We start from the raw sequence: 55,494 nt of genomic DNA, 5'->3' as shown, positions 1-55,494 counted from the left end.
TTTTGTGTTAATTTGTAAATGAGTGACAACTCAGTCTGTCAAAATCTTTTCCTTCCACTGGAATGAATTTCATTTTCTTTTTGGCTAATCCAAAGCAACATTTTTATCTCTCATATTTATCAACCACCTTTCAGTGTACTTTTCCTCAGCATTTCAGGGCAAGATCCAGTCAACACCTAATGCATGTTCAGAAAAAAATCTTCCTTTAAGGACATATTTTTCTAAAGTTATTCTCTTTTGTTTTTTATCTTAGGGGTTTGCCAGAAAACCTGCTCTGATCTGACATGGTGGTTTGTATGCTCTATTGTAGGGAACATAGGTATCCTGATTTCTCAAGGGCTCACACTGTGCCCTCAGATGATATGTAGTAGAAACTGTCTAATTTGAGCTGCTCAACACTAAAATGCAAGGGTGGAAGAGACTGTGTGAATCATCAAGACCAGTCCCTGGTGGTAGCAGGCAACATCTGCTGTAGATGTTTAGTCCAAAAGACTTGGAAGAACTTTTACTTCAAATGGCTCAAAAATCATCCCAAAACCTCATGAGCCTGGATGCCTGCAGTAAAAGATGAAGCCCTACAATTTCAATGTGTTATTTGACGGGAACAGGAGAGAATAAGGGTGTTATCCTCAAGGTAACACTCTGTGCTGGATAGAACAAGTAGAGCCCATGAATGGCAGCAAGGGGACATTTGGTTCAGACTTAGGTAAAACACTTTGTGCCAATAAGGGCAACTCAGCCCTGCTGCAGATTGCTGGGGAAGGTATGGATCCCATTCAGGAATGTCTTTAAGAATTTCTGTTGAAAATGATGGGTAGTGTTGCTTCATCTTGGGGCAGAGGTGTTAGGTTGGATGGACTTCTGAGGGCCAATTCGTATTATTTTCTGTGTTTTTTTTTCCCACACAGTACAAAATATTTATTAGCTATTTCCTGCTTCCCTGTCATGATTTATCTACAAAAACTACCTTGGGGACAATTTTCAACAATTTACTTCAAAACAGCATTCCCTGACTAGAATATGAGGTAGGTTGCCTGGTCTGAATAAGAACCTTAGCTTTGCTAGGCTCTGTGTGACAGACAGATAGCAGAAATACCAGCTGGCCTAGCGCTTTGAAGACTTGCTAATTTTAGCTCATAGATATCAAGTCCCATCAAACCCACATCTAAGATCTCATCTACAGGCACAAGAAGCCCTCAGAAATTTCAGGGGACTTCTGGCACCACCCAGGATTATGACTCTCTAAGTGTTTGGCTGAGTCGCAGCCTGACACCTCATCTTTCTAACCTCTCCAAACTAGCCCAGGTGCCATCTCACCCTTTTCTGGGTGCACACTCAGGCTCATACCCGTTCCACTCATCATACAGATTTTCCAAAAGTTTATGACTACTAGCAATTCTCAGAAAGATGGAAGCGCTCTATGATAGCTGATCTTGTGCTCTCTGCTAATGGGTGCTAGCTCGATGCATGGAGACCAGCGAGTGCTTACAGCACAGAAGCTCCTTCAGAAGCAGCTCAGACATCCCTGCAGTAGTGGAGGTGGTGCTGGCAAGGCACTGGCCTCAGCTGGAATCCTCAGAGCCTTGCGGGATCTTTGCAATGTTTTCCTATTCTGACACTGTTAAAATAAATTATTCTGCTAGTTGGTGTGTTTAGCTGGGAACAGGAAAAGGAGCTAGTAAATAAGATTGGATGTGTTATGGCTAGCTGTCTTTTGTTCCATTTGGTTACTTGAACAGATGGATGACCGCTTATTTTAGGCTATTAGCGTGTTTGTAGTACAGAAGGATTCATGGACTTCCATTTGCGCTTTCTGAAGTTTTTTTACTTACTAGGCTGTACTGAAGACTAATTAATATTGCAGGACTCTGCCTGATGGGTGAATGAAGCTAAAACAGCTGAATATCAAGACTCCAGGTAAATGCACTGCAGTGCTATGCAGTACTAAATGTTTCCTTATACAAAAAGATAACATGGAAACTCACAATAAAGGAATGTGGATACGTAACATGATAAACAGAACAGTAAATCTCAGTATAAGCACAGACATAAAGGGATAAAATTTTATAACTTTATTGTACATTTATTAACAAAGCTGAATTTTTTTCAGAGGAACAATTTTCTGTTGGAGGAAAGAAATCTTCTGTGAAACTATAACAACATACACCAGCCTCTACACATTGTACAGAAAAATAAAGTTTTATTGAAATACTGAAGACCAAGTAATTTTATTCCCCAAATTATTACAAATGCAGAAAACAACCAATTATAGGCAAGTCCTAGCTCATTGCAGAACTCGTCCAGAGACATGAACTGGACTATTTTATTCACAGAAGGTTCTTACTGAACATCACACTCAATGACTAGCGAAATACAATTTTTGATGGTGAGCACTTAAGGTATAGAGAAAGAAAAAAAAATACAATGAAAGTAAAGAAAAACATATGTGGTCACTTTGTACATAAATCTCTTCTGCATAGCTCCCTGTCAAGAGCTTTCAGCAAGGAGGCAACTTGAAAGAGTGAGTGATCCTAGCACAAACGCACTCTTTGTGAAATTAGACCAAAGTATAGTTCTCCCCAGACAGTGGAAAGTCTTGTCTTAATGCATCAGAGTAGTTATAAATAGGCAAGAGCAATTTCATGTAGGATCCTGGGAATGCTCTTTAGGTTTCCTGTTATAAACAGTAGGCAATTAAAGACAAGCAAACTTTAACCCTCCCTGTGAAGTGAAGCATTGAACCGAACTGTTTAGAAGAAGCACGTCAAAGTGCTCTGGTCGATTTATCTAAACCACTACATAACCTAAAACGGCAGTGAAAAGACAGCTTCAGCAGACCTCCTTGTGTTAGGAAGGAAGGTCTTTTTTTTTTTTTTTTTTTTTTTTTTGTCAAGAAGGGAGGAAAACCAAAGTCTTCTAAAACTCAGTGCTCCGATTACTGACTGTGGAGAAGGGTGTTAGTGAAAGGGGAGTGGAAATTCCTTTTGTTCTTCTCATTGTGTTTTGAAAAGCCTAATAGCCCTCCACTGAATTTTGAGAAGGAAAACCTACACACTTTTCTCCAGTAGAACTGTCAATTGGAAATCAGAGCCTTCCTACTACCCAAAAACTAGTGTTTAAGTCTCTGTGAAGAGGCATGGGGGCTTAAGTCTCCTCTCAGAGTTTTCTTCAGAGCCCTGAGCATCTTGTGGGTCCTCTGCAATCCTGTTGCCCACTCAGGCCACAGGGAACAGCAGGCTAAGTGGCAACCTCAGTCACAAATGTTCCTGGCATAAAAGGGGTACAAGGGTCACTGGCACTGTAAAATCAGACCCTATTCCCCTCCTCTGAAATCAAGCATCATTGTAATAGATCTCCTTCCACCAACTGTTTTCCCACTTCTTGACAGGATGATTTTCCAAACTTTCCAAAGTAGCCCAGTGCAGACTGGATTCAAGCCCCCCCACCCTCACCCCCATCCACAGGAAGGAGGAACTGGGAGTGTTAAATTGTATATATCCAGAAGAATTTTTTGGTTTTTCTTACCTGCTCGCTTTCATTTTTAAGATCTAAGAAAGCAGAAGGATGCCCAGCTGGGCTGTCCCAGCCCTAAAAGCACAGGGATACATGGATGACGTGCCTGTCCCATGCTACCCTCCCTGGCACGGATGCACTGCTGCCTTCTGGCACAGCGGAGGCAAAATCCAGTGTCCTCCTTTCTGCTGCTGGGGGTGGATGCAACCCGTGCATGCTGCTTTCTGGGAAAAATGTCTCTGTTGCTCTCTGACATGGTCTGTCAAAATCGTATTCGCTGGTGCTGCTGTACATTTTGATTTTCTCAACTCAGGAAACACAGGAAATTTGGGGGGCAGGAGAGGGGGATCTGTTTTCACAGAAATGCCTGCAAATAGCATGATTCATTTATTTATTTTTCTCTGAATGCCTCAGCCCGATGACTAAGGCAGAATTGCAGACTGATGACCCAGAAACAACGGAGATAAATTTCATATGTAGAGGAAGACAAAAAAAAAGTTGAAGGACAATAAAGCCTATGTGGACTGTTATTTGCCCAAGCTCAGTGGCTTACCTCACAGCCTAAACTGCAGTCAACACTGAGATTGTAGCGCACACAATTGCTCTGAGGCTTTTTTCTAACTCTTCCCCTTCTCCTGTCAGGGTAACTGAGAACAGCTGCACCTGTGACTTCTTAAATCAGCAGCACGTAGGGCCCAGGTGATCTGCTTGTTCTCCTGGTTCTTGTTCAAGCTGTTGAGAAACATGCTCTTGATTTTACTGGATTTTTTTTTGTTCCCTCAAGTAAGCATTTCTACCTGGGGGAGGGGGGGAAGGAAAAAGAAATGTAGTGCAGAGTAAGGTTGCTCTAGTAATGTGGGCCTGTTGGCTCTCTGCGTGGAGAATGGGTCTGAAAAGTAGGATGTTGCAGTGATTTCTGAAGAACTCAAAAAGTGCCATGTAAGTACGGGGGGTGGGGGGGAATGCCTCTTGGTTTTGCTTTGCTCCTGGTTATAAGAGAGCTATATGGTTTGTTTCTGTGAGCAGGTAAAGCATCAAGCGACAAGGCTGTGAAACAATCTACTGGAGACCAGTTAGTGGAAATGTGGCTAATATTGATGGCTAATATTAATTTGGGTGCTAAGCTAATGTGATTTTTTTTTTTTTAATAGTGCTTCCCCCATCCATTAAGCAAGTGTTAGGTTTAAACTGCTGTGATGGTCTCAGTTGGTGATACCCTTGTGCCAGTGAAGTGCTGAGCCCTGGATGGCTGTAGTTTTATAAAAAGGTCTGAACTGTGTCGCAGCACAAGATGCGTGAGGCCCTTTGGGAGCCTGTGGAAGGTGATATGTTGTATTTTGGCATCTCTGGAAATGTGCATTGGGATGTGGCAGAGCATGGGATTCCTGGTGTGTGTGTGCGTTGGTCCTTTAATGACTGTAGCCATGAATTCCCCCAAATGGCCCCACGTGATATAAAGCTGTATCTTGATTGTATGCTCTTTGATTTCTATGTGTGTTTCCTCATTCTTGTGCTGTGATACAGGTTGTAAATGTAGAGACAAATACATCTGCCTTATTATATACTTTGCAATAAGAGAATCTTGCTTCTCCCCTTACCTTTCTAAACAAATCCAGTCTCTGTAATGTCTGTTGGCTTCCACGCCATCATTCTTACCCATTTTTAGTTTCAGCTCTGCCAAAAGCTGTACATCAGGCCTTTATTCTGTGCAAGGTTTGTAATCCTTCAAAGGGTCTCTTTGAAAACATGATTCAGCTCTGGAAAATGGCTGAAAGGAGAATATCATGGTTCCCTCATGCTTTCTCTCTCCTAACTAGTTCTGGTTTATAACTTTCATGATGTAGCACAACATATCCATGCTTCCCTCGCAAACACCACAGGGAAGGAATACTTAATTTGCAATGCTCTTTTTAAATGCTGGGTTTTACTAGAGCTGGGAGGTAGCTTACGTGAATGGCCTTTTCTTGTAGGTTGACTAGAACATGGCTTTTTTTTCCTCGGTGGTTGGGAGAAAGGCAAAAGAATGGAGCCAAGTGCCTGAGAGAGTGTTTCAGAGAACAACAGCATGTGAGTGGGAACCTTGCTCAAGAATCAAATTTGAAGTTGTTATCCAGGTGTGTGGCAAAACAAAGCTTGGGAGAGAGCAGAGAGCCTGCATGGACGTGTATGTCTGGGGTTTGGCTGGAAAGATGATCAAAGGAATTAGATTGTGGGAGGCGAAGATAATCACACAAGGTCAATCGCTGATGGCTGTGGAGGGCTGGAGCAATTGGGTGAGAGCTTTTTATTTGGAAGGTGCAAATGAGCATTTCTTAATTCAGCCGGATCTGTAGTATTTCTGTGGAGCCTGCCAGGAAGGAGTGTTCTGGTAAATGATGCTGTAGGGATAGGTTTCACTGCAGTAATAAACTCTAGAAATGCAGTGAAGCAAAATTCATGTTTGCACATATCATAATAGAAGGTATATTTGCATCACTTCCAATATATGGAAACCTCTCTAATAATGTAACTGGTATGTGTCCAAAGGCAATATGCAGAGAACAGCTTTGCATAAGAATGAGCTGCTGTGCAATAGAGGGGAAGTCCTGATCCTAGGATTTATTCTGTGGGAGTATTTTATAGTCAGTAGTGAACTGAGTGAAGACTGAAATGCAAGCCTTCTTATTCCCAAGAAAGTGGATTGTATTTGTCAGCTGCCAAGTCCATCTCCCTTATGAATTTCCCATGCAAAGTTGAAAAGGTCAATGACGTGACTGGAGACTGATCCCTTCCAGAATGCTATGCTTGGCAACTGGATGAGGTGAGAGATGTGTGTTTCAGCCTCCATAAGGATTTGAACCTTATTTTCTTCATCATTTTGAAGTGCTCTGAGTGCTGCGGGAAGGGAGCTGAGCTCCCACAATGTGTAGTGGGAAGAGGAGGCAGCTATTGCCTCAAAGTCTTGCAAGCAAGACAAACCATTTCTGGGAATGCCATGAAAGTAGAGGCATAAGCCAAGTAACTTGGTAGTCTCTGGACTAGAGACGTTCAGGAAATCATGGATGCTGGTGTGCTCTAAATGCCATGCCTAGAGAAAGTCGAGTAGAGATCTTAAATCCCTTTGGTATTTCAAAATATGCCATCTTTTACTCCACTGCTTTAGTGTTTCTTTCACTCGCTACTGAGACAGCCATATATCACTGGGGTCCCAGGAGGTATTGCCTTATTATATGTAGGTATGGATTTATGAACTGTGTCTTAAAAACACTTTTCCAAATTTCCTCAAGTACAGATCAATGTAGACAAAAAATGTAAAGGGAATTTCCTGCTTATACTAGAAAAGGAGATGCAAGATGGCAGTCCTACTACTATGGCTAAACAGAGAAGATCTGTGTAACGGATGCTGCCAAACAACTACGTGGACTAGGCACGTAGGGGCACAAATTTGGAACATCTGGGCTTGTAGGGAGCACCTTGCTGGCAAACCTCCCTTACTGCATGCTTTTACGCCTTGTAGCTGGAAGCTGAGGCAAGGCAGCAGAAGGAATGAAATGACTTTCTTGAGAGAACATTAAAAGACAAAGTACATAAGCTTTCTCCAATGTCTCCCAACCTGGGAAAATGACATTTGACAGGCTAATTGGGCAGAAGAAGAAAATTTTGGATGAGTTTTCTGGCAGCAAAGGCCCAGGGCCTCTGTTCAATGCTGCTACGCTGGCATAAACCTTGAGTCAGCAGTTGTTCCTCATTCTCATATATGCTTAAAACTGGTAGGATCCTATCCAGTGTCCTAAGCAATCTGCATTTGCACAGCCCTTTTCACTTTATGCATGAGGCTACTTGGAGATATGTTGATGTGATCTCTCATTTTGCTTGTCTAAATTGTCCCAGAGCAGGATTTTGGCTTTGGTATGTGAGCTTGGACAGATCTGATGCCTCCAACTAGGTAGCTACGGTGTCTATATAGAAAACTGAGCAGCTTCATTGAGTAGTGCTCCTGTGTGTGTGTGTGTGTGTGTGTGTGTGTATGTTTACATGCTCATGTATGTGGGTTTTTTTTCCACTCCCTCCCCCTGGCAAGTCCTTCTCTCCCTCCTCTTTTTCCATTTGGTTCTGCTTTGTGTTTTATTTGCAATGTGTTGCCCTGTTGTGAGTATTGCTCATGCATATTGAGTTAAGGTTCCCCAAGGAGTCTGTTTGGCATTGAGAGTGCAAAAACAAAGTTCATTTTAACTTTTCAAAGTCCTTTTAATATAAACTAGAGTTTTTGCTCCAGGGTAGTAGGATGTTTGGAAGAGCTGAAACATGGCACTACTGAGAATCGGTTCATGTAAAAACTGCACTTAGTACCCAATTGTGTGCTGATACTCTGCCCTCAAAGGCAAATCTGTTTGTAGTTTAGATCACAAGTGAAATGAGCATGTTGAATCTCATTCTAACACATCACTCTTAATGACTTTCTTCTTTGCCTTAATACTCTTCTCTAGGAGCTTTATGACATACATCTTGTTGAGAACTGGACAAAATATGTGTGGAAACAGGAGCTTCCTCTCTTCTTCAGAAAATAAGGGAGTTGTCTTGCAAATGCCAAATCAGTTTGTTTGAAAGCATTTCTGTTTGGGAGATAGTGACAAGCGGACTTTGGTGCCGCTCACAACGAGGAAGGTGGTGGCTTATCTTAAATCTAGAAGTTGGTCTTACTGAACAAGATATGAGGGATTTAAATCTGTTTTCTCTATATTTTGTTGTGGAGACTGCAGATCTGAGACAGGTTTAGCATTTCCCAGGCTTTTGCTTTTTCTTTTCTAGGAGTCTCTAAAACACTGGCTTTGTCTCCATACCTCTATTTAAGTGTTTCACACACTAAACTGAAAAAATAACTCAGTTTGATTCTGCTTACAGGGTGATATTAATTAGAGAAAGTAGCAGCCTTGATGCTGTTGAATACCTCTGCAAGCCCTGAGAATGCTGTAATGTGTTTAAAAAAAAAAAAAATCCTGTTGGTCTGGAGGGGAGCAGCTGTTGGGGTCTGCTGGATTTAAAAAAATGAATGAATGAAGCCTCATCAGGTGAGGAACGTGCTTTGTGTAGCCAAAGGATTTGGCTTCTGTGACCTCTGACCTTCTCCTGCTGTTTGAAAACTTACTTTCGGTCCTTGGTTATCATGACACTTTGCCCAGGGGAAGAGTACATCTTGTCTTCATTGCAGAGCAGCCAGCCCAACGGTGCCCAGATCTTAATGGCAGGCAAGTGATGGGAAATGTGTCAGGTGGTTTGTTCACTTTCCCATGTCAAACCTCTGCAAGCTCAAAACTGTATCCTAATTCTGAGTGACCACACAGTGTGTGCTTGCTGCTCTTAGTTATTTCCTCACGTTTCTAACTGACCCTTGTGAAGTAGCTCAATTACTTTTATGGCACAAAAATGTGTGACGTATGTTAAGAATGTCCTTTGGACTTAAGGCTGTAAAACACATGCAGAGCCTGTCCTGTTTCACCTCTTACTGTCTTCTCTGTTCACCTTGCGGGCACCCACATGACATCAGGAAGGTGGGGATGTGCATCTGTTTTGCAGTGGGGTCCCGCTCCAGATACTTGGTCCTACGGGGGATGAATCTGTGACTCTTCATGGGGAAACAAATTCAGCTAACAGTGTCCTGTAGAGGGGTAATATCAGTGTGTTACATGATAACTGCTAAACAGTGCTTCCTTTTTTCCTTCGCCTATTGAACATGAACATGCATATGCCTAAGAAAGAGCCCAGCTGCCTACACAAAGCCTTGTGTTCTGCTCCTGGCTGGCATAACAACAGGGAATACTTCCTCCTCAAATAGCAAGATAAGCCCAATCTCTCAACCAGACTTGTGGCAACTGTTTCACTGCTGTTGTGGATATGAGAATACCACTTGGTTTTCTTCTGGCCAGACCAGAGCAGCTCTTGAGCTGCAAAAAGAATCTGAAATGCTGCCTTAGTTGTCCTTCTACGTGCCGTGAGGTAGCTTCAACATAGATGAAGCAAACTTCTTTGGTCTGGATTTCATATCATTTTACAGCTATGGGAAGAGTCACAAACTGCTTGGGTTACTTACAATAAGAGCAAGTTTTCTAGTACAAATGTTGGTCTCCTCTTGTGTGCAATCGCTTCTAGAGCACTTCTAGGGTGCTTGAGCCCCCTTTATCCAAGCCTGACCTGTCCAGCTGGAGCAGGGCTGGGTGCAGTGCTCCCAAGGCATGTGTTCCACAGCAGGTAGGGCATTCAGTGGGACTCAAGTTTGCTAGATGTGAGTGGACTGTATAGGGAGCTGGGCTTTTTTATTTTTTAATTTTATTTTTTTCTCTCAGTGCAGCTACTGGTGGAATACGTTTCTCAAAGCCCATCTGCAGGGATGTTTGTTTTCCCTTATCTAAACCTTTTATTTGTAGAGCAAGATGGAGAACAATGGGGAGCAATGGTCTGAAACTGAGCAAAGTGGGGAAAAATCTAGGCTAGACATCAGTAGCAGTTTCACAATGGATGAAAATGAGCATGGGAGCATTTGCCCCAGGAAAAAGCTGAATCCTTTTCATTGGATTCAAATGAGGCAAGACAGAGGAGAAGAATTCTATTAAAACATTGCTGGCAGGATTCGGGCCAGAGGAACTCTCACAATCTGTCCTGCACGTTAACTCTGCAGATTGAAGACTTGATTATAGGGTATTTCCTGTTAGGGAGGCTTTGGCATACCTTCTTCACTCACATCTAGGATAAATAAACAAGGTCAAATGTAAAGGTATTGATTTATTAGAGCCTTACATACTGCCTAACCTTTGAGGAAGATGTTTGAAAGCTGGGAAGAGTTTGTGAGTGTTTAAGCTGAGCATTAGTTGATATTTATGGTACACAAAACAAGAGCTTTGCCAAAAGCTGACCTGCGGGCTTGGCTGTGGCTGGAGACCTGCATCTGGTCAAGTTACAGTGCAAAAATTTGTACAGTGTCACTGTTAAGCAATGGAGCCCCTATAGCTCTATTTAAAGCTTGTACTTATGAAGCAATAGAAAAAGCATGTTGGGTATGGCAGTAGCTGTGCTCTTCTCTGACACTTCATTTCAGACTTGGATATTTTAAGTTCTTGGCCAGGCCCTTTGCTGCTCCAAAGCAGCAGGGCTGTGATAGTGGTTCCGCCCTCCTGTGGCAGCCAAGGTCCACCTGACCTTAGGAAAGGTGCTTTGGTCTCTACCTGGCAGACTTCTAATGTCTCCTCCTCCTCAGCATCCCCTTTTTTTTCTTTCATGGTCTAACTGGATGACTGAATAAAACAGGAATTGCCCTCGGGTAACCTCCAGCAACAGAACACTGCTTCCTTGACACAGCTTGAGGATTTATAAATGCTGTGTAAAGGCCGTCTTCCCTGAAGAGCCTGGCTTCCTTCGATGAGCTAGGTGGGCTTCTAAGGCTGGATTGTCACTAGATCCATTTGAGAGTTTTGTGTGCTCTTCCTATGAAAGGTCTCCCGTGTATCCCTTTGCCTCTGCTCTGAGGAATACTCCCTGTTGCAATAGAAGTGTATCAATGACTTGTCTACCTCAGCGTTTTCCTAATCTAGTCACTCAAGGGATGATGATGATAAACAAAAGCAGATGCTATAGATTGAAGGTTACTTCATGTACTAAAATTGTGAACTGCCATTGGAGAAATGGGTCATAAATAATCTTTCTGCGTATGGCTTAGTTTCTTCCTCAACATCTCTCTAGTATTTTACTCTCCAACAATGCAAGAAACTGTGGTGTTTGGGCACTGCAGGAAAGGAAAATAGCCTTCTGCAGAAAGAGGTGTTGTCTAAAAAGCAACTTATTTAGCAAAAAAGAGCTCTGAAAAAGAAATCTCTGTGGAAGGAGTCAGACCCTTCCTTACTTGTGTCCACACTTCAGTCTCCTCTTTTCAGAGAGCTGTGACAGTTTCAAGTGAGTGTCCAGAGTTAAGCCTGGCTCCTTCTGCCTCATTTCTCACCCTTTCTGTGAAATGCTGTTTCTCTGCAGTTTCAAAGCATGATAGACAGTGGTATTAAAAGCAACTTTCTCCTCCTTTAAAAATTAGTTTCCTAATTCAGTGACATCTTGGTCAGGAATTTATACAGAACTGAGAAAAGAACAGACTTTTTTGGGGGGGTGAATCATCATGTGTGGAAAAAGAAAGGAGGTTAAGTGGCTTTTAACTTGATGAAATGAGACTCTCACAAAGTATTTACCCTTGTGCTAGCTCCAGGATGACTATACTGAGTTGTATAGTAAGTGTGGAAAATCAACACTATGCAATACCATCCTCATACGCATTTGAGCATAGGTGCAACAGAGCTGCAGACCAGCCTATGTTTCACTGAGGCTCCTGTGCTGAATGACAGGAAATATTGTAACCATGCTCATGCTTTAGGGTCTGAACTAGTTGCATGTGGAACCAGACCGAGTGCATCTAAGGAATGCAGCTGATGCAGAGAGACAGAAAACTCTGGTCAGAGTGAAACAGGCTTCACTGCTTGAAGTAATGACTTCTATTTTCAATCCAGTCAGTTCCCTGCTCCTAACATTCTTTCACCTGAGCTTGTCAAGCAAAGTGTTACTGTCACATCTACTGAAGCATAAATTCTTGCTTCAAATTCAATGAATGTCTTGCATAGAATTGTCTTCATAAAAGCGAAGACGATTTGTCCTGAACTAGTGAACCTCTTCTCACGAGAAATCTTCAGTTTTATCAAATATCAGTTTTGAACGTTCAATGCTCTTGAGAGAATTTAAGCCTTCTGAGCCAAAAACCTACACTCAATAGCTTAAATGGAGCTACTCTGCAGCATCAGCAGTAACAGACTGACAAGACAACCAGAGGTAAATTTCACGTTTTTAATGCTGATTTTTACAGTCTCCCATAAAGTTGAAGCACCAAACATTGGGTAAGTTTCAACAAAGTCTTATGAGACCGAGTTAGGAACCTGCCTGGATGCTCTTTGTTTTCAGTATTCGTCACTGAAGGGATACTCCGGATGATCACGCCACCTGGGGAGAGGTCAGATTGAACAAGTGAGCTTCTTGGGTGAAGCAAGATGTTGTGTCACTGATGTAATTATTCTCTGCCCAGCAAACCTCTTCCCTGCAATACCTAAGTAGTGTTTCTAGAAGGCTTTAAGGAAGAGACAGTGAAGGACACTTTTTCTCTTCCAGGCCTATGGATGTCATTCCTTAAAGGCAGATGTGGGATGTGAGGATGACAGCAGAAGGATTTTGGAGGTCAGTTATTCTCATTGTATTTGTGGATTTAACCTATGTCAGTGGAAGTTTTGTAGGGAAGGTGAAAGGTTTTGCTATATGTGCCCGCATGGTAGAAGCGGGAAGACTTCTTTGCTCAAACATCTAGAAAGCCCTCTCAGCTGGAATCTAAATAAGGGGTCTATTTGGAGGAAAGGCAGAGATAGCAGATCTGACAAGAAATCTTATACTACTTTGGCTTATGCACTTAGAGCTTGCATGAGCAAGTCTTGGTCTGGCATGGATGCTTTTCCATGTGGCTGCTGTATCCAGGCTGGACATGACTGTCCTAGTTAATCAAAGTCAACTAACTCACCTAGGTGCAGATGCTCTGTCTGGTTGATAGCATTGGTGATAGAGTACTTGCAAGGATGTTTTGAGGTGACCCAGTTCAGAGGAGAGATGGAAATCTGTGGTTACATACTAGCAAAGGTAGAGACATTTGGGCTCCATAGAAAATGCATGCTCAGGAAAGATGCATGATGCAGAAACACTACAAAAGGTAACAGGCAAATTTCCAGGGCCAGCTGCGGGTGAAAATGAGACTGACTTTGACCATGACTTGACAGACTGGGGAGAGAGAGAGAGTTGTCTCTTGAGATGATGATGCTAAACCACAAGCACTGGCTTGACAAACATTTTTCCATTAGCAAAAACAAGAGTTTCTGAAGAACCTTCTCAGGTGCACTGTGGCAGCTGGCTGCCTTGCCTTACAGCAAAGCACAACAAATGTTGGCATTTGTTCCAGTTGTGACTTGTTTCAATTTGGGAAGGATATATTTCATAATATTGAAGTTAGCTGGCTGGAAGGCATCAAACATTTTAAATTGGTTGTGTCAAAACATTTCATTCCGATATTCAGCCAAGCTGAACTGTTTACACACTAACAGATTGACTTGCTTCAAAAAAAAAAAAAAAAAAAAAAAGAAAAAAAAAAAAAAGAAAGAAAAAAAGCCACAGCTCTTCATTTTTTCTTTTTTCCCCTCCCAGTATTACTTGATAATGTTGGGATTGCCAATGTCCTAATCTCTATTTTCCATCTATAGAGCAAGCTTGCTAATCAGATCTCCCTTAAATAGTCTCAGGTCTTGGGTCCTTTTATGCAGCAAAACGATTCACTCAAAGATGATGATGTGGCTTTGAATAATTGGTCCAAGCAAGGAAGAACATCCATAGTAGAGATGGAGAATAAAAAATAAGTCAAGCAGACAGATTAATGCAAAATTCACCCCACACAATACTTCTTTTTTCTGTTTTCCTAAGGGGAGAAGAAACCTTTTCAGACTGAGATCTCCTGGATTATTTATATCTCTGCAAAAACTCCATTTTCTGCTCAGGTGTTTAACTTTCTAACCCATTCCAGTTAATGCAGTATCCTATGGGATATACTCATGCTATTGGTAATCCTATGGGATACTACTGGAACAAGAGATTTCCACACAGTACCCATGGCAGTTGATAGCTGGAAGAGCCACAGAAAAGCTGGATTTTCCATTTCTACCTGCACTGCATCACAGCAGTGAAAGGCTTTCAACAAAGTTAACTAGTCAGAAGCTTTTCTGTATGATGATTTGACCTTTTCGGATAACTGTTGCTGGATGAAATAAGAAATCTCTCTAGGCTGGCAAGTCATCTGTTACAGTGTCCATTCCAGACACTTAGTGTAAGAACACACTGGTTGGCAGATACAGATTTAGCTGCTACTTACATGGTGGTTTCACTTTTCCAAGAAGTTGTTATTCACTGTTGAAGCCAGACTATAGTTATCTCTTTTTCCCCAAATCTAGTACTTCTGTGAAAAATACATCTATCGGTATCTATTCTATATATCCTGCTTTTCTTGTTCTCAGAGGGTTTCCATTATGAAGTTTGATCTAATAAAGCAAAACATTTGGTTTTTATTAGTTTTGGGTGAGTGGCCTAGGAAGTTCTCCTCCTGCGGGCATTTCCATCCCTTATCTTTGCCTCTGTAAAGGATTCTTGTATTTGTACCAAGGTTACTTTTCATGTATATCCACACTAACAGAGTTTAAATGATGTTATGACTCAAAACTTGGCAGTAAAAACCCCAAACAATTTCCAATACCAAAATACACATAAGAATCTGCTAGGTAATTAGTGAAAGGCCTTCTAGAAATAAGCGTTGCTAATTGATGAAAGGCTGTTTTAAGTTTTAAGAAACTAAAGCTTCTAAGCACCTGACTGAGCTTAAATGTGAAAGATGGACTGCATTATGATGCTTTAACCTGGTTCATATTTCCTATCATATTTAAGCAGTACACTAAGTGGTTTATTTGTCTTTGCAACATTATTGCCCATCCTTTGATCAACAGTCAATGTTCTAGAGTGCTATTGATGCTGCTGTCCTACTTTTTGTTATTATTAGTGCTTGAGCACACTGGAATTGGGCAAGACACAGATAATCCAAGGTTACAAGAGAAATGCATGGAAATGAATCCCTTTAGCATTTGGCTACACATTGATGCCCTAGAAAAGGAAAAGCATAGAGTTTGGTCATAAACTGTAGATGCTCTTGAGTTGAAGGAAAAACAAATGGCCTCCTCCTGTGGAATAAGAGACCTTGAGTTTGAGCTTTCTTCAGAAGTGCAGCTTGTAAGTGAAGCAAAAATACTTTGGGTGGTAAGGTTAAATCACAAGCAGCAGGAGACCAAGCCTTGTTGGTTCTCTGAGATAATTTGGAAGTGATTTAGTAGTTAAAGAAGCTGCATGTTTTTCTGCCCTCTGTGTAGGAAGGTACGACTTAACATGGCAGCAGAAGAGGCAGATTGCCGAAGCAGACTTCAGGCAGAAGGTAGAAACTAAATTTCTGACCTCTTGTGGTCAATAAGATGTATCATGTTTTACAAGAAAGTAAGGTAGGCAAATTTTGTTGTCCTGACCAAACCCTAGCAAGTGAGAAGGAACAGCGCTCTCCCTGAGTTATCCCTGTGGTTTCAGATACTGTTGTGGGTTCAGGTAGCGTTACTTAGTTCTTAGCCTTCCACCTGGAAATTTAGGACAAAATGCCTATGGAAACACTAGGGTTACAATCCATAAGCAGTAGCATTTGTGCAACAACGTGGCTTGCTTAGCCCTAGGAAAGGAAAGACAAGAAAGTACACCTATTTGAAGTTCAGCTCTGATAGCAGCAATAGTGGCTACGCAGGGCCACCTAGATGGACGCTTATTACAACATCAAACAGAAAGTGCTTAAGAAGATGGAGCAGAGATTGAGACACCCAGATTCAGTCATCTTTTAGGAGATGGGCTTTTGAAACCTAAGCTGTAAGAAAGTACTGCACATTTGTTTTTGTAAGTGGCCCACGAACATGTTGAAGGTTGTGTTAAAGAGCTCTCACATTTTCTTTGACTTTCAAGCTGGATCTTAAAATATTTTTTTTTTAATAAAGACATTAAAAGCAAGTGATTTTTGAGAGCCTCTGAGAAAACAGGAGTGTTCAGTGAGTACATAGGATTCCTCCTGGACTTACATCAACAGCTCCACATAACGGACATTTTTGTTCAGTGCTTCAATTTCTTTCATCTCTTTCTCAGTGAGGGAGAAGTCAAAGATCTAATGGAAGGAGATGTTAGGAATAAGTTAGCATTGCTTGTCACAAACAACATCAATATTAATATGTTCCAGATTTCAGAAATCCATAAAAATGCAAAAAAAAAAAAAAAAAAAAAAGTTTGCTTTCATTTGTATGCAAGTCTTGAGGATATGAGTAAGTCCAGTCACACTGGCTATGCTCTCTTCCAAGAAGAGACCTACTGGGTTGCTGGCTTCAAAAGCAATATGCTGGTAGGGGAAGTGGGGAGCAACCTAGTACAGAGTGCTGCAAGAGACACAGGAGCACATGTCTTGGGAATGGTGTCAAGCTAAATGTTTTCTGATGGTGGGGTTATGAACCTTCTGGACACACCAGTGTGCATCATCTTCCCTTCAGTAACAAAGCTGAACCGTGCCTGAACATGGGGCAGAACAATTCTATCATTCCCAAATGTCTACAGCCAGCAACCTTAGACCGTGGACCTACCAAATTACTTCATCTTGCTTGTGTTGCTCAGCAGAGCAACTAGTGCTCCAGTATACACCATCAGCTGGAATTTTAGCCACTTATGGGGTTTTGGAGATGTCAGAATTTCCTCTCTACTTTGTACTGCCATTGTTGCATCATAGTAGCATTCAGTAATGGGGACCAAAAGGATCAAATTTGACAAAACTTGACAATGATAAAGCCTTTTGTCTACAGAAAGAAAGTGGGAAGTGACCTTCCACAGGGGCCAAACCAACGTAAACATCCATGCACCAGCAGAGTAAGGATTTACCTGAAAATTCTCTCTGATGCGTTGTGGATTGAAGCTTTTTGGAATGACCACCACCCCTCGCTGGATGTTGAAACGCAAAGCAATTTGTGCAGCTGTCTTGTTGTATTTTTTACCAATGGCATTCAGCACGGGATCCTTCAGTAAGGGAGGGGAGGATACATTTACCCTTGAACAGAACAAAAGAAAGAAATTATCGTCCCATTTTTCTGCCAAAAGGCATAGTCATCTACTATTCATAGATTCTTTGCTAAGTAGTGTGAAGGTTTAAGGAGAAGCTTTAGGACATTTAAACAGTTGAACTTGACAGTCCTCCATCTTATCTGATATCTTAATATTGACTTAGATTGCACCTCTTCATCCAAACATCAGCATTCTCGGTTACAAACACTTGCTTTTTGGTAATGGAAAACTTACAGACGGCTGGCATTTTTTGACAAGAGAATGCAGCAGCAATGTTGCAAGTCTGCGTTCTCCAGAATAATGCAGAGGACCAGCAGTGGAGGTCTATTATTCTTCGTATGTAAAGCAGCCCTAGTATTAGAAAGAAACATGCTGACTTACCATGTTTCATCTCTTGAGGTTCCTAGTGGACTGTACCCAACAATAACAATGTCATGTTTTCTGCAAAATTCTAAGAGTTTGGGTTGGGTGAAATAGGGATGGCATTCAACCTACAAGAGAAGGCAGAAAGAACAATTAATTGACAGAACAGAAACTGATGACATCCCAGTGTATGGGAGAGTTATAGATCAGAGACGACCTTTCCTTTGCAGGAAAGCCCATCAGTAAATTCAGGAATAGGTAAAACTCATTCCGATTACTATTCTAATCATCCACCACTGAGTGATGATGATAGATTTTAGATTTCTTTCTTTTTTTTTCTTCTTTTTTTTTTTGGGGGGGGGAGTGGACAGCAGTTTGACATCTATGGTTGTAATTTGGTTGCAGGAAGTTTGTATTGGCCCTTAGTGGAAAGGTGGCAATAAGTGGGAAGATTAAGGTGGGGGAAGCCACCTTCCTGACTAGAGATGGAAACTGAGAAGCCTCCCCATCTTGTGCAGGTCTTTCTCTGCTTCTTGCATTCAAGATGGCTAATCCAACATTGTTTTTAGGGGAAGTGCTGTCATGAGCTGACCCAGACAGAAAGCTGAGGGGGAATATCTGAAATGTGAGACATCTCCACGACAATTACAACCTTGTTTAAGAGCCTTACCCTCCCATACTGCAAACACTGTGCATCATTCCTTTAAAAACAGGGATTTTCTGCTTGTGTTCTCAACTTCTGGGAGAGGGATATCTACAAGGTGACAGAGCAACCACTGTTTTCAGCTACCTGGTACAACTTCCTAAACTAGACTTAATGTTTTCCCCAGTTTCCCTTGACTCCAGGAAACTGCAGGAATGTTTGGTACAGTCTTATGGGCACTCCAGAAAGAGCAATTACATTTTGTACCCACTGAGTATGTTAACACTAGTGAACAGTGATGGAATTTCCTCCTCTCTCAGGCTGCCCCTTCTACGTAGGCAAAAGGCAACAATGAAGTCTATGGTCAGCCTCCGTGTGCTGCCTGGCACAGGTCCCAGTCCTCCAGGCCATATGCTGTGGGTGGGAAGATTCTCCTTTTCTTAGGTTGTCTTTGGTGTCTCCTCTGCTACTGCTAATGTGGATATTCATTTGTGCCAGAGGAGTCAGAAAAGTTTCCAAGTGAGTTGCAGCAAACAGAGTGAACTACCAAATGCCAGAGTCAAAGGTAGTAGGTGTTCAGATTGGTCACTGCCACTTACCGCTGTCTTTGAGCCCTCCTATCATAAAACTTAGACATGCTTATCCTCTTCACAGCTTCAGTTCAAGTCAGCTGCTTACTGTGATCTCCTTGTTAATAGGTTTTTCTCCAATTCTCACTGAACTTCTTATGGGAAGGGCACAGGAGAGCAAGTCCAGGAATTTTAGGAGTTACCTCTAATGGCCAGGAAACCTAGAGTGACTCAGGTTCTCTGATACTTAGGGTTATTTTCGTTTGGTGTCAGCTGAGGTAGACATGGCTTCACTGAATGACTGGTTAGCCCTGAATCATTTGTCTTGGGAATGTTTTGGACTTGGAATAAGATACATGGCAGAGATTTAAAATCTGCATTTACTCAGCATCCAAGCTTGCTATGGAGCTTGGCACAGAGGCACAAGTTTTATAGTCCTGGAGCAGGAACTGAGGAGAGAGATTGTTCCAGCACCTTCAAATATTATCTTTAGCCTAAATAGCGTGAGTAATATTTTCAAGCTAGAAATGGAAGTGTGACAGCATGGAGTGCAGCAGCCGTGGCAAAGTGTACGTCACCCTTCTGCACATGGCAGCTTAGGCCACATGTTGCCTTTGCATTTTATACACAGCAGTGGCACCATTGCAGCCACTGACCTTGGCTTGTGGTCATACCTGGTTGCTGACAGGTTTGTGCTTAAGTCCCGGCTTGTTCAGGATCATCTCCAGCTGCCTGCGGTTGAAATTAGATACTCCAATGGACTTTGCCAAGCCTGCATCTTTACATGCTTCCATAGCCTGCAAAGAAAGCAGAGACTGGTGGAGTCCCAAACACTGGCTTGGTTCCTTGCAGCATATGTTTTGAAGATAGGTGGAGCATAGTCTGTTCTTGAGACTGCAGAAAAACCCTTGCTGTAGCAGAGCTAGCAGCTCTATTACCATGAGGGCTTGTGCCATCCTGCTAGTCTAATCTCAGCACAAGGGTATCCACAGACCCACTTTCTAGACCAAACCCTAAGGCTTTATACCTCCTATGAAGGTAGAATTTGTCTGGAAAGATGAAAGATACGTTTGAGATATGGATATTTAAGTGTCAGATATTTGCTTTTGAAGAGTTTTACTTAGTTTGAGCTAATTTAGCACTAGTTCATAGCTGAAGATGGGAGAGTGAACAAAACAGATTCCTGATCACTCAGTTTATTCCTTTTGCCTGCATGATAGTTTTCTGTATGAAGTCTCTATCTAGTGAAGTCACCTAAGTATCTGGAAGAGTACATAAGAAAACCAGCACAGAAAAATTAAGTATAGGACAAAGTAGAAGAAAAAGGTGGAAGAGAGGAATTCTAGATACTCTGTATTTCAAATAAGTTCTAATAGTTAAGGCAGCTTTATGAATACTGGATACAAATACCTGCCCTAGCCCTCTTGATCAACTTCATCTTCTGAGCAATTAACAGGAGAGATGGTAATTTCCTATAGCCTTCCCCTCTGTGCCCAGAAACTCTGCACACAAGTGATTCAGTGGCTATTTGATGCAGAGCAGACCCCACCACTGCTGTTCCCTAAGACTGGAGCTGGAGGCCTCTTCTAACAGTTTTGTTATTCCTTTGTATCTCGCAGCAACTGAGAGTGGGGAGGTAAGAGGCACCATATATTCGACGACCTCTAGTTGGCCTCATATGCCTTGTATCACTCAGTGACAAGTCAGCAAATATAGTCATCTGGAGTCAATTTTGTTTGTTAACACTGTACTGACACAGTGAAATTATCTGGATTGAGTTTAGCCAGTTTTATTTAGACTGAAGGTATTATTTCCAGGTAGTCGCACCAGCTATTTTTCTTCTGGCTTATTAGCTGAAGAAAGAATTGCTACTACAGTATATCCTTTACAATAAGCACAAGTTTGAAGATAAAAATATAATACTGTTCAGACAGCTGTTGCTTTTAACATGTGAACAACTAGCCTGTGAATCAGAGGAATGAACCGCATCAGTCCCAGGCAATGATAATATATTATAGCATTGGGGGCTCAGGCAGCTCAGCTGGGAGAGTGTTAGACTGAAGATCTAAAGGTCCCTGGTTCAAGCCCAGGGTTCAGCAAGGGGAGGCCTTGTTGCTGCAACCCTGTCTAACATTACATTCACAAGGATCCTTACATACATGCATGCACTTACATGCTGGTTTCTCACGCACACACACACACAGGTGCTGTCCATGGAGAACAGTCACACCACCATTTGGGAAAGAAAAATGTAGCTCAGGTGGGAGAGTGTTAGACTGAAGATCTAAAGGTCCCCGGTTCAAGCCCGGGCTTCAGCAAGGGAGGTCCTTGTTGCTCCTTCTCTGGAGATACTCAAAGCCCGCCTGGATGCAACCCTGTCTAACATGCTCTGGGTGACCCTGCTGAGCAGGGAGGTTGGACTAGATGATCAGAGGTCCCTTCCAACCTTATTGATTCTATGATAAACAGCTAAAAGGGAAGTCCCTACTTGCCTTGAGATCCTGCCTGGTGGCCAGTGGCCAGGAGAAAGCCAAAGCCCACCACAGGGCTCTATTGCAGCCTGTACTTTTATTCAGAGTTTCCTCCTGCATTTCCATTTTTATTCACTGCACCTCACATAGAGCTAAATCAGGACATGACTATCCAACTCTGGACAGTGCAAGCTGAAGTAGAGCATATAGTAGCCTTTGAGGTAACTCTCTTAGTGTGAACCATGCTGAATTAGCGATACTTTTGCAGCACACTTGGTGCAGAAGGAGGGATGACCAGCTTTGGCCATGATTCAAAGTGTCTAGGGCTTCAGAAGGCAGGTATACGAGGAGACAGCTACTCTCACTTTCTGCTTCACCTGAGATCCAGAGACAAATTGGCAGTAGGCTTAATGAGACATCTGTCAACAGGACTTCAGTACACCACAAAGTTAGGATGTCATCCTTCAGAGAAATGTTGCTTCCCTCCATGTTTTATAACCTCATTTGGTAACTAAATTCAGAAGTGAGTGAACTTGTTTTGCTGTTTTTTTTTTTTTTTTTTTTTTTTTTTTTTTTTTTTTAATGGTGAGCTTCAGGGCAAATTCTGTTTTTCTCTTGAAGGTGAGAACTTTCCTTTCTGAGAAGGATCCAATCACTTCTTTCTTCAGGGCTCCAACTTTTTCCTGCTGCAAAGATCTGATAAACAGGAGAGCCTAGAATAAAGCTACAGTTATCTTAACTAGCAAATGCACTCTCTGAAAGAAGGAATGTGGATATCAAATGTCTCAAATGTTTTGTTTTGTTTTGAAGATTAATTAAGTGATGGCAAGAAGCAGCATCCCTGTAGGCAGGAGTCAAATTTAGCTAGTAGAATTTGATCCATATGCCCTATCAATATTCCTCAGCTCTGTTTATGAAGGCCCCAAATAAAGCTGAGAATTATGATCTGCATTTTTAAAGCGTTTATGAATGTTATGATTGCTTACCTCCCAAGTGGCACATAAGTCTGTCTCATGGTAGATAATTTTTCCATTTTCATCTTTTGGGTAGATCGCATCACCAGGCTGAAAGGCAAAACCACAAAAAGCTTTCACTCCTCAGAACAAAGATTTTCCACAATCTCTGCTACAAAATTTCAAAGGCTCTCTGAAACGCCCTAAGTTCAATAGGTCACTCATGCTGGTCTTACCACATCCTGCAGCAACTGTCCACTGCTAGAAAGTCCTTGGATGCGCTCCTGAACTATCATATGAGTATATACTCAAGAGTTCCAGGATGGCCTTATTTTTCAATAAACTTTTGACCTTTAGGGTAAAACATCTGAAGGACTAGTTTTCTTCCAAAGGACTGAGTTAGAGTATTGACACATACATATATATTTTTCTTCTTTCCTTCCCTCCTTCCTTCTTCTCTGCCCCATTCTGCTTGTGCTTGTGCTGTACTTGGGAATAATACCAAATCAGCTCCCAGTTCCAGCTGGAGGGACCATTTCCAAGAGCTACTGCTAGTAAAGGGCTAAATGCACGGCTATCGGATATGCCATGAACCTTTAAAATGCATTATCTGTCTTTCTTTGGACACTAGCAATTCTTTCTTCCTATCTCTGTCCTGCATAAACAGTACTTCAGGGATGACATATGAGCTGATATTTAGTGCTTAAGAGCATTACTTTTATTTGCTGGGCATTTCACTACTATTGCAGGCAATGCTTTAGTGCCCTCCTCTTGTCTATCTGATCCTAATTTCACTTTTTTTTTTTTTTTTTTCTCCAAAGAAAACTCTCCTGTGACGGTTAATACTTGATCTGACTTCAGAAAGATACCGTACATAAGATGTTGACAGAGTAATTCCTTGGGAACATGCATCTGTGACTAATATGATCAGCAACTGGCACCACCCAATTCAGTCAAGAAGTTCAGATTCAAGGCAGATTCATGGGAAAAGTGAGCCTATGGAAAACACAGTTTCAGATTTCAGAGATTTAGGTCTAAGTTACAGCTGTAAGACTGTCTCCTCCAAATGTGCTGGCTTTCCTCAATGAATTCCACAAAGAACTACTGAGCTTTTTGCTATGTCTTGCTGGAAAAAATCTTGACTAGAAGGAGGTAGGTGACTGTTGGATACATTTTTATTATGAGAAGGCAGACTAATTTTCATCATAGCTTAGGTGGAGAAGCCTTATTTACAAAACTACTGCTAGGATTTTGGAACACCCCATTCTACTACATGATATCCCACCAAATTATCCATTGACTACAGGCTCATTGCACATAGCATGGCAGATCCTTGAGTTCATGGGATGGCTCTGAATTCAAGTCTTTTTACTCTGTTCCATTTCTAATTCATTAACTTTTGTTCAACATTACTTTTTTATATTAGTCAATGTTCAGCAGCTAAGTCAGCTGTTTCATCAACCCCTTCATTTTCCTCTATTTCTATCACCTACGTTCCAAAAACCTAGCAAAGTTAGGATGAAAAGTAGCTTGAATATGAACTTATCTTGACTGAGTCTAGAGATACCAGTTGTTGTGTGTTTCCACAAGGATTAATCCTTTCTTTTACCTACAGGGAGCTGCATCAGTTGCCGGAGTAAGGTTGTCTCTGTCCCAGTAGTCTCCAGGGAGTACTTATGTCTGCCAAGCTATTCTTTTCTATGCAAGCAATTTCCTGAATGGGAGAGCTGGCTGCAGACAGAGAAAGCAGAAGAAAGCCCCGCTGGAAAGTCAGAGTTTTGATGGCAACATCATGGTTACTTGGGCTGTGTTCTCTTTGTTTCTTGCAGCTGCCCTGCAGGGAGCCACAGATCTCAGACTAAACATAAGTGGCTTCCTGTGGTGCCAGTGCCACTACCTAAGCGCTGTGACAGTCACTGCTAGTGTGCATGGCTCCGATAGCATCAGGGTATGGTCAAAGTCTGTGGACACCTCAAAAGCTACCGAACAACTTATTTGCATGTTGAAAATACAGAAGTTGGTAACTTCTGCATCAGTAGAGGAAAAACCCTGCTCCCACGATAAACAATTTCATCAGCAACGCAAGTGGAAAAAGATAGGCCTGCCCATTGCTTTCCCAACATGTTTTTTGATTAGTGGGCTTTTCACAAGAGAGCTGTTTAAGAACTTGTGAATGCCTACTGTGTAAACAGAAGGCAACAGGAAGTCAAATAGTTAGACCTTTGATCTGTTTTGATTTATTCTCTCAAAACAAGAAGATACTGGGAACAGGCTTATTCAATTTAAGGCTAAGATCTAGATCATAGAACAATTTAGCTTGGAAGGGACTTTTAGAGGTAGTTTAGTACACAGGTGCTCACTGATCGATCAGTCATCTATCTAACCAGAAAACCACCTAGAAAACCTGCCAGGAGGTAGGAGCTCGCTGGGCAGAGGCATAACAGAAAGAACAGGGAGATGCTGGTCAGTGTTAATAAGTCAATGTTTAAAATCACTCCAGATTTTAGCCCCATTCTTGATCCACGCAGAAGTGCTGAGGTGGTGGCTTTTTCCTCCTTTGAGCAGTGCTCTCAGAAAACAGATTCCTTCTACTCTATCTGAAAGCTCCTGTGAGAGCTTGCATCGCTGGGACCTGTAGAAACAGGTTGCTTACCAGTTTATTGGAGTGGGACTGTAACCTTTGTCTCATGCTCTTTACTGATTTCATGCAGAGACCAGTTTTGTTAGAAGGAGAGAAGAGCTTTTGGGGAGAAAAAGAGCTCTTTCAAGTAATCAGCTTTCACAGAGCAGAGCAGAATAGAAATATGTTAGTGTTATAGGTGCACACTCCTCACCAAAGACAAGTACCACATGTGGGAAGTGTGTGTATGTGAGAGAGAGAGAGAAAGGGAGAAAAACCAGGAAACCTGTCACCATTGAAACACGTTTTTTTGTATTTGGCACCCAAAAATGTATATTTTTTTAAGGCAGAAAGTAACTTTGCTTTTTCTTCTCTCAAGAGGGACATGAATGAAGTTCCAGGACTGTTACTCTTAGTGTCTCAGCTTGTTGATACAGGCCTCAGGGAGTCAGATGTACATTACTTTAAAGCCAGCTGCCTATATCTTTATATTGTGAGACAATGACCTTCTCTATGTGGGCGAATGAACTACTGGAGAATACAAACAGAAGTTAGGGGAAATAGGAAATTGCAAGTGGTGGGAATTTTTTAAAAATGTACCCAAAAGGATTCCATACATGGGACCACAAAAATAAAAGATTTAATATGAGTCCTATTACTCTTTAATGTTTCCCTAGGAGAAAAGGAGCTACAGGTCTAAGGTGATGGCTATATTGGTAAATCCATTCTTATCTAGTGGTTCTAGCAGTTTAGAATCCATGACAGAGTACAATTTTAATAACTGTAAAACTGCATTCCTTGCAAAAAGAGATACAGCCAACTTTAGAGCTTAACCCCACACACCCCTGAAACAATTAGCCAGCTAATTTCTTGGTCCTATTCTCTCCAGGAAAAAAAGATTTTATTGGTTCAAAGCCACTCAAATATGTTTTGAGGCTCTGTTTTCAAATTTTAGTGCTATTATGTTATGTACTTGCAGAGGGAAAACTCTAAAGCCAGGGCCAGCTTGATGATGGAACTGGAAAGTTCAGGCATCCACAAGGGCTGGTTGCAGAGGAGGCGTGCAATCACATGTGAGACCCTTGCATTTGGAAAGGTTTGTGAGTACAGGGAAAAGTTCTCCAGAGCCTGCAGTATGAAGGAACAGGAGACTTTAGCTTTTCAGACATTCGAGAGCAAGAGATGGACACCTCATGTCTGGGGCCAACTGTGATCTATGAAAACTGTCTGAGAAGCACTCTAGAGTTAAGAAGATTAAAATCACTACAATGATTTGCCCACTATTTTTAGTGCTATTGAGATTGTTCAGTTTCTGGGGTGGAGCAAGGAAATCCGCTTGGTGGTTCTTCCCCTCTGCTACTCACACAAACTTTGCCACTAGCCCCTTTTTCCTCTGGTGACTCTCTCCTCGTATCTCAGAGAGGTTTTAGACACACACATTGCTTCAGCTACAGTAATTCTTCAATGTAGAAAGTGTGTTTTCAATCCCAGTTAAGAGCCCTCTCCTTACAGTGGAGAAATCCTATCCTACAGCTGTCAGTAACTATTCTCACATGTGCTATATGCCCCTCCACAAAGAAATGTATCCAGGCAGTGTATATTGCAGACTATGATTTGGTGAAAGTGTTATTTTCAGCGTGGGCTGGAAGCTGGATGGAGGATGCTAGGCAAAGACTTTGGTTCAAGCAAACTGTGCAAATTTTTAGGACAATTTTTCTTTTCACCTTGAAAGCCATGGGCAGCTCAATAATGTAGAGATCAACGTAGTCCAGCTGAAGGATCTTCAGCGTTTTCTCCAGTGTTGGACGCACCAGCTCTGGGGGGTGGCAGGTATTCCACAGCTGGGGAAGCAAGCACAGAGTCATTTTTTTTTTTTTTTTTTTTGGTTACCAGAAAGTATGGTGAGGATTCTCCAGCTGTACATCCCACCATGCCCTTGTCCTTCTGACAGGGCACATTTCACACAGTGTAAAGCCATTGTGGTCTACGTCAACAAAAAGGCAAGTGGGTTTTATTCTCTCTTCTTCCGGAGGAAGATATAGAGGTAAGATGTGAATCCTTGACCAGAGCTGTCCCTGTGCTGCCACCACATGTTTGCATAGGACAGGTTCTTTCACTTGGACAAATTGCACATTCTTGCTCAATGAATTACAGATTCATTTTGTTTTCTGAGCTTTCCAAGTATATGCTTTCACTGGAAAACTTCGACTGTTCCCACAAGAAATCTGTGGTCAGTTTTATGTTTTAACGCAGAGGCTAAGATCATGTGAGCTAGCTGTTGAATAGCCAAACAAAGAGAATCTTTTGGTTTTCTCATGCGATCACAGACCCTGACCTAGAGGAGTTTTAATTTGCCCCTCACTCAGACTTTACTGAAAGATGTATTACTGCTTAGTTACTGTGAAGCAGGTGTGATTAGTCAAAACACAGCCTATTTACTCTTTTTAATCAGAACTGTTTCCTTGATGGGCTACGCCCGAGGTTGCTATGGGGTGCTCAGTTGATTAGCTTTCAGTGTTATCTCTAATCGAACTCTGCTAATGCAGATCTCTTACTAGAATAAAACCATAGCATGGTAATTAGTAACCAAGAGCCCTTTGTAAACTGATTATTGCAGTTAAGACCCACAAAAGCCAGTATTAACGCACAATTGAAGGTTAAATGTGCCATTTGCTTGCACACAACAACCTGGCAAATCTTATTTTTCCTTCAGTATGCAAAACTAACATTTGAAGTGATGTTGAAATCTTTGGCCTTTTTTTGGTTGGAAAATCCAGATATTTGTTGGTACAGTTGTTGCCTAGCCAGTTTTGCCACCAATACAGACAGTCACAGCATGCCAAGGTGTAAAATGAGTCCATCTTTGAGGCATGGAACACTTGAATTCAGATTTTTTTCACGAGAAGATAGTGATTAACGGTGTTAAAGAAAGCTTGGCTGAGTTCTAAAGCAGTATAGAACTTTTTTAAAACAGATTATTTTCAGAGGCTCAGGATAGAGAGTAGATACCTGCTCAGTTGTGCCAGCAGAGGCAAGGACATATTAACCTGAACTTCGCATGTTGCCAGAACAGTGCATCTGATGCTACCATAAGGGGATATAGGAAAGCAGGGGTCAGCACTTGGAAATTCATACCGGGCCTTATACCAGCTGTATGTTGCAAGGCATGAAGAGTTGATAATCTGTTAAGCGCTTGTTGCATTGGTTGAGATCTACTGTATTAGAGGGACCAAGGTCTTGCTCTGAGTCCTCATGTTCCACTAGGTTTCCTGGAAATCTTTGGTCTAGATTTTTTTTAAGCATTTGCCAAACTTACATTTTCATTTTACATGTGAAATATTCTTTTGAGCTTAAATACAGCTAAGGAGCTGACTCTGTATACCTCTTATGTCAAGTTTGTTTTGTTACTGGATTTTGGAAATGTAATAACTTGAAGTATATTGGTAGTTTTGGAGCTGTCTTTCCAAGTGCCTTTGCTAGCAGAATTGAACAAGTAACTATTAGTGAATAAACTTTATTTTAAACAACTGTAGAGATTCTAAAGAAACAGCATTCAGAAATGGCAAATGTTTTTACTACCTTAATGCATAGATGCCACGGAAACTTAAGAGTTTCATAACTGTTTTCATGATTTGTACAAGTTATTGTAATATCTACGTAAGTAGAAACCATGTAGACATTAGAGCTGTCAAAGCTGCCAGCTGGCTTTGGCATTTCAGGACACCACATTCCCTGGAAATGTTACTTTTAGTTTAACGAAAGAAATATCCTGGGATGAAAGAAGAGACCAAAAAGGTCTTGCTATATAAGCCAAGAGAGCTGTTGGCAATTGATAGAAAACCTCTAAAATTTCTGGATACTGAGCTGCTCTGTCTGATCAGCCAGCCAGCAGCAGGAGCCAAGTGCAAGTGCTGATGATTTCAACTGGCAAATGCAGCACAATTGTATAAAGTCACTATTCCAGTAATATTGCCATTTAGTGAAGCTGCTCTTGGTAGTCACTGCTGATGGACCAGCTTTTGATTTGCATCATCTTTGTTTAGGGAAGAACCTGCAAGAGGTGCTTGAGTATCTGCCTTTGAACATTTTTTTTAAAAAGACTACAGATGTGCTCTAATGAACTGTCAACCAGAGCATCTGAGCTTAAACCCTTGTTTTCTCAAGCACAAACAAGACAGAGTACAGAAAGACAAACCCATATGTATCCCAACTCATAATTATAAGTAAGGTTGAAACTATAGGTCTTGACTCATAGTACTGGGAACTGCAGAGACTACTAGGACGTTCAGTTTAGGGAACAACTTATTTTTCCTGGAAAATTTGAACTTACGAAATTGCATCTTCTATTTCTTGATTATAAATGGCTCAGTTTTTAAGTAGTGAGGAAAATCATCTAATGGTTGGATCAAAGAAGTGAATATAGAAAGGCTTATTTGTAAAAGTAAGTTTGAAGTCGTGGTAGTGTTTTAACAAGAGGTGCACCCTTGCTGAACCTAAAGATCTAAAAGAGAGGGGGGAAGAGAAAGAGAAAACAGTCGGGGAAGCAGAGTGCTAAGTTAAAGACTCAAAATTGTTAGGACATCTGGTTCTAAAGTTTTGGCACAATTTTGTGTTTTTGATCACTAGTAATTTGCAGTAATGAAGTTGTAAAACAGTTTAAACAAAATATTTTGACTGACTCAAATCAACATTTTTGGCCTGAGAGACTACCCTGATAAAGGTGGAAAATTTGAGGACATGAAACTTTGCTCAGGATGGCAAGATTGTTACCAGTAGAACTGAGCAGAGGACTAGGAAAAGACTTGCATACTTTACAGACTGGAAATTGCTTTACTTGGAAATTGCTCTATCGCTTTGATAATCCACTTGGTCTGCAAGCAACTCAATCTGAAGCTTAGTTTCCCATAACACAGAGCTCAACCAAACTGTTCACAGCACAGAACAGACCTTTTCTCCCATGGGATCTTTCACTCTAGGAACTATGATACTTATTTCCAAGAGAGCTGAATAACCTTTGTGGACTACATTTTACTTGGAAAAGGAGAAAGGGGAAATATTAGGCTGATATGTCTAAAGAAGCACTGCTGAAAGGGGAATTTGAGGTTGTAAACTCCACTACAAACTGCACAGGTTCCATTAATTTTCTTAGGGCATCTGATCTTCATTCAGCAATCTGCCGTAAGCTCTCTCTCTTATACCTATGTTCTAGTAATTGTATTTGTACTGACTTTTATCAGATGCTCCCCCTTTCATTCCTCTAGTAGAACATCAGTTCATACAGTTGGGATTTTAAAGCATTTACTAGCTCATGGGTAACTCTGAATGGTCTTGTTAATCTAAAAAGAAAGTATGATAACCTGTTCTCTCCGAGTGGGTCAATTCTCGAACCTAGATCTCTTTAATGACAGATGATACAGTAACTAAGGGTGCGGCTTGATGAGTAATTTTCTGGCAGTAGTGCCAGCTTAAGCACTTGCTGTTCTCCAGTACACACACACACATGCACGCGCGCGCACACACACACTTGCTCCCACTTCTTTCATTGTGCAATCTCACAGAAAACCTGAGAGAATTGTTCTAACAGAAAATAGCTCATTTGCAGGATCATTGCCCAGACTGGGTTCCTGGTGTGACTATACAAATGCTTACGCCCGCACAGCATGTGGGACAGTAACAGCACTGCTGAATGTCGTGATGGTCTAAACTTGCAGGTACCTGTGATGCCAGGCAGAATGTATATTGTACTGTTCCCACTGCTAACTGAGCTTTTAACCGAGCGCGACAGTGACTCCCAAGTTACAGAACAAATCTTATGCTTGTAAGGCATTGTGGTAAAACTAGTCAAAAAATAAAGGCTGTAGGGCCTAAAAGCCTGCCAGATATTGACCCCTGGCATTCTTAGGAAAGCCCACTCACAGAAATCCTGGATTTAGTGTAAATAATCCAAGTGCGACTTCTCACCTTGCCACAGTAAAAGATGTCTTCTCGCTTGATCCTTCCTTCTGCAATCTTCTCCCGGATGGCTTGTCCCACTTCGTGCTCATTGTAGTAGACAAATGCACCATCTATATGGCGGTAACCAGTATCAATGGCAATCTTCACCGACTCTAAACAGGTACCTTTGGGAGTCTGACAGGAGAAGAAAAAGAATAAACATAGTTCCAGCCTCCTGCTTGTGTCTGTTGCAATGCCATAGAGTCAGTGAGATACACATAAGGGTCATGCTGGGATTATTCCAGTCTAACTACCCCTCACCCGCTCCAAACATCACAAATATGGCATTACACTGGAAAGAGGAACAAAGAAGAAACTTCACTGGAAGAGCAAGTACATGAGTCCTCAGAAAGCAGAACTAAATGCATTTGGTGTCAAAGTGATTTCAGAATTTCTTATCTAGAGAGTAACGACTTTCCTGCAACAGGAATTTGATAAAATCTCTTCCTCAAGTGGAACAGAGCTTTAGGTGTAGCAGAGCTGGTCAACCATCCATCTGATCAGAAGCTGTTTGAATAACTTATGACATAGGAGAGCTTTCAGCAGAGCGGGAACAAGAAATTCAGGTGCAACTTCTTTCTCTTCAAACCAACTTGCTGTTGGTGGTATCACCATCCAAAAGGTGGATGGCTCAGGAGGATCTAGTGACCCAAACTCCCAGTTGTGGACAGTTTTATAGTCTGGGCAAGAACCAGCAGATGATTCTGTGCACATTTTTAGGCCTCTTACTGCTTCAGTTTAAGATGTGTTCAAGAAATCTCTTGATATGTGCAAATGACAACTATATTTTTATACTCTATATTGCAGTTAAGTTTACTCATCTTTACCAAAACAACAAATTTTTTTCAGAATAGCCCTGTTTCCCATTCGCCAATGTTGCAAGCAAAATGTAGGTAGGCCAAACCAAGCAAAAAGCATGAATTCCACTACAGTCTTTTGACCTGTCACTGAAATTGGACTGAAAATGTCTCATTGTTGTCACATTTTGCATAAGGAGAAGGCAGCTCAAAGTAGTGATGTCTGAGGGCTGTCAATGACATGTGGCAACAATGTTTTCCCACTGTTTTCATAGACATTGCTCTGTTGAGACAGGGACATCTGATCCACTCAAAGGAAAACTGAAACAAGGAATTAACCTGCTGCTTTGAAAACTGCACCTGCTCAAGTTGCATCAGTTGCACCAAGCTGCATGTTGCACAAGCAGATCAGACATCTGCCTTGAGGCAACACCACCTAGAGTGTCAAGACAGAAGAGCCAACATCAGTTTTGCTTCTGCCAGAAGTAGATACTAAAAGGTGAATTTTTCTGTCTCCAAGTACAGGCTCCAAGACCGAGTTTCACCTCCTGTGAGGAAGGCAGGGGCCTGAGAGAACTGGAATGGAGAGCAAGTATGAAGAGAGGATGTCAGATTTCTTGTTTCTGCTGTTGCTAAAAAAGGCAAGAACTAGAACTGGCAACAAATGCTATTGGGAAGAGACTTTCCCCCACAGTAGCTGCTGTCTCCCTCCTTGCTGCAAGACAGCCACCAGCTTGGTTTTCCAGGAGATTGCCATAAAATAAGCAGCTGCTTTTCCACTACCTGCTTGATAGTTTATTTTGCTATGGGCCAGGGACAGCCCTGCCTGAGGCCACTTTTGCCTCATCACTGCTCAGCCAGAGTTCTGAGGCTCCTAAAGCACAGCAAAACAGGGATACCATCACCCAGAAAGCTTAAACACATGACTTCGGAATGTGAAAACTGTGAAACTCACTGCTCCGGGATGCTGTGGTGACCAAGGACGTGGGCCCACCCTTCTGCATTCGTGGAAGAGAAACCTATGAAGACTGATGGCAGTTCAACCTCTCTTCCACTAAGTCCCAGAGCTGCAGGCTGCTGAAAGATTATTCTGGGGTGACGAGATGAATCCCTGCACACTCGCTCTGCTCTCCAGCTTTCCCTCAGCCTTAGCCACTAGCGGACACGACTGGATGGACTGTAACTCTGTCCCAGGAGGGCCACTCTAGTCCAAGATACTGCACCTAAAGTTTACCTAAAACACAAAGCTAACCATGCTTACACTTACTTATTACAGACCTGAACGTGCGCTGAGGGGCAGAATAGCACAATTTGGCATGATAAAGTATTGAGAGTAGCTATGACGCAACCGTGTCCACATAGTTGAGGGAGACAAGGAAGCACTTGTTCAAATGCTCCGCTGTTTTCAGCGCGAGAGCCTCCCAAAGGTGCACTCGGCCCCTGCCAGAGCCCTTTCCTAGCTGTCAGCAGGGTGTGAGGAAGATCACGGCAGCTAAGAGCGCTAAAGGAACAGTCAACGGCTGGTTCTCGCTCGGGGCGCATTCGGCAGCGTCGCGGATGCGCGAGGCACGGAGCAGCGACAGACTCAGACACGTTCTGCACGTCGTGCGCTGTTGAAACTTGCGAGGGCAGGATTTGGGAGACAAAAGGCTTTGGCATGCGAATTACAAGTTTTCAGTTACTGATCACGCTAACGTTGTACATCTGTCTCAGCAACGAGCACGCAGAGCTGTAGCTTCAGATGCTCGGCTCAGGTTGACTGACAAAGCCGGGGGGGTCAGTTCAAAGCTCTCGTAAGCTAAAGTCCAGATGATGACTAATTATCCAAAAGAGAAATAAAATAAAAAAATGTATTTTCTATATGAACTTTTCTGATTTTTCTAATAGTGTGGCATTTAGACCTCTTTAGATTGTTTGAGTTGTATTGCTTGAGCGTATGAAAGTAGAATATTTAAGAGAGCATTACTTTGATAAAGGGATCTTTTTTTCTTTTTTCTTCTTTTGTTGAAGAGTCTGGAAGTAGGCTCAGGGCCTGATTCTATGATTTCCTCTCTCATCTTGTTGCCCTTTTGTGAGATTACCTGAATGTGGCTCCCAATTTTCCTGAAGTTGTAAGATAAATTCTGCAGAGCAGGGAAATGTTACTTATTGAGTCACATCTTTTCTCAAAGGTATTGGCCATTTTGTTCAATAGGGAAGTAAAAAAATAGGTAAAGAAGGATACGTTATCATACTTAGGGGAATGGTATAATTGCAGACTTAAAGGGGAGTGGGTGGAAGAGAAGAAAATGAGAAAACTTGCAGTTATAGTAAACTTCAGTTGCCTTTGGCTAAATCAGTTTAGTTATATAAGAGTTGAACTTCTGTATGTTTCTCAATCGTTGGTATGGAATTTCTACACCTCTGTACAAATAATCTAGTGAAAGACTCCTGCATCTCAAAGATTAATCTTATTCTTTATGGGCTTGTGGCGACTTTCTTGGATCAGGTCTTGATTACCAAAGACTGCAGATGGGTTTACATTAATTTACGAACCCTGTACGATACAAGGTACCTTTTCCAGATTGAATTTGATGGATGGCTCGTCAGTCCAAGTCAAATCAGGTGAAGCGTCGTTTGGTAACAAGAGCAACGTCTGTGCCAGGATGGAATTCGGAACCGGGGCGTGGTGCAGCCGATGGTATTTGGGCAGCCCGAACTTAAGCCTCGCAGATGTGCCGCTCCCAACAAAGTCCCTCCAGCACACAGTCAGGTAGGCATAGACAGGGTATCAACGGTTCCAGAAAAAGAACAGACTCACCGTCCATGTGAAGAATTTTACTCTGTCTTTAAGCTAGAGGGTAAGCAGCATGCCTGATCTACTGAGCTAGGTCAGGCGGTAGGCTGCCTACCACTTGGTCCCTGCTGTCTCACACGAGGCCAGGGGACCTCACAGGGTCCCATGCCCTGCTACAATGCCCGGGAGAGCACAGACACTGGCTCGGGGAGGAACCACTGGATAGGTCTCCCCCAGCCATCACTCGCACGACTAGCCGACGGGGCAGGCAAGCAAAGCCGATCCTGCTCCAAGTAGGGGCATGCCATGTCACGTCCGGTAGGGTTGGGATGACCCATTCCCCAAGCGGGTCAGAGCCAGGTCAGTGATGGTCATCGGGACCGCTACCATGCCCAAATTTTGAAAGGTCACCACTGGGCCAGCGGCTAGAGGGGGGACTGTGAAACCCGCTAGAAGCCAATTGAATCCCCCCTTTACTGCCGAAGATCAACCGATTCTACGGCAGGGCAGAGGCAACTACTAGTCACCACCGTTACACCTGGGACGGCTGTGCACTTGGTTCCCCCGGCAGGGGTATCCGGTGGGACCACGGGGAGGTGGCACAGCCAATTCAAGCCCAGTTAGTAACTAAGAGAGTCGTAGTTACTCCTATTTTCATTGCACTAGCTTGTTTACTCTGATATGGCATATTAGCTCCAACAGACTCTGGTCTAAGATGCTTCTGATAAAAAAAAAAATGCAAGAAAACCTAGGGAATGGGTTTTGTAAAATCTTGGCCTTACGGAACCCTCCCAGCTGAAGGTCAGGGAAATTCGCAAGTCTCAAAACTTTATACTATATGTTTATTTTCATTCTAATGGAAAAAATGTAATCTCTAGCATTTCACATGTGTAATCCTTCCAAATCCTGCAGTAACGGGCTGTGGTAAACAGTGCTGAGGAGTAGTACAGGCCAGTCATATTGTGGTTTTGTCACCTTTTAGAAGTGTTGCTCTACGTATCATATCTTATTCCATTGTTTCCTGAAAACCTTAAAGCTAGATGACTCAGATTACCACTACTTCATGTATCTTTCTATCAGTGAGGGCATAAATCTTGATCTTTCTCGGCTATCCAGCTGTTTAGCCCAAACAGCCCAAGACATTTTAATCTTTCAATTTTTTATGGAAACAAAGTTCTTAACTAGCAGAGTAGTTAAAGATTGTGACCAAATCAGAGATTGCCAGCTAAGAATCAACCATTACTTAGTTGCAGATAAAAGCATGATAACACTGCTCTTACACGTCCTACTGTATAAAGGTTTGCACTTCTATTGCAGCTCTCCATGAAGCAGTGACTCTCAAGCTGATTAGTTACAGAACAACTGTACCACCTATTTCTAGCAGAGGAGTCAGACCTCAGCAGCTGTATTTCAGGTTATGCATTTTGTATGCAATATGAAATGCAATTATTTATGCTGTATATTCATTTCAGTTAGGCCTTTCTACGCATTCTCAAGTGGACTTGATGGTGCACTAAAATTTCTCGGTGTTATAAACCTTTGGGCTTCGTCAGTAGTAATTCAAGAAGCTTGGCCTTAGGACAAGTCTTTGCTTCTTTAATACTTTTTACTTAAGTGTAGATAAGAGGTATGCTTGATCCTTAGCTGTAATTAATGTTTCTGTTTCTAATCAGTGTGCCCTGCAACCATGCTCCTTTGATCAAAGACTGTTATTTTAGAACTGGAATTTTATAACTACTTGTACACTGTAAGTCAGATTTTTATCTTCACTGCTCCGACATTCAGTCACTAATGTGTGCCAGAAAAGATCTTAAATTTACTGCATATATTCTGATAAAAGAACAGCTGCTCAGGTGACTAGAACCACTTACTCTATCACTAATAAGTTCCTTAATAACATCCAAGTTATTTCTAAGATTATAGAGTTTAAGGAAACAACACACACAATTATTTCCTCTATCAATCTTTTTGATAGCTTGTAAACCTACTAATTTACAACCAAGCATGACAGGTCATACCAATATGTACTTCCTTCAGGTTGCATAGTAAATAAAACTGGCAGAAGGCTAGAAGGAGCAGGCTCAAGATTTGTATCTTCATTGAAAGAAGGGAAGAAGCAACTTGGTCCCTTTTCCACGGATGAAGTAGCCAACTGGCCAGCCACCACATTTTATGAATCTAGAAGAGCAATGTGCTTCGTCAGTTCTGCCTGTCTGAAAGGCTCTGCCCTCTTTTCCCCTGAGACCACAAACTTTTTTTCAAGATTTATTCCAGACAACAGAGGTTGTCTGGAATCAGACATCACATCCCACTTTTGACAAAAACTCGTCTCCATCCACCCCTTGAAAAATGCATAGCTTCAATTTTGCTCCCAATTAGATATGATCAAGCAACCGGAGAGTATTTTTTGTGCACACATACCCATGCATATTACTGTTCTCTTTCAAGTAGGATAATATTTGCTTAGCGGTATTTGTGGTAGTCCTACTCAATCCTGTTATTTAGTGCTGCACTTTAACTTCCTGCTTCTGTTCTGCTTTTTCTGTAGCATCTTTTTCTGGTCTGTTATTTCCGTGAGCTTTTCCACTGATAGAAAGGGTTTTTTGGTTAACTTCATTAAACAAAAGACAAAGCTAAGAAAACATACCAGTGGCAGATTGTAGCCCTGGAAGACCACATAGACAGGAGAAGATTTCTTAGGCAGAGCTTTCGAAAGTCTTATCACTATATTCATTTATTCTTTATTGGTCTATACAGCAAAGGAAAGCAGAGTTTGTCTTGGGCTCTCACATTCTGCTGCACCTTCTTTCACTTGCACAGTTTTATAGAGTTGCGTCAGTCTTGGCAGCATGTGAGGGTCGAGGAAGTCATACACCAAGGAATAAGCAGTATGCACTAGTCCTGAGCAGCTTTCCTAGTTAGTACAGTGGTATCCAGTTCCCCCCATCTGAGACTAATGCTCCTGGGGGGAAGAGCCTGAGGTGTTGAGGAAGACAGGGCCATCTCCCACAAGAATCTGAATTTAGCTACAGCTAAATCAGTACAAGGGATACAAACTGTGGGATAAGCGCTCCACTCCTAACCTATAATTTAAGACGCGAAGCTGCTGTTTAGGAATCTTAGTCAGCTAAATACAGGAAGGAGAAAGTAGTACATGCCAGGGCTCAGAGCCTCCTTTGCCAGAGCTCTACAGTCACAAACAGATTCTTATGCAAAGTTTCTAGAAACCTAGTTGCTTATTTCCATTTGCCTGTTTTCTGGACAAACTGGCAAGGAAGATTGGCTTAAGATGTTAGGAATGGAGCGTAGCAAATGTGTAATGAAGGCATTACAGGAAGGCACAGGTTGAGTTCATAAAGCCACACAAGGGAACATTCTTAGAATTGTTTAATCTTGTAAAAGGAGAAGCTGTACCGTACACCTCTTTCTTGGAAAATGCAACCACCAGCACATCTCTCTCTCTTATGCAGGAAAAATTGGCTTTCATTCTCCGGAAGTATTGGCAGCCACTATCCAGGAAGTAAAATCCAGAGAAATGGTCTCTGCAAAAGCAGGTAGAGCTAAGAAATGAGATAGAGAACATAGCTGACAGCTTTTGAGCTAGGCACCAAGAGAGAGAAGCTGCTGTGCTGGCCCAGAATTTTGCTCTATATCACGCAGTGCACTACCTTAGGCAGCAGATGATACCAAATGCCTTCAAAGAAGACAGGGGAGCAGTGATGTTCCTTGCCTCATGTCATGCTGCAAACGTGTGTGGACAAGGGGTGGCTTTCTCCACTAGCCTGATGTCCCTCAGTCAGTGTCCTGAAGCATGAAGTTTGATCACCCGTACAACACCAACTTAGATTGCATAACTAAAGTTTTAGCATTTCTAGAATTCCTGTTACACTGTTATTTTAGGATTTAGCCAAAGCTCTGTTCAGGAAAACCTTATTATTGTAGCTGGCAGAGACTGCTGGAGTTATTTTTACCAGAGGAATCAAAGATTGCAGAATAGCCAGTTTTAGGATGGCTACAGTAGAAGTTGCACTTAATGCAAATTAATTTAATGCAAGCCTAGGCTAAAAGGCTACCAAGCTCCGCTTTTGGCCGCTTGAGGATTAAAGCAAACCAAGTAAATGCTGTGCACATCTCATCTAACACATCTCATGCTAACTATGCTAGAGCTGGTTGGACTGTGACAGTTTTTCAAGAGCTGGAGGACACAGCAGACAGCTGGCCTGCCCTATCCAACTGCAAGGGTGGATGCTATCAAAGCATTCTTCAAACAAAATATCTGATTCCAGGAATATGTGAGGTACAAGGCAAAGATGAAGCACCAGCCTGTGCAATAGCAGAGGAGAAATAAAAGGTTGCTGATAGTTCTTCCACTTCATTCCCTAGAGTTAAAGGGGAGAGGCTTCTGGCGCCAGTTTGCAGAAGTGTTTGCAAAGGCAGATGTAAAGCCCAGGGAATTTCACCACCTAGTTAGCTGAACCAACAAAAGTTGGCTTTGATGAAGCCTGAAGAGGCATTTTCTACACAATGTTTTTCAGTTTTGATGAATGTGGCCTCCTAGGTCAACTGAAGACAGAACCCAGATGTTCGCTTCCCGCATGAGCTGCAAGAACATGTTTACGCTGTTCTTCAGGGAACTGCAGTGAATCAGGGACGCATGAGAGTGCAGAGCCATATTTAATGTATGGAGTCAGTCCGGGCCATCTGAGAAAATCGAGCAGGTTTGCCTGGAAAATAGGGCTCCAACTGTTCTTGCCAAAAATCTTCCAGTTGCTTTAGCTCTGATGACTTTTAGGGGCTCAAGTTTTCCCCATCTTCAGCAGTTCCAGTGATTCCCTCTCCTGAGGTTCTCCTTGAAGACTCATCTTCAGGAAAACAATTTTAGATAAAAGGGTTTTCCTTGTGGCTCTGGAGCAGTGATGAAAACCCAACATGCTCAGAAAGCCAGAGGGAAAAAAAAGAGAGAAAATCATTTTTTGTTGTCAATATTTGGGCTTGATATTATTGCATTGGTAAGAGTTAGCTTTGCAGTTTTTGGAGGAGAAATACATTGAAACAGCTAGTGTCTGCCATTGCATGACCTAGCTGTGGAACGTAAAAGGTCTTCTTCTTCTGGTTACTTTTCAGACAGGAATCACTATGACTGTTTTGGGGAAGTGCTACTGTCCTAAAAGCTTATCTGGATTACCCTTCTACTAGTTCTGTATCTGGACTGATTAAATACAATTCCATCATATGTCACAGTCAGGCATTTAGCTCAGTAGGTTATGCAAGCATCTGACATCTACTCTCCTGAAAGCCATACAGAGTCCCAGCCAAAGCTGTCATCTCCAAATGTTGTCTTGCTCTGGGAACGTTTCTCTCCGGAGCACTCTCGTGAGCGTCCAAGTCGGCATGTGTCAGCAGAGCGCTCAGGAGCCAAGTGAACCAGTGCCAGGTTGGCTGTAAGAGCCAGTACCTCAGCTTGGATTAGAAAGGCATCACTGCACTGGGGCCAGGTGATTATCTGGCTGTCAACAATTTCATTAGTGGAAGGTGTTCAGCTTTGCAGGACAGGAATATATCTCTTGGTCCTGGCATATTCTAAAAAGCTTTCCATGTGGCAGCTAAGATGTGACCACAGGTTATGGGTTTTAGCTTTTTAAGATGCGTTTTCTTAAAGCTTATAGTTTAAGGCATGCTCAGATTTCGGGAGGGAGAGAGGAGTAGTTCTGAGAACAATCTACTCAGGGCAAACTAAAAATGTTACCATTTTCTGAGACTAGCAATTTTGTGGCCACTTTGCTCAGAAGTGCTCCACTGGTCAATGGACTTTTTAGCTAGCAAGTTAGTCTTTCAGTTGCCCTCATCTGAAAGGATGGCCTCAGCCTCATTAGGAATTTTACATGTTGATTATTTCAATAAATGCAGCTTTTGGTCTGCCACACACGATTAGACACTAATTGTGTTCATAGCTGGAATCACCACAGAAGCAGTTGGCACAACATAGATATTAGTCATACTATCAATTTGTTTTCTATTAAACTTCAGGATTCACAGAAATGAAGGACTTTAGAGATTTTAGCAGAGAAGATATGTGGAAGCAAACAAGCATCTCTGCTGATTCCACCATGTCTTAAAGTCATGGTTTGCAGGCAAATCAAACTTGTGGAAAAAAGCTTATGTCCTCAAGAGAGTTAGATGCATGAACCGTTTGTCCAGCTTGACACAGGGTAAAATGTCATTTTGTCAAATCTAACTTACTGGTAGAAGGACCATTCTTAGATAAAAGCTAGGAGTTTCGGAGCTTGCCACATTTCAGGAAAAAAAACCTGTCTTTCCTGATAACCTGTTTTCTAATTAGATGACTTAACTTTCCCTTCTTAATCAGATAAAGATGCAATCTTGCTTTTATGCAAGCCAGCAATGTACTCTTGTATAACATGAAATTACAAGGAGTTAGGAATTGAGGTGTCAAGAGGTGGTTGCAGGCAGGAGAGGAGACTAAACACCAGGTTCAAAGTTTTGAAGGCACAGAAAGGTAGACTGCTTGAGTAGCAAAATAGGAAATTTGCATGGCAGAGCAGAAAAGGCTAATACATGTGCTTTTTGTAGATGGCAAGTATACCATTAAAGCAGATATAAAAAGGAGCTTTAAGATGTGTCACAAAATGTATAGTTTTTAGTGAAAGTCAGAGACTAAAGTAGAATTTGAAATCTATTTGATTTAGTGCGTTCTTCTACTCTGGACCTTCGCCTATTCCTCTATTATTAGAGGAATGATCTGTGAAAAGCGGTTTCTTAAGTGTTCATCCCTCATCCTCTGGCATATTTGCCATCTCTGTAGCAAACAGCAGGGATGGATTAAGACTGTAATACAGCTCAGAGTCACTGAAGCTTCTTGAATCCTCCTGCAGATGCCTGCTCCCATCACTCCTTAATTACAGTGCTTTTGGCCATATTTCCAAGTGAGCAGCTCTGCTCCCACTAGAGACATGTTCTGCTGCTGCCTGCTAAAAGCTGCTGCCTGCTACTGCACCTCGTTGAGGCATCTGCGGACCAAATAACAAGAAATCCTGCTTTTATCCACTGTTAGCAACTGGGTCTTGCCAACAACTGTGACTTAGTTGAAGAGTAAGCAATAAAATCTGACAGATTAAGCAATGAGGGCATCACTCAATACAAGTATACTAGTAACAGAAGGAAAGGCATGCAGTTTACTGTCTGCACAAGAAGAAATGTCTGGGTATGGTTCAGTCCTTCCTGTATTAAATTAATTAAGTCATAACTTTATAGTTGGGAGATCTTGCTGCAAATATATGGTGCCTGGACAAATATTATCCAATGTGAAGGCTAGGTGAATAGTTTACTAGCAACCAAGCAAGAACCTCCAGGACTTGTAGCAGAGCAGGCACAGTTCTCTTCCCAAATTGGAGTAATGTATCTCTTTTCTTTCTGACCTTGCCTCAAGTACATAGATCTCAGTTTGAGAGTATGGTTTTAGGACATCCTTAGAGGCCAAGGAAACATAAGATCAGCCACTGAAACATCTCAGAAATCCCAATCCTGAAAGACAATATGTTGTTATATGTAGGCCGGTCATAACTGTTCCTCCAAGGCAAGATTCAAGAAGACAAGACAAGCCAGTACAGCATGAAATAATTTCTGCTTAGAAAGCAAATGTCTTGAGAAAGCCCGTGGTGTTCACCAATGGAACTTTAAAGAGACACAGCATCTTTTGGAGGAGCTGGGTGGGGAATATGGCCCAACAACTTCAAAAAAAACCCTTTTTCTGTTGTTGTTCTGAGGACTTACTTTGTGTCTTAAATTCAGGGGATAAATATGAGGCTCCATAGCCAAATATTCCAGATGACTCCCTCCAGTTCTGTTCAGATCAGGTTCCGACTACCCTTTCCAGGAATGAAAAAGGCGAAGTATTTCCGAGGCCTACATCTGTGGTGATTTCATACAGGGGCATAAATATTGCTTCATTAAAGTGCTAGCTTCAGTCTATTAATATATACTGAGTTCAAACGTATACTCATTTGTAACTCTTCACATTATATGGACTAGGAGGTTAAAAACATTTTTTTTTCAATAATGTATTATGGAAAGTAAGCTAAGGCTGTAAGGACATATGTTATGGCAGTTCCTACTCTTGTCACTGCCTCTACTAGCTCTTTCAAGAAAAAAATCTAGAAGCTGAGTGTAACAGGAAGTTTACCCCAGTATGAAGAAAGCAAACAACTGACTAATTTGGAGAAGTTTGCAGGGACGAGATCAGGAAGTTGAAGCCTATACACTTCAACCCTTTCTCTAGAGAACTCTGTCCTTCCTTCCAGAGACTTTCAAGCTATGATCCATTTCAGTAGATCCCACAGACACATCACTCTTTACATGTAGCTTTGGGTCAAGCCAAGTCACTTTGTCTACAAGCCACCTGAAAACATTGCCATCTCCATGTTTCAGAAGTTGGTGATGGCCAGGAGAAAAACAGAGGGAATTAAATCATGTGCAATTCCCCCTTACAGCAGTTCTGAAATCTCAACTGCATCCTGTGCATAAGTCAATTACTATCTATTTTGACTTAAAGGTAGCCTATGGCCAGTTACAAAGGAAGACAGCCTGCAGCAGAGATGCAGTTCACAAAATTAAGAATGGTGAAATAATTTATGCGTGTGTGTGTGTGTGTGTACCCTTATAGGAGGAACTTTGGGGTACTATGCAACCACTAGGGGCTTTCTCCATTGCTGGGCCTGTGCAACCAAAAGTTATTCTGCTCAACTTCTAGCTTGGGTGTAAAAAGTATTTCAGGATGCCAAAACAGTGTTTTGACTTATCCAAACCAGATTTTTCCCTGGTTGCTCAGACTGGATGTGGGAGTCCTGGATGAACTTTTCCTCTCCTTGGTTCAAAACAGCAATTTCCTTTTAAACAAAACCCAGACTGTTTAAGCACCCTACAATTCACAACAGTTGCTCTGTTGCAGCTAAGAATTTTGGGAAGGGGTCTTCTTCCTTCCTGTTGAGACGTCATGCAGTGCTCTTGGGTATTCAAAGCCCATGAAGGAAAGTTATGGGACTGGTGGGCAATGCATTTTCCCACAGGGAGGGCATACCTTCTTCTCCAACTTGAATGTGTTTCTTCTTGCCCATCTCAAGCTATCGCATACCCCAGTGATCATGTTATTTCCCTGAGCTCTGTGATATTAGTTTAATCCCTGGGGCCACAGAAGAGGACTGAAACTGGTTTCCCACAGCCTGTGTGGATTTCCTAACCAAACGGTTATTCAGGAAAAGGCAACTACGACCTCCAAGTGCGTTAATAATCTTTTGATTCCTCGGCTTGTACTGCCAGTGGCCAAAATGAAATGCTCTGCCATTTGTTTTGCCTGAAACTATTCCATGAAATTGCTTCCAATTTATGAACGGATTTGGCTACCTCATAACCTCATTTTTAGCAAAGTAGCAACTTGCCAAAAACCCTTACCCAGTGCTATTCTTGAGTGCTTTGCCCAATCTTATGTTTCAGGAGCATTGCCTGTGCATAGTGTGGTTGCTACAACCCTTCCTCCAACCTCTCTCCTCCCTCAGTGAGGACAGGAAGGCAGGAGAGGAGCCACGGCCAAGGCCCTTGACCTTCGCAGGAGACAGCTAGTATTTACGTGTGGGCACTGGCTTGCTGATCTGAGTTGTGATGACAGGGATGAGTAATAAAATAAAGTAAAACTGGTGTAAGGTATAAGTGCAGTTTTAACGAGGAGTATGATTTCCAGGATTTAAGATTGTTTTTAGTCCCTTTGAGCTTGGTGTCTGCTATCTCTGCTTTTGCTCACTGTCCTGGAGCGGTGGCGCAGGGGCGTTCAGAAGGCTCATCCAGCTCTGCTGCAGGATGGGGCGATGCCTCGGGTTCATCGCGCCTGGATCTGCATAACCCCTGGTGGAGGCCATCGTCATCCTCCTGCTCCACCTCCTCCCTGGGGGCTGCCCTCTCCCTCTTTTGCCCCCTCCCAACTGTTTAATGCTCTGGAGAGTTTTTGGGTCAGCAGTGTGGGGCCCTCAGTGAGGGAAACCTGGAGGCAGCGCATCTGCTGGAGATGCTCCTGCAAATGCAAGACCTCGCCAGACAGCTCTGCACAGGCAAGCAGAGATAGAATTGGCATTAAATTCAAAAGCCATTTGGAGGGCCTTGATATTCCAGATTCACTGCTGCCATTCCTGCTGCCATTGCCTCCCAAATCCATCAGATGGAAGATGTTTGGAGGAAGGCAAGAAAAAAAAAAAAAAGAGGAGGTGAAGGGCTGAAATTTTCAACATTTTGCTTGAATCCATGCTTGTCAGGACCAGCAGCCTAATTTGTGGTAGGCAGGACTCTAATACCACTTACATATTTCCTTCCCTGCATGAAGGAGAACATAAAACTGACTTCAACTCATTGGAATCTACACCAAGAAGGGAACTAAGCTTTTAGTTGTACTATAGTTTAGTTATTAGCATCTCTTAAAAATACGAATAGGAAATACCAATTAAAGCAACAAAAATTATTTAAGTGCGTTTTTGATAAACAATCTAGATTTATTACTAATTCTATGACCCAGTGAAGAAGAGTCCTTTCTTTCCACTAACAGGTGAGCTGATAGCAAATGGATTCATTGGATTTTCCTGCTGTGCTAAGAGAACAAAGCAAAAAGAAAACCTCTTCCCCCCCAAAAAAAAACATTTTACTATCGGAGTTTTCAGTCTCAAAGAATTATCTTAATTCTTGTCATGCTGACCTGTACCCAGTCAGAAGAAAAACTTCCTTTCACTTGGGGGGAAAAAGCTTTCAAGAAAATTAATCTGATTATCAATAGATCTTTCACAATGGTCCAGTTCTGTTCCAGTTGAGTGGTGTGCTTCACTGAGTCAGTAAGCTTGTATACAGGACCAATCTTTTGGTCAATACTTTTTCTTTCTTTTTGTTCAGTGTTTCACAATTGCAAAAGCATGACTTATCTTCCAAAGTTGTCTTTGGGAGAACAATTAAGTTATTTAAGACTAGCTAAGCAAGCTGCTAACACACTTCAATTCTGAATGCACTGCTCTGCGGTTTATCTTGACAGAGCCCAAAACATGAAAGCTGGCCTCCTGCCTCTGTTTTCTTGTAACCAGCCATCAGAGAAACAGATTTCCCTGCTACTCTGCTAACTAGATATGCCTGGTTTGCTTAACCAGCAAGCACATTCCTGCACTTCAGGAAGAACACTCTGCACTCATTAGGAGCTACTGGGCTACAGCACAAGATTGAGAAAACAGATTTGTTTTGGACAACCCACTCTGACATGGAGGTGCCGAGGTGAATGACCTTTGAAGAAAACCTGCGTCCAAGAGCAAGATGAACAATCTGACAAGTGAATAGCTCTGTATTTTACGACAGAGCACAAAATGACTAGAAGTTGCAGAGATCTGACTCAATGAGCAGAACTAGCACGCTGGGAATGGCTGGTAGTGCTACCACCACCATGGGCTGCCAGCCCCCACTGTTGAAGAGTAGGTGGCTCAGACACCGCTTCTTAAGCTATTCAGCCACAAAAGTTTACAGCTTGGTGTTTGGGGGATCATGAGCTACTTTCTAACTTTGCTTTTTAAGGCAGCTCTTGAAATAGCCCCGAGTTGCCACAAACCCCTTCAGCTCTCTAGGTAAGAGGAAGATGATAGATAGAAACCTTGCCAGGCATCCCCGTGAAAGTAGTGCCAGTCGCAAGGTAGCACTCTGTGGAGCAGCTGGTCCCAGCTCAGCCCCGCTTTGCTGTCAAGGCAGGACGTTGGCACAGTTCTGATCTCTTGTCAGGCAAGCAGGCTTTGGGAGGTGAGAGAGCTTTAAACTATGATCTATTTAAATGTCCTGCCCTGTTATTGATCAGTAGCTACAAACAATTCTGCAACCACATTCTCCCAGCTGTCTTCTGCAACAATTTCCCCAACTCAGATGCACAGTCCTAGTCCTAGGCTAATACTTTAGCCAGCTCCTCCTGATAGACATACTTGTGTTTCACTTGATCTTCTCAGAAAAATAGATCTCTACCTCTCGGCTCCTCCTCTCGCCAAGGACTTTCTAACATGTTTATTGTGTGTAGAGGAAGACACAGCTCAGAATGAAAACTCCTACAAATGTGGAGAGGGGGAGAAACAGGGGTTGGGTATGTGCACCCATCCTGACTCAGGGTGCAGTTACGCAGCAGTTTTAACTGCTCCAAATTTAGAGCTGTTGTGGCAATGCCCTGTCTGCACTATGCTGCCCCTCTCTTCTGTTGCCAGAAAACAAAAGAGGTACATGTGAAGGAATGCTTCCTGGGGCTGAGTCAGCTGGAAACCAACCCTACCTAAAAATGACTAGTTTTTGCTGGAGCAGCTCCCTGCCCAGCTGGACCTGTAGGAGGGCAGAGGAGGGAGCAGGACTGTGCAGGGCTAGGGGAGAGCGAGCAGGATTGTCACTGTGCCGATTTAAGAGAAGCCTGAACTTCCGCAGAGCTACATCGCTGCCAAGGAGGCTGCCTCTGAAGGCGGGAATCCCATGCACCTCCCTTCTCCTGTGCCGCTGGGTTAGTTTTCCACTCAGTTCTCTGATTGTTTTAGCTAATTCCACAGCTTCTCACTACTTCTCGTCAAGGCTGCAGGTGGGAAATGCAGCAAGGCAGGAACACTCCTTCTATTAGCAGCCTCACTTATGTCAGCTTAAAGCCGCTGTGAAATTGCAACTTAAGGGCTAAGCACACAGTATACAAATCTGGAAAGAAAGATACCCATCAAGCCTGCTCAGAGCAATTTTGTCATTGAATTATGCAACATTCTGCTTTGCTACATTAAAGATTTTTAGAGATCTTGTTTGTTTTAGTAACTCTTATTCAAAGAACACCACTAGATGAAAAAGTCTCCAAAAACTCTAGTGATGTACGTGACAGTGCCCAGACCCTGAACAGCAGATAGAGTAGTCCCACCGATTCATGCTGGGTAAGGCAGTACAGTCAGCCAGGAAGAACTGCAGCACTGGGGGCTTATTTCACCCTTTCTGCATCACTTCTGAAATGCCTACAGCAGAGTTTATTGAAGATCTTCTTTTACACTGTTATTAATATGCCATAGTACAATTAGTGATTGTTAAGTGACTTTAATCAACAGTTTTATTATTTTTTTTTTTTAAATCTACTTTAAAATATCTTGTGGTATTGTGGTGGACACAATGTGGTAATATGTATAATACACAAAATATTGCATCTCAGCTGTGATACTATTATACAAGAGTGGTTCTACCAGGACACCTCTTTTTGTACTCTTCAAAAGAGAACAAAGAACCGATTAAAGATCACTCGGTTTAGAAGGCTGGAAGGCAGCAGCTAACGAGTTGACTTTGCACTACTAGGTGCACGGACAGGGAAAGCATCAGGTGTGCTTCCACAATTTTGCTGCAGCAGAAACTGCAACAGTTAGATGGGATGCCTGCCCAGGACACACAAAACCGAAGGATTTGAGAACGGTTTGGCCGCTGGCATTCAGCTGTGGGAGCCGCAGGAATCAGGATGTAGGAATTTGGGTCTTTGTTTCAGGAACATTCCTTGGAAAGTGTCAGCGCCAGCTGCGAGATGGCCCGAAATTCCTCATCTTATCTGTGCCCGGCGCAGCGGGGCCGCCGCTGCCAGGGGGACCCGCGCTAATGACGGGGCAAATTCCTCCCGCGTGGCCGCAGCGGCCCCGGCAGCCGCGGCGCTGCACCGGGATGCCGCCGGCAGCGCCGGGCCCCCCGGGCACAGCTGCCCGCCGAGGGCCGGCAGCGCCGGCGCGGCGCGCGTTGCGCCGCCGCCCGCTTCGGGGCAGGCGACTTCGGGGTTGCGCGGCAGCGCCGAGAAGCAGCGAGACAAGGCAAGCTTTTTTTAACTTTTTAAAAAGTTAAAAGAAAAAAAAAACCACTTTTTTTCCCTCCTCTGCTCGCCGTGCGCAGACAATATCGTCAATGGGAAAACTCGGTGTTGAAGTTTGTGCGAGGAAAGGAACAAAAGGGAGATCAGGGGAGGGGTGGCCGCGGCTCGGGGGAGGTCTGCATGCGGGAGAAGCACCGCGGGGCCCGGGCAGAGCCGCCGCCGCCACCTGCCCCGCGACGGAGGCGGCGGCTGCCGGCGCCCGCCCGCGCCCGGCGGGCCGCGGCGAGACTTACTTTCTGGGGATCGGCGTAGGTGCCCAGCCCCAGCAGCGGGATGCTGTTCCCGTCGCTCAGCGGGATGCGGTGCCTCTCGGCTGTCAGGCTCATGGTGCCGGCAAGGCGGGCCGCCCCGAGCCCGCGGCTGCCTCCGCAGGGGCGGGAGCCGCTGCCGCTCCGCAACCTGCCGCGGCCCCTGCGCGCCGGCGCCTGTGCGGGGGCCGAGACACGGAGTGCCCGCTCCCGCCGGCGGCCAGCGCCTTTTTGGGGGGCAGAGCCACGTGTGGCCTCCGCGGCCCCGCGCCGCCCCCCGCGCCGCCCCCGCGGGGCCGCGCCGGCGGAGCGCGCGGCCGCGCCGTGCGGAGCGCAGCGCGGCGCCGGGGGCGGCCCGGGGGGCCCCGCCGGTCCCCGCCCCGCCCGCGGTTCCTGCCTCGCAGAGCTTACGGAGTGATTTTTTTACCCCCGGAGGTGCGGAGCCCTTTTCTAAAATGCCCCACGCGGGGCTGCCTAGAGGCTCGCTCTGCGGGGTGCCAGGGCAGTTCCTCCCCGTGCTCTCTAAGGGCTGCAGACTGCTGCTTTGGGGGCAAGGCAGAACTGAAGAAAGTGCCAGGCTCAGGGGAAACCAGAGTGGTTCCTCTGCCTCACCAGGGATCCCAGGTCACAGGGAACAGGCTCGTGTTCCTCACAGTCTGGTCCTGCTCTGCTGCAGGAAAGTAGTACCTTTCCTATCAGTGATATCCCAGAAGGGGACAATGTCCATTGTGAAATGCAGTCCAAACCTCTTGCTGCCCTCCCTGACGCTCATAAAACACGCGGGGCGACGGCTGTACACCGCACTGCAGAGATGCCCCCTGCCTTGAGCTACCTCCTTTGTATTCTGCACCTGTGCCTTGCCTGCATTCTCGCCGTTTAATCTTGAAGTGTATAAGCTTGTACGTCTTCCTAGATGAACCTGGAATTGAGCCCTTAGAGGACGAAATTCCTCAGCCATAGCCAAGTCCTTTGCCTGGTAGGTTATTTTATCTCTTTCTGCATCCCACTTATCTTTCTGCGCACTGTAGTAGTTTAGCAAGTAAGCAATTCAAAAGGGGGTTAATGAATCCACCAAGATAAGCCTCTTTTGAGTGGTTCTTGAGATCAGTAGGTGCATGCTAGTTCACATTTCGAGAGAGAGGTAGTTGCTGTTAAGGCTTGGGACTTACCTAAAGAGCACCCTACTATGAGACCATTTTACATCAGTGTTGCAGATGAGATATCTGCATGGGTATCTACGGGAGATGGGAAAATTGCCACTTCTGTGGGTAGAAACATGCCAAACTGCTCACAGCTAAGCACAAGACCACTTGTGATCCCTGCTTGAAAATTATTAGATAGCCCGTGTGCGTCACAGGACACAGGTAGCGCACTGTGACATAAAACACTCCTTTGGGAAGTGAGCTGAGTGCTGCTCAGGCTTCCCCTTCTGGCTACGCTTCCCAGGGATGGTGCAATGCAGAAAACCAGCTGTGAGGTGCTCGGGTCTTCTTTTGAGGCCAGTGCAAAGGCACAGCCTGGCTGTCATTGTGGTAAGCAACTGGAGTCCTGTGAGACCCCATCTGCATTTTGTCGCAAGTGGTGAGCATGTGGGGGAGTATGTATTCACACATCACATGGAGGAAGGGAACCCAGTGACCTTGTCTGCGTCTCCCATTTTTTTCTATGTAACTGGCTACCAGTCTTCTTTTACAGGAGAAGCTTTTGTCTCCTGTCTATACAGCAAGCATGACCAAACACAGTCCATACACCAGTAGGCAGACACGTTGACGCCGCATGCGTGTGGAGCATGCTGCCACTTCTCTCAGTCATAGTCCTGGTTTGACAGCATCTGCCAAGCCCTCCTTCTCCCCCTCCCCGTCCTCCAACTCTCCCATAATTCATCCCTTTCCAGCAGCTTGCAGAGGCTCAAGGCACGGCTTGCTCATTCGCGTCAGTCTCGGACACATCCAGCTCACTCGTCCGCTCCGGCGTCAGAGCTGTGCGTGCCCTAACCCGTGTGTGAGCCAGAGCTGGGCAGTACGCGACGGCACTTGCTGATCCACGTCTGGGCAAGTGAGCGAACATAAGGAGACTTTCTGGCAGGAGCAGGCTAGCTTGATACATGATAGCCCCGAACGACAACTGGGAAAGAAAGAGGGACAGACAGACATGCTGTAATTCACAAACAAGGGATCTCACAGAGGAGATCAGCACCAGCTTCTAGGAATGGCCAGGGAGAGCTGCCAGGCACTGGGCACTGCCAGACAGGTCGCCTGAGGTGGGGGATCCGGCAGAAGTCACCTCTCTTCCAGAGGCACCAGAAGGGGAGGCCTGCTCTTAGAAATTCAGAGTGCTCGCACAGAGCAACTGCATAGAGGCATCCCCCCCCCCCACTCCGTGTCTTCACTGAGAGCAAATAATGCGAACACATTTTACACGCACAACTTTTACATTCCTAGAGCGGCTCTACCTCCCTCCCCTACTATTTTAACACCTTTACAGCTTCTATATTGAAACTGGGAAAATAGATAGAAAATGATTTAATATATTTTTTCCATTTAAGCAAAGTTATTAGCCTGAAGTAGCCTTATTTTGTAGAAGCTAGAAATACTAGTGCATTTTAAAATGACAATGAGTATCCTTTAAAGAACAAAGGAAACCAAATAATGCAATTTGGAGCCCTTTGCATGTAATTCTTGTTAGTAACAATTAGTTCTAGCTATTCAGGGAAGTAGAGTTCCCAGTTTCAGAATTTAAATGACTTAGCCAGACTTTTTGCAAGGACTTAGTATCTAGCAACCCCAACTGCAAAACAATGCAAGTTTCTAGAGGCAAAGCTTTGGCTGCTAGCTGTTGTTGATCGGCAGCTATTCAGGAGCTTTTATAAAATGCAGATGTGGTCTCAGTTCATTCTCTAGGAAACAAAAACAATGAGGTTTCAGCCTGGCCTTACTAGCAAGTAAGGAGAATGAACATTGTATCAGCACGAGTTCCCAGTCTCCAGCAAAGCTTGAAAAACACACAGAAACACCTTGAAAAGCAACAAAAGCAGATTCAGGATTCTTGAACTGATGGTGCAGAGTTTTATAGCTAGATTAGTCATCTCAGACAAGTAAAGAATGGGGGTTTGAAAAAAAGCAGCTTGTAATTGCAGATTGTTTTCTGCATATGCACACAAACGTAATAGAGACAGAACATAAAGAAAGAGTGAATTTTTTAAAAAGGAAAAGTAGGTCAGACATCTGAGTTTCTTTAATGTTAAAGATTGCAGAACTCTCAGGTGAAGAAAGCTCTTAACAACACTGTTACCTGAGCAAAGCATGTCAGCAATCTTTTGAAGTGAAGAATATACCCCTTTTCTCATGTTATATCAAATTGCTGAATATCCTAGGAAAAGGAGAAAATGTGACCTTTAAATACAGCCTCCCCAGTTCTGGGAAGAAAATAGAAGATGGAAAGGAGAAAAGAGTTGCTGATTTGAAAGGACTACCCTACTAGTTTTCTAGGTTTCAGATTTTCTCTGAAATTCAGCTGCCTTCTGTTTTAGCAAGCTGTTGTTTTGGACAAGGGAGATGTTAAAAATAGTGTTCTCTTGCATTTTATAAATTTGGGTGTGTTTACGCATTGCAGATTAGATTAGTGAGTTTCTAGAAGAAGGTGACCTGCAGTGCCTAAAAATTAGCTTTTCTAAAAGGAAAATGGGAAGTACTTTTAAAAACATGTAATTCTTTATTAGATTAAAAAAAAAGTTGCTACACTATTTCTCTTTTCTGTGTGAGCTATGTTTCACTCCATGTGTAATTATCTGCTAGAATGTATACTCTGCATATGCTTTCAGTTAAAATTGCTTAAAACATGGTCTTGAAGTCTGCATATTTCCAGTCAACTTTTTAATAACTCACATAAACTAGCATGCGTCTGTTGTGCTTGTGGAATATCCATTTATAATATACTTACAACTATTTAGCTTAGAGGTTTTGGTAGCATGTGTCATGACTAATATTTCTTCTCCTTTTTTCTCATTATATATGATAAACCAATATATACCAAGAAAAACTTCCAATCTCTCTTTTTCTTCTTTAACTCTCTATAAAACAATATTTGTGCAGTGTGTTGCACAGAGACTGTAAGTGAAGTCTTTTTCTTACCACTTTTTTCTGTGCGGAAACAAATTGTACAACCTGAGCTGGAGAACACTTCTTTTCTGGAAGAACATGTGGTAGCATCTACTTACTTTTTATTCTCAGATTCTAGTTATCACTATGTATGTCAAGGTATAGTTCTCAAGGACACCAAATGACACAAGTGATACCGTATATTGCCTGTGTAATTCCCTCTTGTTGTGGCCAAGGATTTTCTCATGTGGGAGCGTTCATGATCTTTTCCCTTTGATCACATTTGTTGCACAACAAGACTGATTACAGCAGGGATAATAACCTGGGCTTTGTTGGGAAGTGAGATATAATGAGATACAATGGGCCTGCATAGTGGTTTCTATGCAAACACTTTTCCCTTAGTTTCCACTGTGGCATGTGAACTACTTTGCAAACAATGAAACCCTCAAGTGACATGCTCATGTTTACTTAAAGAATTTTTATATCTGTTAAGGACATGTCTGGGGTTGGTCCTGCCTTGAAGGCCTAAAGTCTGCTCTCAAATTGTACCTGACTTGCAGCTTCATGGTAATAGGAGTATAAAATAACATCCAGCCTTACTGGAAGCCTTTGCTGCAAGACCCGTGAAGCAGTATACAACCTCCAAAGACCTCATCTGGCCCCATTTTTCCAACACTGGTACAGCACTTCTGTTGGAGCCATAAAGAGGAAGATAGGGAGAAAATGTGCCTAATGCTTGTGCCTGCAGAGGGAATTAGGAAAATACTTGACAGCTGGGTTGCTTATCCCTTCTGCTCCATATAAATGCGCTGTGGCTACAGCTGTGATAAAAGGGAAATTCCAAGGTATCCTTGACGCTGTTCCATTGCTCTCAGTAACACTGGAAAAGTTAGTCAACTGGTGTGCTTTGATCAGTCCTAGGGTACGTGGAGAATGCCAGCAGCTGGTATGTATTACACTCCTCCTGCTTCCAGCGGCTGCAGGGCTGGGCTTGGATGGGAGCCATGTGAGGGGGGCTTTCCAGGGGGGCTGGCCTGGTGAATGCCATCCGCATCCACCCCCAGCTATGCACTGCCTTGGGGCAGGTGCAGGGTGTCCACACCAGGGCCCAGGGTGCTGGTGTTACCTTGAGCATGTGCTGATGCAAATCTTGCACCAGGTGCCACGTGGTGTCATAGCCTGTGCTGCCAGGGCTGGGGTTTGTTCAAACAGCAAATGCACGCTCTGCAGTTTAACTTTAACTCAGCTCTTGTTTGAGTTATAGTAGCTGAAGAGTGCTGCTGTGGCGGATGCTGTACAAACATGAGCACAAGTGGCAGTGGTCATGCAGAAGGGCTTGCTGCCTCAGCTGGTGAGTGAGAGGAGAGCAAGAAAAATCTTGTAATGTGAGAACCAAAAATCACTGGGCTGTTGAGATGCTTCCACTGTATTTTGTATGGTACAACAAGAGGGTGGAAGACACTAGCTGTACAGTCCCTACAAGTCTGCATTTTTCTGATGGGGGTCCGTTTCAGTTGTTGGCTTCCTTTACTAGCCTCCAGAGATTGCTACTGACTGGGTCTGAAATGCCTTTTGGAGGACCAGAAGTTGTAGGAAAAGGTAAAGAAATGCTGTCTGAAAAAGTAGTTCTTCACCTGTATCATTTAAATAGATACTGTGGAGGCACTGGCTTATGAGCCTGTAGTCTTATGGGCACCATCCTCGTCCTTGAGTTCGGTGTTAGCATGTCAACTTTCACCAGAAGACAGCTTTTTTTTTTTTTTTTTTTTTTTTTTTTTTTTTTTTTTTTTTTTCTCCTGAGACTGTTTACTGATGTTATTGCTTTATTCTATGCTGCTGTGGCATAGCTATAGCCCTGAAGCTGGTGAGCACCATCTCTCACATCCAAAGGTCAATAGTTGCTTGGTGGCCTCTAGATTTCTTGGATATCAACCCTTGTCATGTGCAGAGACATTAACCTAAGTGAGTGCCCTGCATATCTCACCTTATTTAGCCTGGCTTGCTATTTGATCCTGCCCAGTATAAGGCTCTTTCCTTTGGCATCCTGCAAATCTAAACCTATCTTGGTGGTTTCCAACATGCCATCCTCTGCTTGCTACTGCTGGTGGGAAATACTAGGTGCCATGTGCACAGGTCTGAATAAGCCACTGCAGAGGGAGCTGTCTGAGAAGCTGCAGTTGTGCACTCGCAGCCCCTCTCGCTTGCAGAGGCACAGAGTTGGGAGGAAAGGTGGTGCCCCCTCCAACAGCAGGTCTCCTCTTCACAAAGATGACTGATGGCTGTCATGGGAAGGACTTGATACATTTTTTTCTTTTTTCTTTTCTTTTCTTTTCTTTTTTTTTTTTTTTGTGCTTTCCTCCTGATTCTGTGTGAGTGAATCACTGAGTGGGCCGTGCCCCTGTGTTAGTCTTTTATTTCAAATCAGGCTCTTGGGACAGAGCAAGAAACGTCATCAAACCTCAACATGTTCCAAAAACTTGAGGCTGCTCCTGCCTCCTTTAATGCAGATCTTGGTCAGGGGCTCACCTTACCTCAGTACAATATTCCTCTTCCAGCCACTATCTGTTTTGATCCTACACATAACCCAATACAGTTTTTTCTTGGGTCCACCCTGAAGCTGTACATGAGGTCTTTTTAGTTCACTTCTGATGAACTATCATTTTACATCCTTGCACTGAATAAACAGATGTTTTCTGTGTTAACAAGTTTAGGAATCCTGCTGACATGTTGAAAGAAAGGGAGATTTCTTTTCCTGT

General features: G+C 43.1%; 1 protein-coding gene across 1 annotated transcript; it reads right to left on the bottom strand.

The window, feature by feature from the left end:
• Nucleotides 1–12,349: 12,349 nt before the first annotated feature.
• AKR1D1 (aldo-keto reductase family 1 member D1) lies at nt 12,350–48,851 on the bottom strand. Its single transcript, XM_062569771.1, has 9 exons — nt 48,627–48,851; nt 30,858–31,025; nt 26,621–26,737; nt 22,310–22,387; nt 19,527–19,649; nt 17,659–17,768; nt 17,098–17,263; nt 16,257–16,339; nt 12,350–12,516 (listed from the first exon to the last, which is right to left on the bottom strand). Exons 1-9 carry the CDS (start codon nt 48,717–48,719, stop codon nt 12,474–12,476), a joined length of 981 nt encoding a protein of 326 aa, XP_062425755.1. The 5' UTR covers nt 48,720–48,851; the 3' UTR covers nt 12,350–12,473.
• Nucleotides 48,852–55,494: the final 6,643 nt, after the last annotated feature.

This window comes from Rhea pennata, chromosome 1, assembly GCF_028389875.1.
Source record: "Rhea pennata isolate bPtePen1 chromosome 1, bPtePen1.pri, whole genome shotgun sequence".
NCBI classification, from domain to species: Eukaryota; Metazoa; Chordata; class Aves; order Rheiformes; family Rheidae; genus Rhea; species Rhea pennata.
The sequence above is the reverse complement of the archived record's forward strand: the minus strand, read 5'-3'. Positions and strand labels throughout refer to the sequence as shown.

Coding starts and splice junctions, on each gene's coding strand:
- AKR1D1 (XM_062569771.1), bottom strand. CDS start 48,719: ATGAGCCTGACAGCCGAGAGGCACCGCATCCCGCTGAGCGACGGGAAC. Junction 31,026..48,626: donor CCTACGCCGATCCCCAGAAA/GTAAGTCTCGCC, acceptor TTCTCCTGTCAG/ACTCCCAAAGGTACCTGTTT. Junction 17,769..19,526: donor ACAAACCTGTCAGCAACCAG/GTATGACCACAA, acceptor CTTCTCTTGTAG/GTTGAATGCCATCCCTATTT.